Genomic DNA, 72,089 nt, shown 5'->3' with positions numbered 1-72,089 from the left:
ATGAGGGCCTAACTAAATTCGGTGGGGGAGAATGTAAGGGGGTTCTCAGTAATGTTAACTGCTAATAATAAAATGGATCCTCTGTAGTGTTATAATGAAATGGCTTCTCTGTAATGTTAACTGATGAGGTAATGCTGCTCTGTAGCTGCTGTTTGGGTTATAACTACAGATAACTGGGAACTAACCAATGGAAGTCATGTTATTCTACCTGTATGTGTGGGAACCGGAGTTAGTGCGCGGGCTTTTCGTCGAGGAGAAGAGAAGAGGAAGGACAAGCGTGTGGATCGTTCTGATAGGCCACCGGGGTGGTCCTAGCCAAGGGTCGACAGAGTTCAGAGGAGATCGACTGGTGGAAAGGAGACTGGTTCTGTGAGCTCCAAGGAATTTACTTGTGCAAAGATAGGTTAAAATCCACTAAAGTGGCGTCTTTTTCTTTACTATTTTGTTTTTCTACTAACCACATCACAAAATGAGAGTTATAAAGTGTAATCATTTAATCGCATATTGTGTACTGCTGTTTTACATTGTGGGTTTGTACCGGGGTGCATTAAACAGCATCTACGCAAATGTGAGACACAGTTTGGTGGGCAGACAGCAGTTTCCCCTAGACGAATGGGAGTTGATCGAGCCAAGTGTTACAACCGCAAAAGACAGGACCTCCTGGCGATGCCCATTACAATTCAACTTTCCATTCCCATTCTGAACTATCTACCCATGGCCTCCTTTACTGCCATGATGAGGCCAAACTCTGCTCATATTCTATCTGGGTAGCCTCCAAAATGGTGACATGAACAGCAATTTCTCTAACTTCTGGCAGTTTCTTCTCCCTTCCTCCTGTTCTTTTCCATTTCCTATTCTGGTTCTCCCTCATTCTTTCTCTTCTCCTCATCTATTGATTACCTCCTCCTTCCTTTTCTTCCATGGTCCACTGTTGTTTCCTATTAGTTTCTTTCTCACTCAGACCTGTACACCTTCCACCTATCACCTTCCAGCTTCTACTTCATCAGCCCCTCCCTCCTTGTCTACCTTTCCCCTCAGCTGGTTTCACCTATCATCTGCCAGCTTTATCTCTTTCCACTCCCACCCACATTCTTATTCTGATCCAAACCTGTTGAAGTGTCTTGGCCTGAAATGTCAACTGTATTTCCCCCCTCCATAGACGCTGCCTGACTTTCAGAGCTCTTCAGGCATTTTGTGTGTGTTCCTCAAGATTTCCATCATCTGCAGAATCTCCTGTGCTTATTAATGCCTTTATATTTGTCCCGTGTTTAGGTCAGAGAACAAGTACTCTCTGGAATAAAATGAGATTAATGTAAAGTGGAATTTGTGTAGATAAAGCTACAATACATTTCCATTTAATACATAAAGAGAGATGTAAGTGGAATTTTGTGAGGTTTGTGATGGTAGGAAGGATGGAGAATATGCAATATTGATGACTAGGTATCCTCTTGCACTGTGATGATTAGAATGAACCCCTGCCTCAAATTAACCTTTTTATCTACATTGTCATGAATGCGGGAACACTTGGAGATGGCTGTGTGGGCCATCTCCAAGGTGGAAGACATTTTGCAGTGTTTGCTAGAAAATGTCACCATTAGTGTTATAGAATGGAAGTACTCGTACTCAGCAGATAATTACAACAAAAGAGAGGTACATGGAGAAAGCACATGCTACAATATGACGTTACAGAATTTACGCCTTTAGTCCTGTATTCATCACTCTTTTCAATTTTGTACCCATGCTACTGGAAGTTAAATTCTTTTCCATTTCTAAAATTTTGTCTTTTTAGATACACCTGAACTCGAGGAGGACCAATATCCTTATGAAATGGTTTGCCAGAGCTGTTGGGGAAGGTTTAACAATTTACATGTTTCAAGTAAAATATTTTGAGCTTGTAGAAGGATGGGAACTACTGTGATAAGTCTGGGGATGGGGTAGTTGGTTTACTGTACAACTAGATGCAGTGTCTACTGAGACTATGAGGAAGGGCAGGCAGATGGTAGGGAAATATGCAGCTGGTGAGCAGAGATAAAGTTAAGGGGTAACAGGGGGCCTATATCAAAAATGAATACAGGACTGAATGTGTTATATTTTAATGCATGCAGTCTACAGAATAAGGTAAGTGATTTTGTAGTACAGTTAAAGCTTGCCAGGTATGCTCCTATGGACATCGTTGAATTATGGCTGAAAGAAGATTGTCTGCTAGGGAAAACCCATGCTTTCTGTTAACCCTCCTGATTTCTTTCTTAAGTGTTCTCTTGCATTTGTTATACTCCATAAGTACCTTATTTGTCCCAAGCTGCTTTTCCTGCTATATATCTACCTTTTTTTTCAGCCAGGTCCTCAATAAAAGTTGAAAACAGAAAAAGTTCCCTGAACCAGTTACCTATACCTTTTACTCTGACAGGCACACACAAGATTTGTACTTTCAAAATTTCACTTCTGAAGTCCTCCCACTTACAAAGTACACCTTTGCCAGAAAACAGTCTGTCCTAATCCACATTTGCCAGATCATTTCTGGTACCATCTTAACCCGCAGAGCAGACCTATCTTTTTACATATAGTTTTGAAACCAATGGCATTATGATCACTAGATTCAAACTGTTCCCCTACCCAAACTTCTGTCACCCGCCCTGTCTCATTCCCCAATAGGAGATCAAATATTGCCCATTCGCTCACTAGGACTTCTATGTACTGATTAAGGAAACTTTCCTGAGCACATTTAACAAACTCTATCCCATTTAGTCCTTTTACCGAATGGGGGTCCCAGTTAAAATATGGAAAGTTAAAACCACCTAATATAATCCTAAGACCGTAAGATATATGAGCAAAATTAGGCCATTTTGCACATCGAGTCTACTCCATCATTTCATCATGGTTGATCCAATTTTCCTCTCAGCTGCAGTCTCCTGCCTTCTCCCTATATCCCTTTATCAGAATCAGAATCAGATTTAATATTACTGGCAAATGTCATGAAAATTATTAACTTTACAGCAGTTATACAATGAAATACATGATAAATAAATATAGAGAAAAATTGAGTTACATTAAGTATATACATGTCTATTAAATAGTTAATTTAAAATAAGTAGTGTAAAATAACAGAAATAAAAAAGTAGTGAGGTAGTATTCATGGGTTCAATGTCCATTGAGAAATCGGATGGCAGAGGGGAAGAAGCTGTTCCTGAATCACTGAGTGTGTGTCTTCAGGCTCCTGTACCTCCTTCCTGAGGGTAGCATGTCCTAGGTGGCGGTGATCGTTAATGATGGACACTGCATTCCTAAGACATCGCTCCTTGAAGATGCCTTGGGTACGACGGAGTCTAATACCCTTGATAGAGCTGACTAAATTTACAAGTTTCTTCAACTTATTTCGATCTTCTTCACTAGCCTCCCCATGCCCGATGATAATGATGCGGCCAGGCAGAATACTCTCTATGGTATAGTTGTAGAAATTTTCAAGCGTTTTCATTGAAAAACCAAATCTCCTCAAAATCCTAATGAAATACAGCTGCTATCTTGCCTTCTTTATAGTTGTATCAATATGTTGCGTCTTGGTTAGATTCTCAATAATCTTGACATCCAGGAACTTGAAATTGCACATTCTCTCCAATTCTGATCCCTTTATGAGGATTGATCTGTGTTCCCTCATCTTACCCTTTCTGAAGTTTTGCTGATAATGTTGAGTGTAAGTTGTTGCTGTGAAACCACACAATTAACTGGTATATCTCACTCCTGTACACCCTTTCGTCACCATCTGAAATTCTGACAACTATGGTTGTATCATCAGTAAATTTATAGATGGCATTTGACCTATGCCCAGCCACACAGTCATGGGTGTACAGAGAGTAGAGCAGAGGGATAAGCACACATCCATGTTGAGAACCAGTGTTAATTGTCAGCGACGTGGAGATGTTATTTCCAATCCACACAGATTTGTGATCTTTCAGTTAGAAAGGCAAGGATCCAGTTGCAGAGGAAGATACAGAGGTCTTGGTTCTGTAGCTTTTCGGCCAGGACTGTAGGAACAATCATGCACTGACCAATCAAAAATCTATCAACCTCTACATTAAATATAATTAAAGACTTGGCCTCCACAGCTGCTTGTGGCAAAGAGTTCCACAGGTTCACCACTCTCTGGCGAAAGAAATTCCTCCTCATTTCTATTCTGAAAGGATGCCCTCCTATTCTGAGGTTGTGTCCTCTGGTCTAAGACTTTCCCTCCATAGGAACCATCCTTTCCACATCCACACTATCAAGGCCTTCCATCATTCGATAGGTTTCTATGAGGTCACCCCTCATTCTTCTGAATTCTAGCGAACACAGGCCCAGAACCATCAAACATTCTTCATATGTCAAGCCATTCAATCCTGGAATCATTTTTGTGAACCTCCTTTGAACCCTCTCCAATTTCAGCACATCCATTCTTAGATTAGGGGCCCAAAACTGTTCACAATATCCCAAGTGAGGCCTCACCAGTGTTTTATAAAGTCTCAATATTGCATCCTTGCTTTCTTTCTTCTTTCTTTTTAAATCTTTTTATTAATTATTATTGAGAATCAACAACAGAGAAAAATACATCAAAATAATCAAGATAACATATCCATATGTAGAACAAGGGTAAAACTATCAACCAGGCTGAACAGTATATCAATAATAATCAAAAAACAAAGTATTAAAGCTTTTTTTTGGAAAAAAGGAAAGAAAGAAAAAAGAACCCCTACTAAGTAAAACAGAGAAAACCCCTAATGACTAAAAAAAGGGGGGGAAAAAACCATTTGGAGCACAAACCCGGAGCTATGCGCCATACACGCTTCCATAAAAAAAAGATATCAAACCGCCAACCAAATCCATTTACCCAAGCATCAGAAAAGGACCATCTTTATTAACTCATGTCAAATGATGATAACGGGCAAAAGAACCCCACCTTTTCTCGAAGTCAAATTTAGGATCAAATTTAGCTCAACTTCTAACTTTTTTCCAAACTAAGACATAACATCACCTGAGAGAACCATTGTATCAAAGTGGGAGCAGAGACATCTTTCCATTTTAATAATATAGCCCTTCTAGCCAATAATGTGACAAATGCAATTACGTATTGGTCAGATATAGAAATACTGTGAATATGTTGAGGAATTATACCAAACAAAACTGTCAATTTATTAGGCTGTAAATTGATTTTTAAAGCTTTAGAAATTGTAGAAAAAATAGATTTTCAAAATTGTTTCAATACAGAACACGACCAAAACATATGTGTCAATGTAGCTATCTCAGTTTTGCATCTATTTACATTAGGAAATATTTTAGACAATCTCTCCTTTGTCAAATAATAACAATGTACAACTTTATATTGAATTAGAGAATGACTGGCACAAACCGAAGAAGAGTTAACCAGCTTCAAAATTTGCAACCAATCCTTTGTTATCAAGGTCATATTAAGCTCTCTTTCCCAATCTTGCTTGATCTTAAATAAAAGATGATTATCCTGTTTTAATAGTAAATTATAAATTTTCCCAATAAAACCTTTCACTAAAGGCGCAAACAACAGGAATTCTGCAGATGCTGGAAATTCAAGCAACACGCATAAAAGTTGCTGGTGAACTTTCACTAAAGGGTTCATTTTTAAAATAATGTTAAATAATGTCAGAGTCTTGTATATATGGAAAATTACTTAAATATTCTTGTAAGAAATGTCTGACCTGAAGATATTGCAAAAAATGTGAATGTGAGACAGAGTATTTAGTTACTAATATCTCAAAGGATGTCAATCGACCTTCTTGAAACAAGTCCATAAAGGAAAAAAATCCTTTATTCCTCCAAAGAGAAAAGGTAAGTGAAGGTTTAAATAAATAGCTTTGATAAATTAAACTAAAAAGGATAATTTTTTTAAGATTAAAAAACTAACGAAACAGGTACCAGGTTCGTAATGATTGATTAATCATAGGATTTATATTTAGAATAGAAATTTTGGCTAATTGTACAGGTAAAGAAATCCTTGCTTTTATATTCTAGTCCTTTCAAAATGAATGCTAACATTGCATTTGCCTTTCTTATCACATACTCAACGTGCAAATTAACCTTTAGGGAATCCTGCAAAAGAACTCCCAGGTCCCTTTACACTTCCGTTTCTTTGTATTTTCTCTCCATTTAGAAAAGAGTCAACCTTTTTATTTCTTCTACCAAAGTGAATGATCATACCCTTCTGACACCGTATTCCATCTGCTACATCTTTGACCATTCTCCTAATGTTTCTAAGTCTATCTGTAGCCTCTCTATTTCCTCACAACTACCTATCCCTCCACTTATTTTCATATCATTTGCAAACTTTGCATCAAAGCAATCAAATCCATCATCAAATCATGGATATGTAAATTAAAAAAAATCATTTCCAACACAGACCCCTGTGGAACATCACTAATCACAGACAGCCAACATCTAAAGGCTCCATTCATTCCGACTCCATGCCTCCTGTCAATCCTCCTTTGCAACTGGATCCTTGATTTTCTTCCTTGCAAACCTCAGACAGTATGGATTAGCAAAAAATTCTCTCCACATCATCAGCAAAGGTGCCTAACAAAGCTACGTACTTAGTCCCCTGCCCTACTCGCTTTATACTTATGAATGTGAGGTTAAGCACAGCTCCAATGTCATATTTAAATTTAACGATGACATCACTGATGTTGGCCAGATCAATGGTGGTGTTGAATCAGAATATAGAAGGGTTACTGAAAATCTGGCCTAGTGGTGCCACAACAATACACTCTTAATCAATGTTAGCAAGAACAAAGAGCTGATTATCGACTTCAGGAAGAGAAAACTATGCATCCATGAGCCAATCTTCATCAGGGTATCAGGGATGGAGAGGGTCAGCAACTTTAAAAACTTCAATGTTATCATTTCACAGGATCTGTCCTAGGCCACAGGATATATTGATTTGTTGCCTCACAGCCAATGACCTTGAATTAAAAATCCTTCAAAAAGTAACCCAGTCCATTATGGGTAAAGCCCTCCCCACCATTGAGCACATCTACATAGAGCATTGTCACAGAAAAGCAACAGCCATCATCACGGACCCCCACCATCCAGGCCATATTCTCTTCTTGCTGCTGCCATCAGGAAGAAGGTAAATCAGCCTCTGGACCCACACCAGCAGGGTCTGGAACAGATATTACCCTTCAGCCAGTAGGCTCTTTAACCATAGGGGATATTTTCAGTTAACTTCACTCGTTCGATCAGTGCACTGTTCTCACAACCCATGAACTCAAGTACTCTTCATCTCATGTTCTCAATATTTATTGTCTATTTATTTACTGATTTATTTTTGTATTTGTACAGTTTTTGTCTTTTACACATTGGTTGTTTGTCCATCCTGTTGAGTGTTGTCTTTTATTGATTCCATTGTGTTTCTAGGATTTACAGTGTATACCTGCCAGAAAATGAATCTCAGGGTTGTATATGGTGACATATATGTATTTTGAAAATAAATTTACTTTGTACTTTATACTATGCACCTCATTATAGCAAGAATGTAGATGCTTCAGGGAGGGTGCAGAGGAGATTTACCAGGATGCTGCCCGGTTTAGAGCCAGGTCTTATGAGGATAGGTTGAGTGAACTAAGGATTATTTTCTTTAGCATAAAGGAGGATGAGAGATGACTTGATAGAAATGTACAAGATTATAGGAGGCATAGATTTAATGGATAGTCAGAAACATAATCTCCCATGGCGGAAACGGCTAATACCAAAGGGCATAATTTTAAGGTGACTGGAAATAAGCATTAAGGGTATACCATAGGGAGCATTTAAGAAATTCTTAGATAAGCACGTTTGATAGAAAATGGGGGGTATGCAGGAGAAAGGATTTAGATTTATCTTAGAAGGTTAAAAGATCGGCAGAATATCGTAGGCTGAAGGGCCTGTACTCTGCTTGTAGTGCTCTATGTTCAAAATTTTTTTCTACCATTTCTTTACCAGGCTATAATGGATTTACATTGACATTCCTAATCTTATTATTTTACATAGCTGGAGAAGTCCTTTCTATTTGTTATTATGTTCCTTGCTGATCTCTTGAATTTTACTTCTCTTATCAATCATTTCTGAATTCTGTAATTTCCCCAGTATTCACCTTTGCTGCATTTTATTGGACAAAGTTACTAGCTATTTCCTTAGACTTAATACTGTCGTTTAGTTCCCTTGATAACCACTGCTGGACCATTTATCCTCTTGATTTTTCTTTACCTTGACAAAACATTAATGTGTAAAATCCATCTATGTATATAAAAAAATTCTTTAAATGTTAGGCATTGCTAGTTTGTCCCCCTCATGCCTCATGCTTTCATGGCTGGTTTTATTCAGATTAAATTAAATCATTTTCAATTTTTATATAGAAAATTATACACATGTACTACAAGCTCATTTTCCTTGAATCTCCTTAACTCCCAGAACACTGACCGTTTCTCACGGAATCTAACATTCTCTGTTACCTCATTGTTTTTCCATACAGTTCAAAAAAAAATCTTCTCTCTTCTGTTCCATAAGATCATCTTCCACACTGTTGTTACTAATTTTATTTGCCAAGACTACATATAGGTCAAGAGATTAGTAAATTTTCATTTTGACTTTTTGCTGTTGTTAATTTTTGAGTAAGGAAATCCTAACTAACGAAAAATCGGAATTCATAAAAATCTATGAAAACCTATTCATGTTATTGGAAGGTGATGGACGCAGGGAGATATTGGTGAAATCATGCATGGCTTGATCCATGGTTTTAACAGATGCGTCCAGATTACATAACAGTAGTTTTATTTAAGTGCTATATGATTCAAAGTGGATTAAATGCAGTATAGATCATATTGGTAATCTTTTTCAAGTAAAATCATACCAATCATAAAGCTAGCTTAACATTTCAGGTCACAAATTATGTTAGTGTTAGGGTCGGGCTTGCAGTTAATAAAACCTTTCAACATGCAAGGTTCATTTCCATTCATTCTGGCATAAATTGGAATGCATAACAACCATCTTGGAACAGTACTGATAGAACTGCTGCATATTGCTCATGTCTACACTTTCTCACTTATTAAAGAGACACTTTTCTGACATTGGAAGACTTAAGCAGACAGCTTCAAATATGACTTAGATGCCTTACAAAGACCTCAGGGTATTATACAAGGAACTGGAGTTTTTTTTTTCAGTGTTTAGTTGCCATACTACTCACTCATTGGGTGTCTTTGTTTCTTTACCCCAGGAACACACTATCACTGGAATTTCAGGTGAGATATTGCAGTGTATCCACTTGGCAAGGATGCCAATTTGCAAAGATCTTGGTCATAGAGTTTCTGAGAGATGCTACATTCTGTGTAGACCTGTCTGTTAAACAACATTTTTGAAAGGTTGTGTTTTCCATGTCTGCCATCATAGATTTGCCTGATATTCCATCGGTGAACCTTGCTCTCATACTTGGGCTGCTCCCTCTATAAACATCATGGGGATGTTACTCCTAACTTCCTGGTCATTGGATTATTCCACGTAGTCGTGAAGTTTCTGCCATATGTCTCAATATTCCGCTCACTGCAGCTTTACAGAGGTCGCTATTCAGGGAAATATTATTTTATCTTACCATATAACATTGCTCATTTTTCTCAGCCTCAGTACTTGCTATTATAAGTAGTGTAAGAGCAGACCAGGCAGTGTAGACAATTTTGCACAAGATGAAAAAAGTTAGAGTGCACTATCAGTTTTTTCAATGTCCAGACCCAAAGCTAATGCCGCCTACCACCCCAAAATCACAACTCTGTGCCTCCCTGCAACCTATATTCCCACCCTGGCCATCAGTTCTATGCCAATGTCAACAACAGCCTGTTTATGAAGAAAAGGTGTGGTAGCTGGTGAGAGTTAGTGTGGGTGGGATTGGGATGTCTCTACTGCTGTAGAAGAGAGACTCATTTTCATAAGCCAAGTTTCATACTCCAATAATCTTAAATGATTTGATCAACATGTCATCTATTTGCCTTTGCTGGAGAAAGATCTGCTGCAGCACTACCAGCTTCACTTGTGTAACCTGCTGCATCCTTTGGGAATAATAAATAACCTTGCTCCTCAATGTGAACTGCAATCTGCTCTGACTGGCATCTCTCTGCATAGTGAGGACAGCTTGATATATTTGTTCCTGGAGAGCCTCAAGCTACTCCCTTGCAGCAAAAAGCAGATCTCCAACACAGGGGCAGAAAAACTATTTGATTCCTCAGTCACCTGCTTTAATGAGTGCCCTATGATGGGATTGCTGTAGATCTTTATCAAAGAAGAGCTCTGGCTGGTTGCTTCATGGCCTTCAATAGCAGTTCCAACACAATGGACAGTGAAAGGCGCCAGAAAAATGTTGGTACAGCTTGAGCAACACACATCAAAGTTGCTGGTGAACGCAGCAGGCCAGGCAGCATCTCTAGGAAGAGGTGCAGTCGACGTTTCAGGCCGAGACCCTTCGTCAGGACTCACTGAAGGAAGAGTGAGAAAGGGATTTGAAAGTTGGAGGGGGAGGGAGAGATCCAAAATGATAGGAGAAGACAGGAGGGGGAGGGATAGAGCCAAGAGCTGGACAGGTGATAGGCAAAAGGGGATACGAGAGGATCATGGGACAGGAGGTCCGGGAAGAAAGACGGGGGGGGGGGAACCCAGAGGATGGGCAAGAGGTATATTCAGAGGGACAGAGGGAGAAAAAGGAGAGTGAGGGGAAGAATGTGTGCATAAAAATGAGTAACAGATGGGGTACGAGGGGGAGGTGGGGCCTTAGCGGAAGTTAGAGAAGTCAATGTTCATGCCATCAGGTTGGAGGCTACCCAGACGGAATATAAGGTGTTGTTCCTCCAACCTGAGTGTGGCTTCATCTTTACAGTAGAGGAGGCCGTGGATGGACATGTCAGAATGGGAATGGGATGTGGAATTAAAATGTGTGGCCACTGAGAGATGCTGCTTCATGTCAGAATGGGAATGGGATGTGGAATTAAAATGTGTGGCCACTGGGAGATCCTGCTTCATGTCAGAATGGGAATGGGATGTGGAATTAAAATGTGTGGCCACTGGGAGATCCTGTTTAGATGAAGCCACACTCAGGTTGGAGGAACAACACCTTATATTCCGTCTGGGTAGCCTCCAACCTGATGGCATGAACATCGACTTCTCTAACTTCCGCTAAGGCCCCACCTCCCCCTCGTACCCCATCTGTTACTCATTTTTATGCACACATTCTTTCTCTCACTCTCCTTTTTCTCCCTCTGTCCCTCTGAATATACCTCTTGCCCATCCTCTGGGTCTCCCCCCCCTCCGTCTTTCTTCCCGGACCTCCTGTCCCATGATCCTCTCGTATCCCCTTTTGCCTATCACCTGTCCAGCTCTTGGCTCTATCCCTCCCCCTCCTGTCTTCTCCTATCATTTTGGATCTCCCCCTCCCCCTCCAACTTTCAAATCCCTTACTCACTCTTCCTTCAGTTAGTCCTGACGAAGGGTCTCGGCCTGAAACGTCGACTGCACCTCTTCCTACAGATGCTGCCTGGCCTGCTGCGTTCACCAGCAACTTTGATGTGTGTTGCTTGAATTTCCAGCATCTGCAGAATTCCTGTTGTTTTGGTACAGCTTGATCCATCCTGGGTATAGTCAAAGGATTCAAAGTACATTTATTATCAAAGCATGTATGCGGTATACAACTTTGAGATTTGTCTTCCCACAGACAGCCATGAAACTAGGAAGAAGTGTGTAACCCCTTCAAAGAAAAACATCTCCACCCCACGCACAGTAAGAAAGCAAATCACGCAGTAGTCATCTCATCTCTGGAAGAATCTACGCAAGGCAATGTCTCAAAAAGGCGACATCTCTCATTAAGGATTTTCATCATGTGTGACATGACTACTTCCTGCTGCTACTGTCCAGCCAGAGGTACAGAAGCACAAAGAGCTGTACTACCAGGTTCAGAAACAGTTACTTACTTACAACCATCATGCCCTTGAACCAAACCACCCAACTCTAACCCAACCTCAGTAATAGAACATTACAGGCAATTTCTTGCACTTCTGTGAACTTGTTTTTGATTACAGTTTTTTCCAATAATCTTTTGCTTTGCGTTGTTTTTCTCTCCCTTCACTGGCTTAAATCATTTATGTATAACTTACGTTCAGTGTGTTTTGCCTGAATCAACATGCCTGTGATGCTTCTACAACAAGTTGTACACACAGATGCAAGTCAGAGCAGATTACTGTTCACACTGTAGAGCGAAGTTGCTGTCCTCTATAGTCACATCATGTTACACGAGAGAAGTTGGCAGTATAATAAAAGTGGAAACTCAGAGATGGCAAATGATGGAATCTGCAATAACAAGCAATCTGCCAGAGAAATTGAGCGGGTTAATCAACATCTGTGGGGGGCGGGGTGGGGGGAGGAGAGAACTTGTAGATGTTTTAGGTTGATATCCTGCATCAGGATGTGAAATTTTGTAAAACAAAAGCGCTTTGCCAATCCTTCACCTCCTCCATTTAGGTTAAAACAGTTAAGAATTGGAGGGGGACTTTGATGAATTCATTGCATCAACAGGCTGGCAAAGACCATCTTCTCTTTATACATAGAGCAGTCTCTGAAGCACAAACCACTTCTAAAGCAGATACCACCCACAAACTGCCAGCTACACTCATTACTAATATTCTATTATGATTTCTATGCCTTGGTTGAATTGCTCAAGAGTCAACATCCACATTCCCACTTAAGCTTCAATGAAATAGTTTGGACACAGCTCATGAGTATGATCGTTGCTGCTTTATCCCTATGGGGTATGAAAACATACTTGCTGTTGCCCCTGAACATGGCTAATGGCATGGAGCAGGAGGAGGTGCAACAGATGGAAACGCAAAAGGGAGGTGTAGAAGTAGGGGGAGAGAATAATGAAGATCACTACAATATATCATTCCCTCTGAGTCCTCATCGCATCACCTTAGAGATCGGTTCTGAGAGGGAAGAGCAAAATGGATTAGTGACTTGTGTTGTTGATGAACTAGTGGATAGTAGCCTAGCGTGAGATGTAGGGAATATGGAACAGGGGCTTAATGAACGAAGATTCTTCATATCTATAATGCCCAAGAGGAGCACAAACTCTGATTCCATCATGACTACACTGACGTTGATGCTGAGTGATGTGGTAAGTATATGACCTGGTTGAACATGAAAGATAAATGACATGAACAAGTTCACCTCCTAATACTTTGAAGGAGATTGTACAGAACAAGAAAATTATAAAGTTGTCTTTGGAGCCAGTGTGAAACCAAGTTGAGCTTATTATCATGTGCTCAAATATGGAGAAGTACAAGTACAATGAACAACTGGTTTGCAGCAGCATCACAGACATGTAGACTCAGGCAAAACACAATGAACGTAAGTTATACATAAATGATTTAAGCCAGTGAAGGGAGAGAAAAACAGTGCAAAACAAAAGATTATTGAAAAAAGCTGTAGTCAAAAACAAGTTCACAGAAGTGCAAAAGATTGTCTGTAAAGTCCTATTACTGAGGTTGGATTAGAGTTGAGTGGTTTGGTTCAAAGGCCTGATGGTTGTAAGAAAGTAATTGTTCCTGAACACTGAACAAGGATACTTACTCTTGCAGGAGACAACTTGGGGCATGTCCTCGTAGGCTCTTCTTAAGGCGGCCTTGTGTAATAACTCGTGTACCCACACTTCCACAGTGCACTGGACTTGCCCCTTCTGGCATCTAGTTATGATTCTATGTATCCGATTCATTTGGTCTGGGAGTTGTGTCCCTTAACACTAATGCCTCTCTCTTTATGCCATGGTAGTGATTATCATCGTTGCTGTGTGTTGCTATGGAGATTCTGCCTTTAAAATTCTATGCTTTTCTGTTATTACAACACACCATACATCAGGAGATCAATTAAGTTGAATCTCATCCTATCAGTTCTAGTTTAGTCCATCTTTCTGGATGTAAAAACCTTTGATATTGTTGTATGCTTCCCTATAACCATTGTGCAACTTACTTTTTGCAGGAACCTAATTTAACCTTTCTGCTAAATGCAGTGATATGTTAGAACATCAGAAAAAGTCCAATCTAATTTTTTACCATACCACAGAAACATAGAAACTACAGCACAGAAACAGGCCTTTTGGCCTTTCTTGGCTGTGCCGAACCATTTTCTGCCTAGTCCCACTGACCTGCACACGGACCGTATCCCTCCATACACCTCCTATCCATGTATCTGTCCAATTTATTCTTAAATGTTAAAAAAGAACCCGCATTTACCACCTCGTTTGGCAGCTCATTCCAGACTCCCACCACTCCCTGTGTGAAGAAGCCCCCCCTAATGTTCCCTTTAAACTTTTCCCCCCTCACCCTTAATCCATGTCCTCTGTTTTTTTTCTCCCCTTGCTTCAGTGGAAAAAGCCTGCTTGCATTCACTCTATCTATACCCATCATAACTTTATATACCTCTATCAAATCTCCCCTCATTCTTCTACGCTCCAGGGAATGAAGTCCTAACCTATTCAACCTTTCTCTGTAACTGAGTATCTCAAGTCCCAGCAACAACCTTGTAAGCCTTCTCTGCATTCTTTCAACCTTATTTATATCCTTCCTGTAATTTAGTGACCAAAACTGAACACAATACTCCAGATTCGGCCTCACCAATGCCTTATACAACCTCATCATAACATTCCAGCTCTTACATTCAATACTTCGATTAATAAAGGCCAATGTACCAAAAGCTCTCTTTACGACCCTATCTACCTGTGATGCCACTTTTAGGGAATTTTGTATCTGTATTCCCAGATCCCTCTGTTCCACTGCACTCCTCAGTGCCTTGCCATTAACCCTGTATGTTCGACCTTGGTTTGTCCTTCGAACGTGCAATACCTCACACTTGTCTGCATTAAACTCCATCTGCCATTTTTCAGCCCATTTTTCCAGCTGGTCCAAGTCCCTCTGCAGGCTCTGAAAACCTTCCTCACTGTCTACTACACCTCCAATCTTTGTATCATCAGCAAATTTGCTGATCCAATTTACCACATTATCATCCAGATCATTGATATAGATGACAAATAACAATGGACCCAGCACTGATCCCTGTGGCACACCACTAGTCACAGGCCTCCACTCGAAGAAGCAATTCTCTACTACCACTCTTTGGCTTCTTCCATTGAGCCAATGTCTGATCCAATTTACCACCTCTCCATGTATACCTAGCGACTGAATTTTCCTAACTAACCTCCCATGTGGGACCTTGTCAAAAGCCTTACTGAAGTCCATGTAGACAATATCCACTGCCTTCCCTTCATCCACTTTCCTGGTAACCTCCTTGAAAAACTCCAATAGATTGGTCAAACATGACCTGCCACGCACAAAGCCATGTTGACTCTCCCTAATAAGTCCCTGTCTATCCAAATGCTTGTAGATTCTGTCTCTTAGTACTCCCTCCAATAACTTACCTACTACCGACGTTAAACTTACCGGCCTATAATTTCCCGGATTACTTTTCGATCCTTTTTTAAACAATGGAACAACATGAGCCACTCTCCAATCCTCCGGCACCTCACCTGTAGACAGCGACATTTTAAATATTTCTGCCAGGGCCTCTGCAATTTCAACACCAGTCTCCTTCAAGGTCCGAGGGAACACCCTGTCAGGTCCTGGGGATTTATCCACTTTAACTTTCCTCAAGACAACAAGTACCTCCTCCTTTTCAATCTGTACAGTTTCCATGATCTCACTACTTGTTTCCTCTAATTCCATAGACTTCATGCCAGTTTCCTTAGTAAATACAGATGCAAAAAACCTATTTAAGATCTCCCCCATTTCCTTTGGTTCCGCACATAGGCGACCATTCTGATCTTCAAGAGGACCAATTTTATCCCTTACAAGCCTTTTGCTCTTAATAAATCTGTAAAAGCTCTTTGGATTATCCTTCACTTTGACTGCCAAGGCAACCTCATGTCTTCTTTTAGCCCTCCTGATTTCTTTCTTAAGTATTTTCTTGCACTTCTTATACACCTCAAGCACCTTATTTACTCCCTGCTTCCTATACATGTCATACAACTCCCTCTTCTTCTTTATCAGAGTTGCAATATCCCTTGAGAACCAAGGTTCCTTATTCCTATTCAATTTGCCTTTAATCCTGACAGGAACATACAAATTCTGCACTCTCAAAATTTCTCCTTTGAAGGCTTCCCACCTACCGATCACATCCTTGCCAGAGAACAACCTGTCCCAATCCAAGCTTTTTAGATCCTTCTTCCAGTTAAGAACTTCAACCCTAGGACCACATCTATCCTTATCCATGATCAAGTTGAAACAACTGGTGTTATGATCACTGGAACCAAAGTGCTCCCCTACACAGACTTCCGTCACTTGTCCTAACTCGTTTCCTAACAGGAGGTCCAATATTGCATCCCCTCTAGTTGGTCCCTCTATATATTGATTTAGAAAACTTTCCTGAACACATTTTACAAACTCTAAACCATCTAGACCCCTAACAGTATGGGAGTCCCAATCAATATATGGAAAATTAAAATCCCCTACCACCACAACTTTATGCTTCCTGCAGTTGCTTGCTATTTCCCTGCAGATTTGCTCTTCCAATTCTCGTTGACTATTGGGTGGTCTGTAATACAATCCCACTAATGTGGCCATACCTTTCCTGTTTCTCAGCTCCACCCATAAGGACTCAGTAGACAAGCCCCCTAATCTGTCCTGCCTGAGCACTGCTGTAATATTTTCCCTAACAAGCAATGCTACTCCCCCACCTTTCATTCCTCTGCCTCGATCGCATCTGAAACATCGGAACCCTGGAATATTAAGCTGCCAGTCCTGCCCCTCCTGTAGCCAAGTTTCACTAATTGCTATAACATCATAATTCCACGTGTCAATCCACGCCCTCAACTCATCCGCCTTCCCCGCAATACTCCTAGCATTGAAATATAAACACCTCAGAAGATTTTTACCACCACTCACAACCTTTCTATTAGCGGATTTGCTTGAACTTTTAACAACATTTATTTTCACCCCAGCCACACTGTCAGCTCTGGCACTCTGGTTCCCATCCCCCTGCAAATCTAGTTTAAAGCCTCCCCAACAGCACTAACAAGCCTCCCTGAAAGGATCAAGTGTAACCCGTCTCTCTTGTACAGGTCCCACCTGCCCCAGAAGAGGTCCCAATTATCCTAAAATCTGAAACCCTGCCCCCTACACCAGTTTCGCAGCCACCTGTTCATCCTCCAGAGCATCCTATTCCTACCCTCACTGGCACGTAGCACAGGTAGCAATCCTGAGATTACCACCCTCGAAGTCCTGCTTTTCAACTTCCTACCAAGCTCTCTATACTCACTCTACAGGACCTCCTCACTCTTCCTTGCTATGTCATTGGTACCGATGTGCACCACGACATCTGGCTGATCATCCTCCCACTTCAGAATGTCATACAATCGATCAGATACATCCTTGACCCTGGGACCCGGGAGGCAACAAACCATCCTGGATTCTCTGTCACGACCACAGAACCTCCTATCTGCACCTGTAACTATCAAGTCCCCTATCACTACCGCTCTCCTCTTTCTCCCCCCTCCCTTCTGCACTGCAGAGCCAGACTCAGTGCCAGAGATCCGGCTACTGCAGCTTGTCCCAGGTAAGTCATCCCCCCGCAACAGTATCCAATGCGGTATACTTGTTGTTGAGGGGAATGGCCACAGGGGAACCCTGCTCTGCCTGCCCTTTCCTCTTCCCTCGCCTGACAGTGACCCAATTTCCTGTGCTCTGCTCCTTTGGCGTAACTATCTCCCTGTAGTTACTATCTATAATCTCCTCATTCTCCCGAATGGTCCGCAGGTCATCCAGCTCCTGCTCCAGTTCCCTAACGCGATTTGTTAGGAGCTGTAGTTGGATGCAGTTCTTGCAGGTGTTGTTGTCAGGGACACCGGAGGGCTCCCTGACTTCCCACATCCTGCAAGAGGAGCATTCCAACATCCTGCCTGGCATTCTCTCTACTCTAAACTATCTGAACAAAAAAAACTTACCAGAACCTACCCTGACCTCTGCCTGTTCTCGCTGAAGCCTGTTGAGCCAAAGCCGTCCCACTCTGACTCCGTCCGCTACAACGATGGCCGCTGTATATGGTGGTCTGCTTTTAAACTTTGGCGCACTACGTCACGCGCCTGCGCAGTGCAGGCCCTTCTCCCCCAGCAGTGTTAAAAAAAAATGACTTTTTCTACCCGATTTCTTCCACTGGCTTCTTCAGCTGTTTGCTTCGACTGAAACAAGAACCGTTGAAATTTTGTCTTTTTAAACCTTGGCGCATCAAAAGCCGCCACATAAGAATTTAATTTGTTTGTTTCTTACCTTTGCTTTGGAAAGAAAATAGTTATTTAAAAAAATAATTTCAAATAATATAATCAAATAAATGGAAATTGAATACATGTCAAAGATTGCTTATCTCCACAGATCCATCTAGTCAAAACTGGAATTCTTTATGGTTGTACACATGTCAACCAATGGGATTATTTTAATTCACACCATCATTGTCGATTTTTAACATGATGCTTCCTAGAAAGATAGATCTGAAGCATCTTCCTGAGATCAAGGGAATAGACAGAAAATATCAGGAATTATGCCTGAACAGTTCAGAAATCTCAATAATTAACTATGATTGTTTAGAGGAATATCTACATTTGTCATGTTCAAAAGAGAGAATGTATTTCAAAAGTCAACATTTCAAATCTAACATTTTGTTGAAAATGTCATCAATGAAGCATTGCCATTAACCTGAAGATTACTGAGCTAAATAAAATTACAATAAAAACAAATCCTCAGAAGTAGATGCACATCCTTCTGCTGAAACCTCCAGAATGTAGTGCTTCAGTGCTCTTATGGCTGTCCTTTTGCATTATATCCTGCATAAATTCAAACTACATAAATCCTAAGCTTTACTGTCTGCATTCTAACAAGTGCTGAAGTCCTGTTGCCCTAGTCCCTGGTGCTTGCTAACCTTCTCTGGCTCTGGCAATAGGTTGGTATATTAAAAAAATCATTATTTTCAAACCTCAGCATGGCCTCACCAGTCTTAATCTCTATCAAATCTTTCAGCATTATAAATCTCTAAAGTGCCTACATTTTCTGGTTTCTTTTGTATCTTCAGTTTTAATTGTGCATTCACTTTTGATCCAGCTAAGTGCTGCAACCCTCAACTTACCATATCTATTTTTTTCTTTAGCTTGCCCTCCTCCATTAAATGCTGAATTTGTAAATTTCTGAAGGTTTTCATTTTTCCATTGCAGTACTACTGTAACAAATAATTTAAAACATACAAATGTACATATTTTATTTTTGAAAGGAGGTATATAATCTTCCACAATATTTGTTTATACAGTATGCTGTTGGAGTTTTGTTTCTTACTGATGATGCTGGAAAGCAGAACATATGTCCGAGGACAGAGCAGAAAAAAATAATTAAAGGTTAACTGTTAGCTGAAACAAAAAGGATAACAAAGTAAAACTTGATTTATTTACTATTTATTACCTGTTTAGTTTAGTTATTACCAGCTGGCAATCCTTTTCTTAATTAAAAATAGATCTGGTGCTTAGTTACTTTTAGTTATTTTTTCTTTGGTATTTAAAAAATAGCTATATGTCTTTTCGTGTCCTGTACCACACAATTAAATTGATCCCATACTCTAATTTATTATGTACTCACAAACAAATACGATCGGTTATTTGGCTAAGCCTAATTTATGCACTTTGAAAGCAACAATTATGACACAAAATGCATGTGTGTATTATAAAGTATATTTTTATTACATTTTGTCACTAGCACTCTTTTTTAAGTAGAATTTCTGTTTGTTTTTATTGTAGCAATCGCAACATTCAACCTTTAACTATATCCACAGGTGGTATGCGAAGTTCAGTGTAGCTGTATAGAAAATATTAACAGAACAAATCTTCTGCCATAGATCATTACATATTGAAGATAATTAATTTTTTAGGCTGTGGTGAATAGAGGCATAATAAGACTATATATGTTAAACTGGTTCTTGTCTGGAGGATTTGCATCAGTTAAATTCAACACTCTGGGGTTATAATGTGTAAGCAATGTATGTAGTGATGTGATTCTCAAGTCTTGTCAGGCAGCTTTAGGACATCCAATATTTGGACTGCTGGAGGACAGTTAGCAGAAGGCGTAGATATCTAAAAGCAGGGTTATATTGATTGTTACTCACTCAAAGGATAGAAAGCCTCATCGGAAAAGTGTTGTGAGATCTGATCTTTCTTTGTGGCATGAGCTTCTTTTCTCCTGTTTGGAGCTGCTCTTCTGACTACTTCATGCTGCTTTCTCAATGCTCAAGTACTGCAGCGTTGATTTCAAATGTGTGCTGCTTTGCCTTTTAAACAGCTACATTAAATAGGCACTTGAAACTGTGTAAGAATATGACATTCACAAAAGTGCAGTATTCAAAGCTGCATGATAAACTCTGTGCGCTACAGTGTGCAAATCATGTCTTGCAATCAAGCTTACATATCAGTTTAATTACTTAGCACATAAAAATATTATGTGATTACAGCTCTAGGTCTTTTTTACTGTTGTGGCACCGATATCATTGAAGAAGAAGAAAAAAATAGTTAAGGCTAGGATTGACAAAGCTAATGACTGAATATTATATGTGTTTCCTCCCTAATAGACAACTAGGCATGCTATAAATAAGGCTAGTTTAATAGAACTAAAAGAGCTTTTCCGTAAAGGTGTTTTAATCCTGTGACCTCTATCACCAAGATTAGAGCATGTGAAAAACAAAGGTAATGTTTATAACTCCTCAGCCAGTGCTCATGAGTGCTGGTGGTGAGGGGGGTGGTAGTTCTCAGATTAAGGTCCAGAAATGATGAAGCACCTTCCTTCCAAGTGACAATCATCCTGATTCTAAGACACATTTTATTTCTTCATCATTTCTGGACCTTAATCTGAAACCCCCCCCACCCCCACCTACCACCACCCCACCACCCCACCACCACTCAGAAGCACTGCAATGAGCAGTTATAAACATTGCCTTTGTTTTTTCACTTGTATATCATCAATGCATCATTTATATCAACAGTCAACACAGTCCAAAGATGTGCTGGGTGCGGCCTGCAAGTGATGTCATGCTTCCAGCACCAAAATAACATGTCCACAACTTACTAATCGTCACTCATATATCTTTGGAATGTTGGAGGAACTGGAGCAACCACAGGAAACCCACACAGTCACTGGGAGAACATATAGACTCCTTAGAGGCAGCAATGGGAACTGAAACCTAATTACTGGTGCATCTGTTTGAGACTTTGTACACAGGTGTCTCTGTGTGGTTTATTTTCATAAAGTCATTGGTTTATATGCCGTTAGAACATCTCATCCATGCCAACCAAGTATTTCTAACCAAGTTCCTTTTCGCTGCCTTTGGCTCATATCCCTCAAAGATTTTCTTATCCATGTACTTGCCCAAATGTATTTTAACTTGTGTAATTGTACCCATCACTACCACATTCCTTTGGCATCTCAGCCAATTCACCTACCGTCTTCTGGATGATAAACATACTTTTCAGTACCCCTGCAAGTCTTTCCTCTCTCACATTAAAGCTAAGGCTTTTACTTGGGGAACCCCTTACTCTAGGCAGAAGATCTTGATAATCCATCATATCCATTCCCCTCATGACTTTGTATATATCAATGAGGTCACATTTCATCCTTTAATACCCCCATAAAGTCACCCCACAGCCTTCTTTTCTCCAGAGAAATTAGCCTAAGTGCTCTAGACTTGCAAAATTCTTGTGAATCTTTTTTGGCTTAATCACATCCTTCCAAATATGGTGACCAGAACTGAAAACAGTATTCCAGAGTACAGTGGTGTTAGGAGATTCCATAGTTAGAGGAGTAGATAGGAGAGTCTGTGGATGCAATAGAGAGACCCAGGTGGTATGTTGCCCCCGAGGTGCCAGGGTCTGGGATCCCTGACATTCGTGCCTTTGACATTCTAAAAGGGAAGGGTGAGCAGCCAGATGTCTTTAAATATATTGTTTCCAAACACATAGGGAAGAAAAGAGAGTAATTTAGAGAGCTTGATAGAAAGCTGTAAATGAGACCTCCAGGATAAAAATCTCTGGTTTTCTGCTTGTGCCATGGACCAGTAAGGGCAAAAATAGGATGATTTGGCAGATGAGTATGTGGCTGCAGAACTAATGCGGGAGGTAGCATTTCAGTTTGATTGATCATTGGGATCTCTTCTGGAGAAGGTATGACCAATACAAATTACAGCAGGAGACAGAGAAAACTTATCAAAAAGGCAACGTTACATTAGTCACTGGAGATTTCAATATGCAGAAAGATTGGTAAAATCAAATTGATGCTGGATCCCAAAAGAAAGAATTTGTGGAATGCCTCTGAGATGCCTTTTTGGAACAGCTTGTGATTGAGCCCACTAGGGAATCGGCATTTCTAGATTGGGTATTGGGTGATAAACTGGATATGAATAAAGTACTTCAGATAAAGGAACCCATAGGAATCAGTGGTTGAGCCTATTAAGGAAAAGGGGAATTCTGAATTGGGTGTTTTATAATGAACCAGATTGCTTAAGGAGCTTAAGGTAAAAGAGACACTTAAGAAAAATGATCATAATATGATAAAATTCACCCTGCAATTTAAGTGGGAGAAGCTAAAGTCAGATGTATCAATATCACAGTGGAGTAAAGGGAATTACAGAGGCATGAGAGAGGATCAGACATGAGGGGGAAATTGATTGGAAGGGGATACTAGCAAGGATGATGGCAGAGCAGCAATAAGTGGAGTTTCTAGGAGCAATTCAGAAGGTGTACAATAGATACATCCAAAAGAAGGGAAAATGTTGAAAATGCAGGTTGATGCAACTGTAGCTGACAAGGGACATCAATGCCAATGCAGAAGCAAATGAGAGGGCATATAATAGAGTAAAAATTAGTGATAAATTATAGGAATGAGAAATTATTAAAAAACAACAGAATGCAACTTAAGAAACATAAGGTAGTACATGATGAAATATGAAGGTAAAACAGCTAATGATATCAAAAATGATACCAAAAGTTTTTTTTTCAGATATATAAAGAGTAAAAGAGAGGTGAGCGTAGATATTGGGACCACTGAAAATGATACTGGAGAAATAGTAACAGAACAAGCAAATGGAGCACAAACTGAGTAAGTATTTTGCATCAGTCTTCATTGTGGAAGACACTAGAAGTGTGCCAAAAATTCAGGACATGGTGCTTGGGAAACTGCAAGTTCTGAATGTAGGTAAGTCATTTGTAACTGATAGACTACACACTAGGGTTCTAAAAGAGGTAGCTGAAGAGATTGTGGAGGCATTAGTAATGATCTTCCGGTAGATTGATGCATAGATCCTAAGGATGGGAAAATTGCAAATTTCACTCCACTCTTCAAGAAGAGAGGAAATCAGAAGAAAGGATATTATAGACCAGTTAGCCTGACCTCAGTGGTTGTGAAGATATTGGAGTCGATTGTTAAGGATGTGGTTTTGGGGTACTTAGAGGCACATGACAAAATAGGCCAAAGTCAGCATGGTTTCCTTATGGGAAAACCTTGCCTGATAAGTCTGTTGGAATTCTTTGAAGAAATAACAAACAGAATAGGCAAAGGAGAATTGGTAGATGTTGTGTACTTGGATTTTCAAAAGGCCTTTGACAGGGTGCTGCACAAGAGGTTGCTAAACATGATAAAAGCCCAGGGTACTACAGGAAAGATATTAGCATGGATCAACCATTAATGGAATAAAGGGATCCTTTCGGATTGGCTGCCAGTGACGAGTGGGTTTCCACGGGGGTCTTTGTTGGGACTGCTTCTTTAACATTGTCAATGTTTTGGATGAGGTAATTGATGGCTTTGTGGCCAGGTTTGCAGATAGTATGACGGTAGGTGGATGGGCAGCAGTGTTGAGGAAGCAACGCCACCACAGAAGGACTTAAAAGATTAAAAGGATGGGCAAAGAGATGGCAGTCGAAAGATAGGGCGGAAATATGTATGCTTGTGCACTTTAGTGGAAGGAATATTTTCTGAATGGAGAGAAAATTTAAAAATCCAAGATGCAAAAGGATTTGGAAATCCTTGTGTAGGATTCCCTAAAGTTGATTTGCTGACCGAGTCAGTGGTGAGGAAAGCAAATGCAATGTTTGTTTTAATTTCAAGAGAACTAGAATATAAAAGCAAGGATGTAATGTTGAGACTGCTTAAGGCACTGTTAAGACCTCACATAGAGTATTGTGAGTAACATTGGGCACCTTATTTTAGAAAATATGTGGTGACAGTGGAGAGGATTCAGGGAGGTTCACAAGAATGAGTCTGGGAATGAAATGTCTATCAGGCCTGTTCTTGCTGGAATTTAGAAGAATGAGGATGGATGTCATTGAAAACTTTCGAATTTTAAAAGGCCTAGATAGAGTGCATGTTCAGAGGATGTTTCCTTTGGTGGGGGCAGGGCTAGAACCAGCTGACACAGCGTCAAAAATAGAGGGTCATCCATTAAGAACAGAGATGAGAAGGGATTTTTTTTTTTCGCCAAAGGGTTTTGAATCTGTGGAATACATTGCCACGAGTGGCTATGGAGGCCAGGTCACTGGGTGCATTTAAGGCAGAAGTTTGTAGGTTTTTGGTTAGTGGGGGGGGGATGCTATGGGGAGAAGGCATGAGAATGGGGCTGAGAGAGAAATAGATCATCCATCATGAAATGGGGAGCAGACTCGATGGGCTGAATGGCCTATTTCTGCTCCTTTGTCTTACAGACCGAAGATCTAAAGGCAAGATTGCTGTTTTGGAGGGAAATGAGGAATTGATGTGTTTTCTGCTACATGGAGGCATGACTTACCTCAGACAAGCTGAATATGTCAGTCAGATACGCCAGATAGACAGAAGTGCTGATTTGAAGAGGGCAAAAGACGAGGGCCTGTGTTTTATGATAAACTTTTCATAGTATTCAGACACAGCGGTCTTAACGCATTCTCATTCCCCTGAACTGGAACATCTAACAATTAAGTGCCATCCAATCTATTTACTGAGAGAGTCCTCTTCCGTGTTGCTGACCACAGTTTACATCTCTCCAAAGGCCAATGTTAAGCAAGCATTCAAACTACTGAGTGCTGTGAGCAGCAAACAAGGAACAGCCTACCCAGACACCTTTCAAGTCACTGACAGGAACTTCAATTATGCTTGTTTGAAGATGTCCCTGACCATTTATCATCAACATATCACCTTGTCGCAGGAAAACAGCATCCATTATCAAGGAACCCACCATCCAGGTCATGTTCTCCTCTCACTGCTGCTGTCAAGAAGGACGTGCAGGAGCTTCAGGTCCCATACCACCAGGTTCAGGAAGAGTTGTTATCCCTCAACCATTGAATGTTGAACCAGAGGGAATAGCTTTGTGACATCTTTGCTGTCTAACTGTTCCTGGATTCAGTGAAGAGCCAATGAGATAGCATCTGCTGTGGACCTGTATGTACTGTATGTAATTTGATAATAAATTTACTTTGGAAGTTAATTTTTGAATGGCTCCTCATCTACTATAGTTAACAGATATCCCACTTATTTCCTGCACTTCTGCTGTAACTTCATGTCCTCCCAGTCAAAGCAAAGATGGAGTTTCTCCAACTTTATTTTCCACCCACCAGCTTCCACATTTACCAGATCATATTTTGCAGTTTCTGCTACTTTCAACCACCCAATACACCTTCCCCTTCCATTTCCTTTCAGCAATCAAAAGGTCTTATTCCCTTTGATTCCCTGGATTTGCTGTTCCATTTCCACCAACCAATCACCTTCTCACAGTACTTTCCTATGTATTTGCAGAATATGCAAAGCCTGTCATTTTACTTTTTTTTCCCTTCCAGGGATCCATGCAGTCTTTGGAGTTGAAGTAGCAGCTCATTTGCAATGCTTCCAATCCAGCATACTATATGTTTTTCTCATGATACTGTCTCCTCTGCAGTGTTAAAAAAAGACATAGTTTTGGGGATCATTTTGAAGAGCTCCTGTATTAAGTCTGCAAATAGTTCCAACAGCTTTCATCTCACAGATTTTTCATATTATTTTAACACTTTCCTCCCTCCTCTCCTGAGATGGATACTCACCTTCCAGGGTCCGACAGGCTTATTGCTAACTTCCGCTTTCCCACACAGCAACATGATCCTTTCCAGAGTGGTGTGTGACAAAGATAATATTCTTTGCTCAACTTCTTATTGTAAAAAAAGATTCAATCTTCACTTCTTAATGTAAATTGAATGCAATAATCAGTCTGAAGTTAAAGACAGCTTTGCAAACAAATAGCTCTGTTCTCAGAGCATAAGTTATTGGCCCACAGCAGAGGCCTGCTCAAAAGATATGGTTTGCAAATTAAAGTGACCCTGAGACATTTTTTGTCTGCATCAGTTTAACATAAAACAATGGAAATATGTTAATTGGCCTATGCCAAACCAGGCAACTACTATTAAGTAACACACATCAAAGTTGCTGGTGAACGCAGCAGGCCAGGCAGCATCTCTAGGAAGAGGTACAGTCGACGTTTCAGGCCGAGACCCTTTGTCAGGACTACCTGAAGGAAGAGTTAGTAAGAGATTTGAAAGTGGGAGGGGGAGGGGGAGATCCAAAATGATAGGAGAAGACAGGAGGGGGAGGGATGGAGCCAAGAGCTGGACAGGTGATTGGCAAAGGGGATATGAGAGGATCATGGGACAGAAGGTCCAGGGAGAAAGACAAGGGGGTGGGGAACCAGAGGATGGGCAAGGGGTATAGTCAGAGGGACAGAGGGAGAAAAAGGAGAGTGAGAGAAAGAATGTGTGTATAAAAATAAATAACGGATGGGGTACGAGGGGGAGGTGGGGCATTAGCGGAAGTTAGAGAAGTCGATGTTCATGCCATCAGGTTGGAGGCTACCCAGATGGAATATAAGGTGTTGTTCCTCCAGCCTGAGTGTGGCTTCATCTTTACAGTAGAGGAGGCCGTGGATAGACATGTCAGAATGGGAGTAGGATGTGGAATTAAAATGTGTGGCCACTGGGAGATCCTGCTTTCTCTGGCGGACAGAGCGTAGCTGTTCAGCAAAGCGGTCTCCCAGTCTGCGTCGGGTGTTCAGAAAGCGGTCTCCCAGTCTACAATTAAGTTATTTGCATCATTGTGATTGGGATCAAGGAATGTTCCAGACCAGGAATGTTCCAGATTTTGTATATTAAATGTGGTCACAGATGTGATTAATCAATATTTGGGATATTTGTGCCTGAGCAAGTCAGTCCTCACAGTATTAGTTTAGGGTGTCTGGGATCTCTGTCTCTAGAAGTGAGAATTACTTTGTCCTAGCAAAGGTATCTAAAAGCTATCTTATGCAAATAACGTCAACTAGTAGCATAACTGTATAAGCATTAAAAAACATTGGAGATTGTAAGCAATGACAAAGAGATTGAAGATGAGGTAACAGAAAGAAGAATTAGAATTTATTCCTCAATCTTTGATTTCTGCAATGGACAATTTGTTCATGTGCAACTTGTTGGTGTGTTCTTTCAGTTCATACTTGTACCAGTGTTTGGAAATCTTTAGAAGTTTATAAATCTTTTGGAACTCAGAAATACTTTATGAATCAAAACTCCACTGTGAGTTAAATTTATGTTAAGAATTATTTGTCTAAACTTAAATGTGTAGCATTAAAAATAAAATAAAATGCTTTTAAATTACTTTATCAGCTGGAAGTATCTCCTTCTTGGTATGAAGTGATAACGTACCACTCAATTAGTCTGTATTGGCAGATACACCTCACAGCAGAGAGTAGCTGGGGAAGTAAGCTAACCTTTGAAAGGTAGGTTGATACAGTATAGCCTCCCTATAGAGAGAGTACCCATATATACCTGTGTCCATAGGGCTTAAATTTCCTTTTGAGTTTAGGGTTTTGCAGACAGTGAACCCAATACCTTCATACTATCACCCTCTCCCTCTCATCCTCCTCCTTTCCCTCTCTTTTTTCTCTCTCTGCCCCTCCTTCTCTCTTTCTTTCATCCTCTCCTTCCCACACTTCTTCTTTTTCACTTCTCCCTGCCCCCAACTTTCTGTCATAACACCTGCTCCGTCCACTTAACCTGCCTTCAAATGTTTTCCAGCAGTTTATCATTATAGCAATCTGAATTCTTCCTGCCAGAAATATTTCCTGCCTTCCTCCCAACAACTTAAAACTAATTTGTTCTTTCTTCATGCAATTCTGACAAATGGTCTTTGATCTTAAATGTTTCTGTTTCTCTTTCTACTGACATTTTTTATCTTATATTTGTAGCCTCCATGATTCTTCTGATTTTTATGTACAGTGTGTGTAGGCTGTTCAAGCACTGCCCGAATCCAGAAACAATGAATTATATGTAAAAAGAGGTAATAAGAATCACTACTAAAGTTTTCAATAGGGGTATAAGAGAACTGTATGTAGATGTTTCACTGGCGCAGCTGTGGATCTGCCTTGTCACAACACCTGATATGTGACTTCAATCCTGACCTCAGCTACTGTCAATGAAGAAGAAGAAGAATAGCCCTTAATTCGGCAGTGGAGTTATCTGGGCATTGTCATGACAGTGTTTCCGTAGCAAGCTATTCTTGTTTTTACGAGGCCGAGCTGCTAGCTCGACGCTCAACCGGACTTGGATTCAAACTCGGAAACCTTTGCTCCGGAATCCGGCGCTGATGTTATTGCGCTACCAAGCGGGATCACTATCAGTGAAGAATCTGTAAATTCTCTCTGTGACTGCATGGATTTCCTTCATCTGTCCTGATTTATTCACACATTTTCTGAAGTTGCTTCAATCCACTTCCTATTTACATCTATTTATTTGAGGTTATTCTTTGAGGATCCTCTCCAGTGAAGACTGATTAGTACAGTGTTAAAGGCACAATATGCAATAAAATAATGAAGAGACATTCCATGGCTGGATAATCAACAGCAAATGAATATATAAACCATTGTGATCGGTATGGTTTTCAAAAAACAGCTTCTGACCTCAGGCAAGTCTTGGAATAGAATTGTAGGGACTGGCAACCTGACGATTTTGATCTTCTCTGCTCTCTAGATTTGCTTCATTATTTGTTTATTATTCAATTGCAACTGCTTTCCAAAATATGTCATCTTACTTTTATATATGAATGAACCACATAACCATAAAAAGAAGTGATACAACCAGTCTATAAAGAGGTTGAACACCAATAAATGATGTTAAAATGAACTGATCTACATATTCCAGTAATATTTGTCTATTTCTTTTCCAGTCAATCTTATCTCATTGTTATGAGTTTTAAGTAAAATTGTATGTAAATTTAATTCTATTTCTTTTCACATGGATGGAGTCTAATCTCCAGAATTTTATGCTTTTAATTCTGATTCTCAGCATCTACCTTTTTTGTCTGTATTACTTACCTTTAATTATCTTGTCAAAACCTTGTTGAAAGCAGGGAATACTTAGAAATTCTAACTTACTACATTCGCCTTCTAACTCTGCCATGGATGATCCCAAGCCTGGCTGCAAAAGGAGGAGGGTTGATCATGGGGCTACCAACTCCATTCCATAAATATCCAGTGCTACAGAAACACCAGCAGAAGCTCCAAAGACCTCATCCCTGAAAAGAATATATTCACCAAGAAGATGGGCTACACCTGGGAAAATTCAAAAGACTGGCCAAAGACAGAGGACTCTAACAAGCTGCTGTCATTGGCATATGCCAAAGCAGGTAAAATGGGAGGAAGAAGAAGAAGAGGAAGAAGGAAAATCAGAAGGAGGAGGAGCAGGAGGAGGAGGAGGAGGAGGAGAAAGAGGAGGAGGAGAAGGAGAAGGAGGAGGAGGAGGGGGAGGAGGAGGAGGGGGAGGAGGAGGAGGAGGAGGAGGAGCAACAGTTGTGGTCTTCTAACAGCCGGGATACTTGCCCGTTAGCCACCATCATTAGTTGCTCCTTGCAATTGCAAATATTTAGTTAAATCCAATTATGTTTCAAAATTAGTTTTTGCCCTTAAGTGTGACCTACAAAGATTTCTATAAATACATTTGACACAAAATTGCAGGGAACTGCTAAAGTAGTTGATTCTATGTAAGACTGCTTTTGTTACTCTCTCATCAAATTGCCAAAAGATAAGCAGAAAAGACCATATATCTATTTTACTTCCTTGAGGCAAAAGCGCTGTTATTCTCTTCCCTATGGTGCATTTGTCCATAATCCCTGTAAACTGCTTATTGCTCTGTAACTCTGCACATCAGAAATAACCATGGATAACTGACTTTCCACAACTAACCCTTCTGTGCCCCAGATGTTGACAGGCCTAGAGTGCGCTCTATAGTGGTTGAAGTATTTTAACTCTCGAATGTTCAACAACCGTGGATAGCAGACATTATCACTCTTCCTATTGTTTACTGTGTTTAAAAATAGTGATGTTTCATTATGATTGAGAGATTAAAGGAAAAATTCTCATCACAGCATACCTCAGCAGTGAAAGGCTCCCACTGATTACCTCTAAGAGAAGGGGTGTTAAAAGTGTTACAGTACAGAGGAGCCATTTGTTCCATCAAGTCTCTGCCATATAGGTTGTAGAGAGATTTGCTAGAATGGCTGCAGAATTCAGCTTCAGGATTAATTATGGAGATTTTTTTTCCTCTTGGAACATGGAATACTGAAAGCTTTGCTAAAGGTGTACAGAATCATGATAGGTTCAGATAAATTTAAGTAAGTCATAAATACAGAAAAGGGTTTTAGATCTGAAATGTTAACTCCTCCTCTCTCTGCAGATGCTGCCTGATCTGCTGAATACTTCCAACATTTTATTTTCTGGCTTTACTTCAGATTGCAAGCATCTGCAATTTTTGTTTAGATAGTCCATAAATCTGTGACCAGTAGATGTCAAGGCCTACTAATTGGATCAGTCTCTCTCTGTATAAAACTGTCATGATCTCGAAAATCTCTATCAAAGCATCAATTGCATTTCTTTTGTCAAGGGAAAACAATTCAAGTCTAAACATACAACTGGAATTCCGAGGGTAAGTCATTTGAGTGAATCTTTTCTACACTCCTTAGTGCCCTTCATACTCTTCCAAAGGGAGACCAACAGAATTATATAAAATACTTTAGCTGTGCCCAAACAAGGCTTTCAAATGATTGTTTTGCACTAAAACGTCCTACGTTTTTTTTTCATTCTACTAGTGTTCTTTCTGATAAAAAAGTGCATAATTTATCTAATGTATTTTTTTTGTGAACTTCATGTAAATTATACCATGTGCCTATGATACTGCTGTAATAATTTTTCCTTGCACCTGTGCATACATGCACTTGTGTCTATGACAATAAATTCATCTTTGATTTTATCTAATTAAATTCACTTCCTGGGTCCTTACAATGTTACTTCCCTTCAAGCATTTCTCTAACTTGCATTGGAAGTCCTAGCTAAATTTGTTTCCACCACCAACTGAGGAGACCACCTCAAATCATAACAGCTTGCTGTGTCAGTACCAAATCTCTTCATCTTCAGTTATTCTCCCAGCTCAAGATTGCTGACCATGTAACTTCTGTTCCCGTGTAAGTCTGGTGAAGAGCTTTAAAAAGCAGGAAGTTTTTTCAACAGGAGTCCTTGATTGGAGTACTGCACAAATGCAGTAGAAACATTCCTGTACAAGTCCAACGAAGAGCTTTAAAAACCCAGCGTCCATCTGTGGAGCAGTCATCGTGGGAGCAGTCATTATCGGAGTGGTCTCAGTCAAGCTGGTAAGGTCTTGGCTCCACAGGGCTTCAGCGAGAACAGATGGAGGCAAGAAAAGTAGGTAAGTTCACTCCTTATTTCTTATTTCTTTTTTCTTTTGTAACGCTCAAGAGAATAAGGGGTATATCTACAGGGCTAATGTTCTGTTCTGGCTGTCAGATGTAGGATTTCAGAGAGACTAGCAGCCTCCCCGGTGGTCAGATCTGTACCAGGTGCATCAAGATGCAGCTCCTTAGAGACCATAATAAGGAACTTGGCTCCAGCTTAATGACCTTCAGCTTGTTAAGGAAATGCAAGAGGTGTTAGACTGGAGCTACAGGGGGTAGTCACCTCAAGGCCATAGGAGACAGATAACAGTCAAGAGAAGGAAGGGGGAAGGTCAGATAGTGCAGAGCACCCCTGTGGTCGTCCCCCTCAACAATAAGTACTTCATTTTGAGTACTGTTGGTGAGGGGGAGGGGGGAACCTACTTGGGGAAGCAACAGCGGCTGTGCCTCTGGCATTGAGTCTGGCCCAATGGCTCAGAAGGGTAGAAAACTGAAGAGGATGGGAGCAGTAATAGAGGACTCTCTAGTTAGGAGGACAGATAGGTGATTCTGTGGATGCGAAAAGGAAACATGAATAGTAGTTTTCTTCCCAGGTACTAGGGTCTGCGACATTTCTGAATGTGTCCATAATATCCTGAGAAGGGAGGGTGAGCAGCCAGAAGTCGTGGTACATATTGGTACCAATTAGATAGGTAGAAAAGGGGAGGGGGCCCAGAAAATAGAATATAGGGAATTAGGAAGGAAGCTGAGAAGCAGGACCTCAAGGATAGTAATCTTGGGATTGTTGCCTGTGCCATGTGACAGTGAGGATAGGGATAGAATTAAGTGGCAGATAAATGTGTGACTGGAGAATTGGAGCAGAGACAGGGATTCAGAGTTCTGGATAAATGGGACCTCTTTTGGGGCTGGTGTGACCTGTACAAAAGGGACAGGTTGCACTTGAATCTGAGGGTGAGCAATATTCCTGAGGGTAGGTTCAGTAGAGCGGGAGTGGTTTAGGCTAATAGGGTGGGGGATAGGAACCAGTATGATAGAGCAGAGGATGAGCCAGCAGGTTTGCAAGAAGATGATGGCTGTCACATGAATGTAAGGAAGGACAAGCCAATGCTTGGGTACAAATACAGACAGATCAAAGAGTTAAATTTACCACAGAGGCAAAATTCAAAAGAGTGAAGAATGTAGGACTGAAGGTGCAGTATTTAAATGCATTTAGCATTTGGAATAAGGTGGACAAAATTCATGGCTGAAAGACAGTCATAGTTGGGAGCTTAGTATCAAAGATCTACATTGTATTGAAAAGACAGGCAGGAAGGCATAGGCGGTGGTGTGGCTCATTTGGTAGAAGAAAGAATTACATCTTTAGAAAGGGATGACATAGGATCAGAGAATATTAAATCTTTGTTGGGTGGAGTTCAGAAACTGCAAGGGTAAAAAAAAACATAAGGGAATCATATGTAGGCCTCCAAACCCTAGCCAAAATGTGGGATCAAGATTGGAAACATAGAACATAGAATAGTACAGCACAGTACAGGCCCTTCAGCCCACAATGTTGTGCCGACCCTTAAACCCTGCCTCCCATATAACCCCCCACCTTAAATTCCTCCACATACCTGTCTATTAGTCTCTTAAATTACACTAGTGTATCTACCTCCACCACTGACTCAGGCACCAACCACTCTCTGAGTAAAAAATCTTCCTCTAATATCCCGCTTGAACTTCCCACCCCTTACCTTAAAACCACGTCCTCTTGTATTGAGCAGTAGTGCCCTAAGGAAGAGGTGCTGGCTGTCCACTCTATCTATTCCTCTTAATATCTTGTATACCTCTGTTATGTCTCCTCTCATCTTCCTTCTCTCCAAAGAGTAAAGCCCTAGCTTCCTTAATCTCTGATCATAATGCATACTCTCTAAACCAGTCAGCATCCTGGTAAATCTACTCTGTACCTTTTCCAATGCTTCCACATCCTTCTTATAGTGAGGCAACCAAAATGGACACAGTACTCCAAGTGTGGCCTAACCAGAGTTTTATAGAGCTGCATCATTACATCGCGACTCTTAAACTCTATCCCTCGACTTATGAAAGCTAACACTCCATAAGCTTTCTTAACTACCCTATCTACCTGTGAGGCAACTTTCAGGGATCTGTGGACATGTACCCCGAGATTCCTCTGCTCCTCCATACTACCAGGTAGCCTGCCATTTACTTTGTACTCTGCCTTGGAGCTTGTCCTTCCAAAGTGTACCACTTCACACTTCTCCGGGTTGAACTCCATCTGCCACTTCTCAGCCCACTTCTGCATCCTATCAATGTCTCTCTGCAATCTTTGACAATCCTCTACAAAAGGAAAGGGAGCTGGAAAAGGCATGCAACAAGGGTAATGTCACAATTGTATTGGGGGACTTCAATATGTAAGGGATTGGGAAAATTAGCTTGGTGTCGGATTGCAAGAGACAGAGTTTGTTGAACGCCTACGAGATGGCATTTTAGAGCAGATTGTGCTTGAGACTGCTAGGGGAAAGGCTATTTTAGACAGGGTACTGTGTAATAACTCAGATTTTATTAGGGAGCTTAACCTAAAGGAACTCTTAGGAAACAGTGATCATAATATGATTGAATTCATACTGCAGTTTGAGGGGGAGAACCACAAGTCATATGTATCAGTATCACAATGGGCTAAAGGGAATTATAGAGGTATGAGAGAGGATCTTGCCCAGGTGGATTGGAGGAGGATACTGGCAGGAATGACGGCAGAGCAGAGGTGGCTGAAGTTTCTGGGAATAGTTCACAAGCCGCAGGATAGACATATCCCACGGTAAAAGAAGTTCTCAAATGGCAGGGCTAGGCAACCGTGGCTGACAAAGGAAGTTAAAGATTGCATACAAGTGAAGGAAAGGGCACATAATGTAGCAAAATTGAGTGGGAAGTTAGATGATTGGGAAGCTTTTAAAATCCTACAAAATGCAACTAAAAAGCTATAAGAAGGGAAAAGATGAAATATGAGGGCAAACTAGCCAATAATATAAAGCAGGACACTAGAAGTTTTTTTTTCTGTTATATAAAGAGTTAATACTGGTCTACTGAAAAATTATACTGGTATGCAGTAATGTGGGACAAAGAAATGACAGATGAACTTAATGGGTACTTTGCATCAGTCTTCAATGTAGAAGACACTAGCAGTGTGCTAGAGATCCATGAGTGTCAAAGAACAGGAGTGAGTGCCATTGCTATTACAAAAGAAAATGTTCTAGCCAAACTCAAAGGTCTTAAGATGAAGAAGTACCCTGGACCAGATGCACTGCATCCCAGAATCCTGAGAGAGGTTGCTGAAGAGATAACGGATGCATTGGTCATGATCTTTCAAGAATCACTTGATTCTGGCATGGTCCCGGAGAAATGGAAGATTGCAAATATCACTCCACTCTTTAAGAAGAGAGGAAGGCAAAAGAAAGGAAATTATAGGCCAGTTAGTCTAACCTCAGTGGTTGGGAAAGTGTTGGAGTCCATTGTTAAGCATGAGCTTTCATAATACTTGGAAACTAATGATAAAAGTAAATCATAGTCAGCATAGTTTCTGTAAAGGGAAACCTTGCCTAACAAATCTGTTAGAGTTCTTTGAGGAAGTAACATGCAGGGTGGATAAAGAAGAGGCATTGGATGTCATTTACTTAGATTTTCAGAAAGCATTTGATAAGGTGCCTCACATGAAGCTGCTTAACAAGAAAAGATCCTACAGCACTAGAGGAAAGATATTGGCATGGATAGAGGAATGATTGATAGGCAGAAAGCAGTGATTGTTGGCTGCTAGTGATGAGTGGTGTTCCTCAGGGGTCAGTATTGGGACTGCTACTTTTCACCACTGTTTGTCAGTGATTCAGATAACAGAATTGGTGGCTTTGTGGCAAGGTTTGAAGATGATATGAAAGTAGGTGGAGAGGTAGGTAGTGCTGAGGAAGCAATGTGATTGTAGTAGGACTTAGGAAAATTGGAAGAATGGGCAAAAAGTGGCAAATGAAATATAGTGTTGGGAAATTTATGATAATGCACTTTGGTAAAAAGAACAATTAAGCAGACTATTATCTAAATAGGGAGAAAATTCAAACATCAGAGTTGCAGAGGGATGTAAGAGTCCTCATGCTAGACTTTCAGAAGGTTGCTTTACAGGTTGTGTCTGTGGTAAATAAGGCAAAAGCAATGTTGGCATTGATTTCAAGAGGAATAGAATATAAAAGCAAACAGATAAATGCAGAGTCTTTATAAGACACTAATCAGGCCACAATTGGTATTGCCAACAGTTTTGGGCCCCATATCTCAGAAAGGATGTGTTGTCATTGGAGGGAATCCAGAGGAGGCTGACGAGGATGATTCCAGGAACGAAGGGGGTAACAGTTTTGGACCTGTACTCACTGAAATTTAAAAGACTGCGGGGGTATCTCATTGAAACCTACCGAATGTTGAAAGGACTAAAAAGGGTGGATATAGAGAGGTTGTTTCCTATGGTGGGGGTATCCAGAATCAGAAGACACAGCCTCATAAGTGAGGGGTGACCTTTTTGAACAGAGGTAAGGAGGAATTTTTTTAGTTAGACAGTAGTGAATCTGTGGAATACTCTGCCACAGACTACGGTGGAGGCTAAGTCTGTGTGTATATTTAAAGTGGAAGTTGATAGTTTCCTGATTGGTAGGGTATGAAAGGATATGGTGAGAAGGCAGGTGAATGTGGCTGAGTGGAATCTGGGATCAAATATGAATGGATGGCGGAGCAGACTCGATTGGTTGAATGCCTTAATTCTGCTCCTATGTCTTATGGTCTTAGGGTTTTATAAAAATCCTTCAGAGCTTTCAGAAAAATTATTTCACCTAACTTGTTCAGCTATGAAAAGGACTATTTTAGTCTATCCACATAACTGATATTTCTTGATTCTGGGACTATTTAAAATCTGGTGCCCAACACTAGACACATTAATTCAGCTGGGATCTATTTAGTGATTCATAAAGGTTTAGTATAATTGTGTACTTGTGTTTTTTTTTCTACCACGTCGCAATGATCCCAAAGATCCCATCCATTTTTTAAACATCATTATTAATGTCTTTAAGGCAGAAACCTTTGGCTTTATTTGTAGCTGAAATCCGTTTCAAAAAATAATTCTGTTTATTTCCTTCTACATTACCTTTCTGCACTGACTCATGGAGCTAACATTTTTCTAATCCATACCTGATCAATGTAGTCTGTTATTTCCTAAGACCTTGCTCGTGTCTTTAGTCCAGATCTATAAATCTGTGTCCCATGATTCTTCAGATATCTGCTAATGGGAGCAGTCTCTCCCAATTTTATGTAAACCTGTCATGATCTTAAAAGTCTCTATCAAATCTCATCTCAAAATTCTTTGCTTTGAAGAGAACAACTCTAGTCCAAACAAGCTGAAATCCCTCATCCTTGTAACTTTTGATGATATGGTGGCGTAACTGGTTGCAACAGCTTCTATGGGATCTACAAAAGATGATATAATTGTACTTAAATGTACTTTTAATGATTGCAAGATCCTCCTATACATTAAAATCTTAAAGTGCTGCAGGTCTACATCAGTGAATTTCTCGCTGGTGGAAATAATGAAGGAGTTCTGCAATGTGCTGATGCCTGAGTCAAAGGAAGCTTACGGTCAAATAGTGAGTGGCCATCGTTTCTGTTGTGATCTTCAAACCCATTTGGGCGTTATTAATCTGGTACGTCGTGAGTTTGATTTGCTGATTTACTGGATGAGAGCAGGGGCAGATGGAGGATACTTGGTCCTCCATTATAGTAGGACTAGGCCCAAAGACTTAGTGCTACCTGGATGCAGCTCCCAGAGTGAGGGGATGAAGCCATTGCACTTTATGAGTGGCGGGGCGTGTGGCGCAAGGACCAGAACAGAGTCAGCACTGCCTCTCGGGGCTTTGCTCAGCAGAAGACAAGCTTTGTTGTTGCCAACTGCAGATTTTTATTCTTTGGCTGCACTCAGTGGGCTTGGGGGTCAAGCTGCGGGGAGCCAGAGGAAGAGGTGTCCGAGCTGGTGTGCTTTACCGGAGATGATATAGTGGAGTTGTGGTAACTGAAGATTACAAATGGACTGAGGGGTCTGGACTATATACATATATGTTTGTGTGGTTGTGTTTTTACTAATATCCTTATACTAAGGTGCTTGGTTATGTGAGGACTGGGCCTTAAAGTTGTGGTGTTGCCTGGCAGGCGTCGAGAGCTGGTTGATAGAGGATAATAATAGGCCTAGGGGGGCTGGTCTGGACTATATATCTGCATATTCTGCGTTGTTGTGTACTTGCTGATATTGTATATGGATTTATTGTATTGACTTGTTTGTGCGAGGACTGTACATCAAGCTGCAGCATTGTAGGGAGGGGAGGTAGCCGTCAAGTCTCTTATTACAAGATTGTAATCTTGTGTGTCCTTACTGTATGTGACTGTTGGTAATGTGTCTTTACACCTTGACCCCATAGTAACGCTTCTTGTTCATGAGCGTTCTTGTATGCTTAAATGACAATTAAACCTGAATTGAGTTTAAATGAATTGGACCGTTTGTGTAAATCTCAGCAATGGCAGGGTAGCTTCTTACAACTTCTTCTTCTTTTGACGCTGTGCAGATATCACCTTTCCTTGTCCTCCTGCTTCTGTGTTGTTTCTGTCAAAAGGACGAACATATGAATTGCCATGGTAAATCTTATCTCATAAATTCCATTTTCAATCAGGAAAGATATTCCTACCAGAAAGGTATTTCATTTTCTAATAGTTTGGAGCAGTTGAACAGGTAGGTTATCAAAGGCTGCAAATTCATCTACTTGACACATCTTGTAGTTAATTAACTTTCAGTGCCAAAGCTCTCTCGGAATGTCTGAAAATGCCATAGAATCCATTCCCCCTTGTAGGACTGTTGCAATCATAATGAACCTTGCCTTGTAACTAGTCTTAACTACTGCAGGTTTGCTTTAATAGGTCTTACCCTCTCCTGATATTGGGTCTCTGAGGAAGTGTGTGAGGGATTCAAAAGTAAGTGCTGGTTGAATGCCACAATCATCTGAAATGAAATTTGCATGCTATCTACATCAATAGCAAATGCTGCTACTTGGTCACGATTGTGAGGAGCTATAGAATACAGCCTCTGCAAAAGTTTAATTTATTTTTTAGTTTAAGGCTGGCTCTGCACTTCTTATATTTGGTCTACTCAATCAAAAAATGGATGAAAACTTATTGCAGTGATGCTGAATATTGTAAGGATGGGTTAAATCAGAATGATATTAAAGAATGTTTCGATATTGCATTGAATATAAAGCAAGCTCTGAATGAGAGATTACTCGATATAGTGGGGAAACTGATGACACATGCATTACTTTCAGTTATCTGCTTCCCCAATGGAAGGCATTACTACTTTGCAAAAGTTTGCACATGTTAATAACTCCTTCGATAATTGATGATGCTGACTATAGCCTTCAACAGAACTTAACCCAGAACCTTATCAACATAACCATATAAAGCACCTGGACATTTCATCTTCATACTTTGTGAAGAACATGAACATTTCATAGTAGAGGAGCCACATAGCAAGCAAAAGTTAGATTAATTTTACTTTGCTCGCAATATTTTCAACTTATGAATATCACCACCAAACTATACTGATTTGAAAATTGGGCCATAAGTTCAAACATGGGCATTACTTATTTCAGTGCTATGTCGTAGAAAACAGAGCAAAATATCAAGCATTCCATCATGTTTCACACCACTCTAAATATTCAACCACCCAGTTTTCAGTGTAAGTTGTCTTACGTTTCTGGCATTTTTTTCAGCATCGGACATGCTCATTCTTTTTACATGCTGAAATTACACATGGAACAACAGTTGTTTTTGGATCGAAGGATAATTAGATCTTGTTGGCTGGGTTGAGTTGTTCTCCAATCTTGGGAATTTACTTGAACAATTTTGTCACCATATGATGAGACATCAATTTGATGTTGATTGTGGTGTGCCCTCTGAATGCTTGGCCTTTATATACTTTTCAATCAGCTGGTTGGACATTATTTCAGAAAGTCAGTTGTGATTTGGGGACAAAACCTCATCGCTGATTCACTGCATGACGAACTTCATGTGTTGTGGCCTGGAATTTTGCCTACATCAGCTTATAAATAGGATTGAGGTCTACATGTTTGTTTACAGAAATATTCACAGAAAACCATGCTTCTAGGAATTCACATGTTGCATGTTCACTTGCACCATGATGCCCAGTCGGACCCTCATGGGCAGAGACAAGGGAGAGTTGGTCATATCGCTTTACCGCCAGTTGATGTTCATGGAAGCTTATGGGTAGTTTTCTGCCAGTTTGGCCAACATAATTTTTGCTGCTGTCCCTGTATTAGATTTTGTAGGCCACATTGGTTTTATCTAATAGCTTGGTTCATTCTGTTGGTCTGCAAAGTACTATCCTCAACATTGCTATTGGCTTGTGTGAGACTAAAATTCTATGTTCTTAGAAAAGTCGTCCTGTCATTTCTATGAAGATCAAATTCCTAGAAGTGTAGTTTCCAGACAACAACACTGTAAACAATCTCATAGACCTCAATCCTATTTATGAGCCGATGAGGGCAAAATTCCAGACCACAATGTATGAAGTTCATCTCACAGCCAATCAGCAATGAGATTTCCTCCCTACATCACAACTGAGTTTCTGAAATGATGTCCAATCAGCTGATTGAAAAATATATAAAGGCCAAGAATTCTGAGGACATACTACAATCCACAGCACACTGATGATGTATCCTTGCATGGTGATGAAATATCTGCAAGTAACTTGCCAAGATCAGAGAACAACTCAACCCAGCCATCAACCACCCGAGCTACACATCTTCCAAATTTGCTTCAGCAGTTGAACGGGGCACGACTGCGCAAGTGTGTGTAAATCGGACCGTGAGGCAGCGGGGGTATTTAAAAGAGAGCAGATTAATGGAGCAAGCGACGTTGTAGCGGGCGACGGAGAAGAGGGAGACAGAGTCGGAAGGCTTTGGCTCCTGAGGCTTTGGCGAGCAGAGGATGAGGAAGAGCTTCACTCCAAGTGAGGTAAAGCCGGGTAAGTTCCTTTAATAAATCCAATTGCCTTAAGAGTAGGTAATGGGGACAGCAGTTAGGGCAGTTGAGTGCTCTGTTTGCAGGATGTGGGAAGTCAGGGCGAGCACAATCGTCCCTGATAAATACACCTGCGAAAGGTGCATCCAGCTGCAACTCCTGACAAACCGAGTTAGGGAACTGGAGCTGGAGCTGGATGAACTTCGGATCACTCCAGAGGCACAGGCAGAAATAGAGAGGAGTTACAGGGAGATAATCACCCCTAAGAGTCAGGAGACAGGTAGCTGGGTGACTGTCAGGAGAGGGAAGGGGAATAGACAGAATGAGAAGAGCACCCCTATGGCCATTCCCACGAATAATAAGTACATCGTTTTGGATACTGTTGATGGGGATGACCTACCAGGGAGAAGTTGCTGTGGTTGCGTCTCTGGCACTGAGATGGGACCCTCAACTCAGAAGGGAAGGAGGGAAAAGAGGAGAGCAGTAGTGACAGGGGATTCGATGGTTAGGGGGACAGATAAGAGGTTCTGTGGACGAGATCGAGAATCCTGGATAGTCTGTTGCCTCCCTGGTGCCAAGGTCCGCGATATGTCGGATCGATTTCTCGGTATTCTCAAGAGGGAGGGTGAGCAGCCGGATGTCGTGGTCCATGTAGGGACCAATGACGTGGGTAGGAAGAGTGAGGAGGCCCTGAAATGTGAGTTTAGGGAGTTAGGTGCCAAGTTAAAGGACAGGACCTCCAGGATAGCAATCTCAGGAGTGTTGGGGAGCACTTCGGGTCCAGTGATCACAATGTTATTAGTTTCAATATAATTATGGAGAAAGATTGGTCTGGACCCAGGGTTGAGATTTTTGATTGGAGAAAGGCTAACTTTAAGGAGATGCGAAAGAATTTAGGAGTGGATTGGGACAATTTGTTTTATGAGACGAATGTAATATAGAAATGGAGGTCATTTAAAGGTGAAATTTTGAGAATCTTTATGTTTCTGTTAGGTTGAAAGGAAAGGTTAAAAGTTTGAGCGAGCCATGGTTTTCAAGGGATATTGGAAACTTGGTTCAGAAAAAGAGAGATATCTACAATAAATGTAGGCAGCATGAAGTAAATGAGGTGCTCGAGGAATATAAAGAATGTAAAAAGAAAGGGGAGGGGAGGGGAAGATGGCGGCACAATGCAACGCGCGCGGCCGCTCCGATATGATATCGTATTTGTAAGTAGGATGCCGTGCACAATCCTGATTTCATGGAGACAGACATGAGAAGCATGGAGGAACATCTGGAGAAACTTCTGAAATGTCCACTTCGCTGCCGCTGCTACTGTGCGATTGTGAATCTCCGGAGGGGAAGGCCACAAATCCTTGGCTTTGCCTGTTGCCTGTTGCTGGGGCTGGGATCAAAACGCTTGGCAGAGATGCTGCTCAGTGCTTGGTGTCGGAAGGCTGGTTGGGAGCTCAAATTTTTCGGACAGACTAAAGAATCAGCAGTGGTCGGGTGCTTCCAGGGTACTGCATCGGCAAGTTTGTGGTGCAGGAAGCTCATGGCAGGGAGAGTTTTTCTTCCTTCTATCATCTGCATGAGATGATGAGACATTTGACTGTGCCCATGGTCTGCTCTTTATCAAATTACGGTATTGCTTTGGACTGTTGTAAGTATATGTTATAATTATGTGGTTTTTGAAAGTTTTTTTAGTCTTGGTTTGTCTTGTGTTTCTGTGATATCATTCTGGAGGAACATTGTATCATTTCTTAATGCATGCATTACTAAATGACAATAGAAGAGGACTGTGTGTCCTCATAATCTAATCTAAAAAAAAATTAGAAAAGCTAAAAGAAGATATGAGGTCGCTTTGGCAAGTGAGGTGAAAATAAGTCCAAAGGGTTTCTACCATTATATTAATAACAAAAGGATAGTGAGGGATAAAATTGGTCCCTTAGAGAATCAGAGTGGACAGCTATGAGTGGAGCCAAAAGAGATGGGGGAGATTCTGAACAATTTCTTTTCTTCAGTATTCACTAAGGAGCAGGATATTGAATTGTGTAAGATAAGGGAAACAGGTGGGGATGTTATGGAAATTATGGTGATTAAAGAAGAGGAAGTACTGGAGCTTTTAAGGAATATAAAGGTGGATAAGTGTCCGGGTCCTGACAGGATATTCCCTAGGACCTTGAGGGAAGTTAGTGCGGAAATAGCAGGGGCTCTGACAGAAATATTTCAAATGTCATTAGAAACGGGGATGGTGCCGGAGGATTGGCATATTGCTCATGTTCTTCCACTGTTTAAAAAGTGTTCTAAGAGTAAACCTAGCAATTATCGGCCTGTGAGTTTGATGTCAGTGGTGGGTAAATTGATGGAAAGTATTCTTAGAGATGGTATATATAATTATCTAGATAGGCAGGGTTTGATTAGGAACATTCAACATGAATTTGTGCGTGGAAGTTCATGTTTGACAAATCTTATTGAATTTTTTGAAAAGGTTGTTAGGAAAGTTGACAAGTGTAAAGTGGTGGATGTTGTCTATATGGACTTCAGTAAGGCCTTTGACAAGGACCTACATGGAAGGTTCAATCGTTAGATATTAATATTGAAGTAGTAAAATGGATTCAGCAGTGGCTGGATGGGAGACGCAAGAGAGTGGTGGTGGATAACTGTTTGTCAGATTGGAGGCCGGTGACTAGTGGTGCGCCTCAGGGATCTGTACTGGGTCCAATGTTATTTGTCATATACATTACTGATCTGGATGATGGGGTGGTAAATTGGATGAGTAAGTATGCAGATAATACTAAGATAGGTGGAGTTGTGGATAATGAAATAGGTTTTCAAAGCTTGCAGAGAGATTTAGGCCAGTTGGAAGAGTGGGCTGAAAGATGGCAGATGGAGTTTAATGGTGATAATTGTCAGGTGCTACATTTTGGTAGAACTAATCAAAATAGGATATACATGGTAAATGGTAGGGCATTGAAGAATGCAGTAGAACAGAGAGATCTAGGAATAATGGTGCATAGTTCCCTGAAGGTGGAATCTCATGTGGATAGGGTGGTGAAGAAAGCTTTTGTTATGCTGGCCTTTATAAATCAAAGCATTGAGTATAGGAGTTGGGATGTAATGTTGAAATTGTACAAGGCATTGGTAAGGCCAAATTTGGAGTATTGTGTACAGTTCTGGTCACCGAATTATAGGAAAGATATCAACAAAATAGAGAGAGTACAGAGAAGATTTACTAGAATGTTACCTGGGTTTCATCACCTAAGTTACAGAGAAAGGGTGAACAAGTTGGGTCTTTATACTTTGGAACGTAACAGGTTGAGGGGGGACTTGATAGAGGTATTTAAAATTTTGAGGGGGATAGATAGAGTTATCGTGGATAGGCTTTTTCCATTGAGAGTGGGGAGATTCAAACAAGAGGACATGAGTTGAGAGTTAAAGGGAAAGAGTTTAGGGGTAACATGAGGGGGAACATCTTTACTCAGAGAGTAGTAGCTGTGTGGAACAAGCTTCCAGCAGAAGAGGTTGAGGCAGGTTTGATGTTGTCGTCTAATGTTAAATTGGACAGCTATATGGACAGGAAAGGAATGGAAGGTTATGGGCTGAGTGCAGCTGGGTGGGACTAGGTGAGAGTAAGAGTTCAGTACGGACTAGAAGGGTCAAAATGGACTGTTTCCATGCTGTAATTGTTATATGGTTATATGGTTAAATTACTTCCATTAGATAATGTGTCCTCAGTCAGCCTGGAATATCACAAATGCAAGTCCAATACATAACAGTTTATGCTTGAGTATACCTCACAGTAGGACAATTAACATAACTGGCCCATCACAGTAGTAGGACAATTAACATAACTGGCCCAGTCCAAAGCTCCTAACCATAATCCCAGTTTCCAGTACCCATCCTAATAACTCTCTCCAAGCCTAATCTCCAATACCCATCCTCATAACTCTCTCCAAGGCCCTATCATGACTATTGAACTGATCTGACCTTAGTCCCCATCAGACATAGGCTACCTACAGTACATCTCTTCCTGCCCTCCGACTACCTTAGCCTCAGGGCTGACACATTTTTATTTGCAGATTTTTACAATTCCCGTTCAATAGCTCCAGCAACTTCTGCTCCACTGAAGTGTATAATGATGCTCCACCTGACTGAAGCCATCATTGATAGTTGCACAGCAACTTATTAATTCACTCTTTCGGGATTATTGCAGTGCCTAGATAAGCAGTTCTTACTAATGACTTGGGTAAAAATAAAGCCATTGTTATATATGTGTTGTTTTGCCTTGCAATAGAGGTTGAACCTTGCAGTTGTGGTAAAGGTTCATACCATTGCTATATCCAAATATAGTGACAGATAATGAGTAAGTAGGACCCTTACTGGGAATGCCGGTCAGGTAGCATGGCATAGCACTGGATATAAATACGAATTCTGCTCACCATTTTAATCAAATTATAATTTTAGAGGATAGGAAGATGAATGTTTTGTTAAGTCAATGGAGACCACCAGAAGAATATTAAGTTGCACATCAACAATTTTTTTAATGAAGATGATGTGGAGCATTGGATACAAGCTGACAAAAATCTGGCATAATATAATTTTGGTATCTAAATACAGTGTGCATTGAGAATCATTACTAGTAGCAAATGTTCCTTTTGATATGCATTTTTGTTTTCTGTACCACCCACATATGTTATAGTTTTGGTAAATATATAAAGCTAAGTAGATCATATAAATCAATCATTTTTATTAATAGCTTTGAGATAGTGAAAAATAGCTGTACAGCTGAAATGAAAAATAAGTAACCAGAGAATAGCATTAAGCATCTGTAATATTCTGGACAGACAAATTAGGATATAAACATAATGCAGAATTATCAAAGGAAACACATTTTTAGCTCATTTAGAAAAGATAGTTACATCTATAAACTTTTTTTTGCTGGAATCTCCTAGTTTAAATTGCTATGTAGTTAATCCAAACAAATGATGTGTAACATGTCTCCTTCAGGTAACTGGAGAATTAGATGTCTGTTAGTTAATGCTTTCAAAATAATAAATTAAACACACCATATTATTTCAGCGATGTGATATGCAAGTATAATTTCTACTTAATACAGAAGAGAAATGATTTATGTGGATCTTTATGTGCATCATGCTTAGCCAAGGAAAAGTGACCAAGCACAGAAAAATACACAGAAAATGCTGGTGGAATCAGCAGGCCAGACAGCATCTATAGGAAGAAGCACAGAAAAATGAACTGTGCAATAATTAAGTGTTTGAGATAAAGAAAAAGAATTGGGTGTCTTGAAAAAACAAACATTAATGGATAAGTCTCCAGTGCCCGATAGGATGTACCACAGGTTTTTGAGAAAGACGAGAGATGAGATTGCTGGGGCCTCAACCAAGATCATTGTGGACTCTTTGGCTGCTAGTATGTCCTAGAGAATTGGTGAGTAGCTCTATTGTTCAAGAAGGGAAGCAGCGATAATCTTGGCAACTAGAGACTGGTGAGTCTCATTTCAGTGATAGTGAAGTTTTGCAAAAGGATTTAAGAACATTTGGAGGACCTGGCTTAATTGAGAACAAGCAGCATGAATTTTTGTAGGGCAAGATATGTTTTACGCATTTGATTGAGTTTTTTGAGGAGGTAGCAAAAATGACTGATGAGTCTAGTGCTGTGGATTTTGACAAGGTCTCACATGATAGGTTCAGCCAGAAAACCGAGATGTATAGGATTCATGGTGACTTGGCTGTTGGGTTTGGAATTGGCTCATTCACAAAAGGTAAAACATATTGGTCAATGGGGCTCATTCTGACTGGAGGTCTGTAAATAATGATGTTTTATAGGTATCTGTACTGAGAACTCTGCTGCTTAGTAAGAGTCAGTAAGTAATATTGCAGTTTTATAAAATTTTAGCCAGGCTACATCTGGAGTATTGTGTCCAATTCTGGTTGCCAAGTGGGGGTTGTGGAGTGTGTGCAAAAGAGGTTTACCAGGAGGTTGCCTGGATTTGAGGACATGTGTTGAGGACAGATTGGATAAATTCAGGGTGTTTTCTCTAGAGCAAGGGAGGGTGAGGATAGAGTAGACAGGCAGTATTTTTCCCAGGGTTGCAATGCCCAATGCATGTAAGCATTTTAAGTAAGAGCCGATAAGTTCAAAGGAGGTGTGTGGGACAAGTTTTGTTTTACACAGAGAGTGGTAAGTGTCTGGAATACACTGCCAGGAATAGAAGTGAAGACAAATAAAATAGAGATATTTTAGAGGTTCTTAGATAGGCAGATGCATGTGCATAAAATAGAAGGATATGAGTCTTGTGTAGGTTTAATTACTAGTTTAATTTGTTTGGCCCAGCATTGTGGTTTGTAGGACCTGCTCCTGTCTTGTATAGTTCTATGATGGGATCGGGAGCGATAGAGCAGTGAAAGAAGTGCATGGAGTAAAGCCAGATCTAATATATAGAGAGGCTTTGAGAAAAGAGAAGCAGAATAAAAGGTGTAAAGGTAAGAAGGTAGAAGGGCTAAAGTGCGTGTACTTCAATGCAAGAAGCATCAGGAACAAAGGTGATGAACTGAGAGCTTGGATACATACATGGAATTATGATCTAGTGGCCATTACAGAGACTTGGCTGGCACCAGGGCAGGAATAGATTCTCAATATTCCTGGATTTCAGTGCTTTAAAAGGGATGGCGAGGGGGGGCGGGGAGGGGAGGGAGGAGGGATGGCATTACTGGTCAGGGATACTATTAAAGCTACAGAAAGAGTGGGTAATGTAGCAGGATCCTCTTTTGAGTCAGTATGGGTGGAAGTCAGGAACAGGAAGGGAACAGTTACTCTATTGGAAGTATTCTATAGGCCCCCTGGTAGCAGCAGAGATACCGAGGAGCAGATTGGGAGGCAGATTTTGGAAAGGTGCAAAAATAACAGGGTTGTTATCATGGGTAACATTAACTTCCCTAATATTGATTGGCACCTGATTAGTTCCAATGGTTTAGAAGGGGCAGAGTTTGATATGTGTGTCCAGGATGGATTCCTGTCACAGTATGTGGACAGGCCGACTAAGGGGAATTCCATACTAGATCTAGTATTAGGTAACGAACTGGGTCAGGTCACAGATCTCTCAGTGGCCGAGCATCTGGGGGACAGTGACCACCACTCCCTGGCCTTCATCATTACCATGGAAAAGGATAGAATCAGAGAGGACAGGAAAATTTTTAATTGGGGAAGGGCAAATTATGAGGCTATAAGGCTAGAACTTGCAGGTGTGAATTGGGATGATGTTTTTGTAGGGAGATGTACTATAGACATGTGGTTGATGTTTAGAGATCTCTAGCAGGATGTTAGGACTAAATTTGTCCCGGTGAGGAAGTTAAAGAATGGTAGGGTGAAGGAACCATGAGTGACAAGTGAGGTGGAAAATCTAGTCAGGTGGAAGGCGGCAGCATACATGAGGTTTAGGAAGCAAGGATCAGATGGGTCTATTGAGGAATATAGGGTAGCAAGAAAGGAACTTAAGAAAGGGCTGAGAAGAGCAAGAAGGGGGCATGAGAAGGCCTTGGCGAGTAGGGTAAAGGAAAACCCTAAGGCATTCTTCAATTATGTGAAGAACAAAAGGATGACAGGAATGAAGGTAGGACCGATTAGAGATAAAGGTGGGAAGAAGTGCCTGGAGGCTGTGGAAGTGAGCAAGGTCCTCAATGAATACTTCTCTTCGGTATTCACCAATGAAAGGGAACTTGATGATGATGAGGACAATATGAGTGAGGTTGATGTTCTGGAGCATGTTGATATTAAGGGAGAGGAGGTGTTGGAGTTGTTAAAATACATTAGTTATAGTCATACTTTATTGATCCGGGGGGAAATTTTTTTTTGTTACAGTTGCACCATAAATAATGAATAGTAATAGAACCATAAATAGTTAATTAGTAATATGTAAATTATGCCAGTAAATTATGAAATAAGTCCAGGACCTGCCTACTGGCTCAGGGTGTCTGACCCTCCAAGGGAAGAGTTGTAAAGTTTGATGGCCACAGGCAGGAATGACTTCCTATGATGCTCTGTGCTGCATCTCGGTGGAATGAGTCTCTGGCTGAATGTACTTCTGTGCCCACCCAGTACATTATGTAGTGGATGGGAGACATTGACCAAGATGGCATGCAACTTGGACAGCATCTTCTTTTCAGACACCACCGTCGGAGAGTCCAGTTCCATCCCCACAACATCACTGGCTTTACGAATGAGTTTGTTGATTGTGTTGGTGTCTGCTACCCTCAGCCTGCTGCCCTAGCACACAACAGCAAACATGATAGCACTGGCCACCACAGACTCGTAGAACATCTACAGCATCGTCCAGCAGTTGTTAAAGGACCTCAGTCTCCTCAGGAAATAGAGACGGCTCTGACCCTTCTTGTAGACAGTCTCAGTGTTCTTTGACCAGTCCAGTTTATTGTCAATTCGTATCCCCAGGTATTTGTAATCCTCCACCATGTCCACGCTGACCCCCTGGATGAAAACAGGGGTCACCGGTACCTTGGCTCTCCTCAGGTCTACCACCAGCTCCTTAGTCTTTTTCACATTAAGCTGCAGATAATTCTGCTCACACCATGTGACAAAGTTTCCTACCGTAGCCCTGTACTCAGTCTCATCTCCCTTGCTGATGCATCCAACTATGGCAGAGTCATCAGAAAACTTCTGAAGATGACAAGACTCTGTGCAGTAGTTGAAGTCCGAGGTGTAAGTAGTGAAGAGAAAGGGAGACAAGACAGTCCCCTGTGGAGCCCCAGTGCTGCTGATCACTCTGTCGGACACACAGTGTTGCAAGCACACGTACTGTGGTCTGACAGTCAGGTAATCAAGAATCCATGACACCAGGAAAGCATCACCTACATCGCTGTCAGCTTCTCCCCCAGCAGAGCAGGGCGGATGGTGTTGAACGCACTGGAGAAGTCAAAAAACATGACCCTCACAGTGCTCACTGGCTTGTCCAGGTGGGCGTAGACACAGTTCAGCAGGTAGACGATGGCATCCTCAACTCCTAGTCGGGGCTGGTGGGCGAACTGGAGGGGATCTAAGTGTGGCCTGACCATAGGCCGGAGTAGCTCCAGAACAAGTCTCTCTAGGGTCTTCATGATGTAGGAGGTCAATGCCACCGGTCTGTAGTCATTGAGGCTGCTGGGGCGCGGCGTCTTCGGCACAGGGACGAGGCAGGACGTCTTCCACAGTACAGGAACCCTCCAGAGCCTCAGGCTCAGGTTGAATACATGGCGAAGTACTCCACATAGCTGAGGGGCACAGGCTTTGAGCACCCTGTTACTGACACCATCCGGTCCTGCAGCCTTGCTTGGGTTGAGACGTTTCAGCTGTCTTCTCACCTGTTCAGCTGTGAAGCCCACCATACTGGTTTCGTGTGGGGAAGGGGTATAGTCATGAGAGCAGGGTGGGGGACTGTGAGGGGGGGGTAGGAGGGGAGAGTGGAATATGTGTTGGTTGGGGGCCGACAACAAATGGCTCATGTGGGAGATGAGCAGGGGCCACATTGTCAAATCTGTTAAAGAACAGGTTTTCATTGACTGGATAAGTCCCTGGGGCCTGACGGAATAATCCCCAGGCTGCTCCACGAGGTGAGGGAAGAGATTGTTGAGCCTCTGGATCTTTATGCTGAGGATCTCTATGCCCTCGTTGTCTACGGGAATGGTACCGGAGGATTGAGGGAGGCAAATATTGTCCCATGCTCAAAAAAGGTAGTAAGGATAGTCTGGGTAATTATAGACCAGTGAGCCTTATGTCTGTGGTGGGGAAGTTGTTGGAAAAGATTCTTAGAGATATAATCTATGGGCATTTAGAGAATCATGGTCTGATCAGGAACAGTCAGCATGGCTTTGTGAAGGGCAGATCGTGTCTAACAAGCCTGATAGAGTTCTTTGTGGAGGTGACCAGGCATATAGATGAGGGTAGTGTAGTGGATGTGATCTATATGGATTTTAGTAAGGCATTTGACAAGGTTCCACACGGTAGGTTTATTCAGAAAGTCAGAAGGCATGGGATCCAGGGAAGTTTGGCCAGGTGGATTCAGAATTGGCTTGCCTGTAGAAGGCAGAGGGTCGTGGTGGGGGGAGTACATTTGAACTGGAGGATTGTGACTAGTGGTGTCCCACAAGGATCGGTTCTGGGATCTCAACTTTTTGTGATTTTTATTAATGACCTGAATGTTGGGGTAGAAGGGTGGATTGGTAAGTTTGCAGACAACACAAAGGTTGGTGGTGTTGTAGATAGTGTAGAGGATTGTCAGATTGCAGAGAGACATTGATAGGTTGCAGAAGTGGGCTGAGAAGTGGCAGATGGAGTTCAACCCGGAGAAGTGTGAGGTGGTACAATTTGGAAGGACAAACTCCAAGGCAGAGTACAAAGTAAATGGCAGGATTCTTGGTAGTGTGGAGGAGCAGAGGGATCTGGGGGTACATGTCCACGGATCCCTGACAGTTGCCTCACAGGTGGACAGGGTAGTTAAGAAAGCTTATGGGGTGTTAGCTTTCATAAGTCGGGGGATAGAGTTTAAGAGTCACGATGTAATGATGCAGCTCTATAAAACTCAGGTTAGGCCGCACTTGGAGTACTGTGTCCAGTTCTGGTCTCCTCACTATAGGAAGGATGTGGAAGCATTGGAAAGGGTACAGAGGAGATTTACCTGGATGCTGCCTAGTTTAGAGAGTATAGATTTTGATCAGAGATTAGGGGAGCTAGGGTTTTACTCTTTGAGAGAAGGAGGATGAGAGGAGACATGATAAACATATACAAGATATTCAGAGGAATAGATGGAGTGGATGGCCAGCAGTTCTTCCCCAGGGCACCACTGCTGAATACAAGGGGACATGGCTTTAAGGTAAGGGGTGGGATGTTCAGGGGGGATATTAGAGGAAGGTTTTTTTACTCAGAGAGTGGCTGGTGCTTGGAATACTCTGCCTGAGTCAGTGGTGGAGGCAGATACACTAGTGAAGTTTAAGAGACTACTAGACAGGTATATGGAGGAATTTAAGGTTGGGGGTTATATGGGAGGCAAGGTTTGAGGGTTGGCACAACAATGTGGGCCGAAGGGCCTGTACTGTGCTGTACTATTCTATGTTCTATGCTCTAGGTTATAAGTGTTGTACATTTGATTATTGTATAAAGTTCATGCAAAAGATAAAGGAATGTTTGACTAAATTACCCACCACCCATATTTGCCTCAGTTCAGCAACCATCCAGCCAGTGGGTATCAGGCACTGAGCAACTATGCTCGTTGATGTGTTCTGGGGCCCCACAGTCAGCTTTTCCCTGATGGCTCCCACTTCCTGTGCTTCTTTTTAGATTGTGAGATGTTTTATAATGCATTGTAACCCCTAAAAATTAGAAACTAAAAATCTGCTCAACAGACCGGAAAACCTGTTAGTGCACCACCACCAAAGTACAAAGTGAGTTGCACTGTTAGGGTTTTGCTGCACTTCATTCACATTTAGTATGTGTTATTGACTGAATCATGCTTTCTGATAGCTTACAGTACAGGAGGGAGCCATCAGCTATCAGGCACCTGGCAATTCAGTGCATCAGTCTTCTATCTGTTGGAAATAATATATGAATATCAGAGGTGAGCCTGGGAGTCAGACAGTAAAAGAACTAATTCTGCTCCGTCACTAGACTCACATCTGAGCCCAGGAATTGTGCAGTGATGTGCTGAAAAAGGGGTTCATATGTATAGTACATTTTGTCTGTTCATTAATATTCTGCTGGAGAGGGTCGGTGTGCAAGCAACATTCTCCAAAGAGTTAGGATATTAAGTCGTTGACAAACGTAAGTGTTGACTTAGTGGTCTTCTAATACTTTTGTTGTGACTAACTGAACTGAACCACATGGAGTCTGTAGCTAGCTGGAAGATATAAAGGGTCTTAATGAATAAAGCTGAACTTCTAGAGGCAAATTATATTTTTATACTTTTTAAACACAACAACAATAAACAATTAATTAGCTGTAATTAGTTAATTAACATGTTGAGCGTAGCAAATAGTAGCAAATCTTAACTAGCCAAACCTTTTTGAATATTCCCATATAAGTGGCAGGTCCAAGAGCTTCTAAGCATTATCTTCAGACACCCAAAGTATGCCTCTTTTGCTGGAGTATTGAGGGATCACTCCCTAAATATGCAAATTGTCAGAATATTAAGTGGCAAACAGACCTGTCTTGAATTGTCCCTGAAGTGTCCCTGAATATGCCTTTAATAATACAGGAGGTGGCCACTTAACATCTTCCTTCTGTCATGGTCCGGTCCGTGAAATCTGCATTCTGGTTCACGGTCCAGTCTATGTTCCATATTCCAGGTATTCCAGTTTTCCCCGGTTTCTGCTGAGGCAGCTGATTCTCGTTTGGGCTGGTTTCATAAATACCTTCAGGATTCAGCTTCTGGCTACTGGATTGTTCCTGTCCATACCCCCTGTCTGAATCCCTTCCCCTTGCCTTCTGTTGCCTCACCTCGTCTGTAATCCTTGCCTGCACTGCTGTCAAATTCAATCACCGGAGCAAGATAAGGAACTGCCTTTTGTTGTTTTGAACTGTCTCTGGGTCCACGCTTTCGCTAGGTAGGTCTGGCTGTTGCCGCTGCCTTGTGTTGGGAACTGTCTTGTTGTATTCTGCATTCCGTGTAATGAGTCCTGGCCCTATGTCCTGTACTCAAGGAGGGGTCCCGGCTCTGTGTTCTGTGTATGAGTCCTGGCCCTATGTCCTGTTTCCTAGGAGGGTTCCTGGCTCTGTGTTCCATATTCCTCTCTCCCTTGACCAAGACTCTGCATTCCTGTCTCTCCCTTAACCAAGTCAAGGCTTCAGAGTCTCGTCCAGACCTAGCCACGATCCAGTAACCTTGTCCTGTCCAAGCCATGGCTTTGTGTTCTCGTCTTGTCCATGTGTCTCACCCAGCCCAGGATTACCTTGCCCAGCCTGGTATTGGGGTTCCCTCCTCCTGTGCTGGGGTTCCCTTGTCCTTTCCAGGAGTCTCACGTCCAGTTCTGTTGCCAATCCTCCTCCTGAAGCCACATCTTGTCCTCGCCTAGTTCTGGAGTCCAAGTCAAGTCCCAGGTTTTGGGTCCTTGCCCAGTCTCTGGCTCCGAGTCCATATTCAAGGCTCAAAGTACCCTAGCCTCGAAGAACCCAAGCTTTGTCACGTCCTCGCCTAGATCTGGGGTCCGAGCCCGAGTCAAGACCCAGGTTTCGGGTCCTTGTCCAGTCTCTGACTTGGAGTCCAAGCCCAGGTCCTGTATCCTTGTCTCGTCCAGGGTCTGTGTCACGTCCAGTGTCCTTCCCTTGCTTTCTTGACTAACCTAGTCCTGTTGCTTGTACTTCATTGTCTGTGCCTCGCATTTGGGTCTGCCTCCAACGCGCCCCCCGCCCCCCCACATTGTGACACCTTCACTGATCTCACCATAATCACAAATTAACATAAACATTCAGCTATGTGTAGTTTCAATGGTGCAAAATCATAATGTCCCAAACCCAATGATTGATTCAATGGCCTTAAGGTATCAATTGAAATGAAGTTGTGAACAGGTTTTATTTCTGAATACTGAATCTCACTTTAATTAATATCTGTTATCAATAATTTTGTAACTCCTAAATAATCCCTAATATGTTTACTTACCTGTTATTATGATAATGTTGTTTCAATTAAATTCTTATCTGTTGTTTCAATCTATTTGTACAGATCTTAAACGTGTCTAACTATCAGAGACATTCAAAAACAGGTGAAGAGTCTCTCTCATCCAATAAGCTATCAGGAACTTCAAAGGCAGATGCACAGGCTAGGCTGACTGAGGACTACTCATTACTTGGAGCCCACACTGCCATGCCGGATATCTTTCCTCTGTGGAATGTCAGCTCATCCAGCCCTCTATGTCGGAGAAAAGGACCTGCAGCAGCCAAACGAGGACGACATGGGTCATTGTTTTTGACGCTGGCAAATGCCTGCTTTTCCATTAACTGTATGTACTGGCAACATTAAGCAATGTTCTTTGCTCACTTGCCACAATTTCCTTTGTTCATATTCACCATTAATAAAGCTTGGGATTGCTGAGAATTAAATTAAGTATGAAATTCTTCATCATTTATCCATGAGGATACAAAGTACATTATATGTGGACACACTCTTGGGACAACTTGCATTAATAGCCTGCTTTTGAGAAGGAATAAAATAAGCAAATATTAAGTAATATTGCTTAAGTGGTCAAAATTTTCTAATATTCAAAACTGATATTAGTATTCCATCTTCACATTAAAGCAATCATCACATTTGCTCTAGAGAACATGCCTGTTGCAGGTCCTAAATACAAGTGAGATTACATTTCAGAAGTATTTAATTGAAGGCAAAATGCTTTGTAACATCCACAGATCATCTTGTCTTCTTCGGCTGTCCATCGATTTTGATGTTGACTGAGGCCTGGGCAAGGTTGTATGGAAGACCTCTCCACGCCACTGATATTGTCCAAGGGAAGGGCACTAGGACCCATACAGCTTGGCACTGGTGTCGTCACAGAGCAATGCGTGGTTAAGTACCTTGCTCAAGGACACAACACGCTGCCTCAGCTGAGGCTCGAACTGGCAACCTTCAGATCACTAGACTGACGCCTTATCCACTTGGCCACGCGCTAACTCTCAGATCATCAAAGCTTCAATATAACTGCAGATAGTTATTATAACCATCTACTTACTTTCTTTTTCTACATTCTAAATAAAGGAAATGAGAACTTTAAATTACATTATTTGAAGGAGCCATTATACACAGGTAACAAACAAATGGATTCTTGAGTACAGAACATTCTTACCTAAAAATCTACTCATGGATTTTTGTGTTTACTTTAAAATAAGAATATACTTAAGTCATTTATGTTTTATGTTTAATGATCTTTGGATATTTGATTAATGGCACGTTAACAGGCTGAATATGTTTACTTGCTTGTAGAAATTGAGGATCCAATTATTATGCACTGAGGAATCAATGGGGCAGGGAATAAGGTTCTACTCAGAGGCTTTGAGAAGCCGAGAGTCAAATTAAACCACAGATCTTTAAGAATAATCATGTATGGACTATTACCTGAGCAATGGTCTAATCAACGTGGATTTAAATTGCTTAAATGTGTGGCTCAAATCATTATATGTGAGGAAAAAGGTTTGGTTCATCAAGCCAAATTAAACTATACTCAGTAGCCACTTTATTAGGTAACTCCTGCACCTAATAAAGTGGCCACTGAGTGTAGGTCCATGGTCTTCTGCTGCTGTAGCCCATCCACTTCAAGGTTCAGAGTTCTGTGCACTCAGAGAAGCTCTTCTAAGCACCATGGTTTTAGCACATGATTATCTGAGTTACTGCCACTTTCCAGTCAGTTTGAACCAGTCTGGCCATTCTGCTTTGACCTCTCTCATGGACAAGGCTTACCTTCATATTTCATCACTGCCACTCATTGAAACTTTTTGTTTTTCACACATTTCTCTGTAAACTCTAGAGACTGTTGTGTGTGAAAATCCCAGGGAATCAGCAGTTTCTGAGGTATTCAAACCATCCCATATTGCACCAACATGATCAAAGTCATTTAGATCTCATTATAGACTGAGTCTCACAGTCATAGCAAAGTTGCTGAAGGGATTTTTAGGGATAGCATTTATGAGTATTTGGGAAACAATGCCCTAATTATGGACGTCACAATCGCCTTAAACGGGACAAGTTATGTCTTACTATGTCAACATAGATTTTAGTAAAATGTTTGCCATAGATAATGGTTGACAGAACTTATTCTGTTGGAGGTCTGTGATTAGTTATCATAATATATATTGAGAGAGATCAGATGTATCAATATTATAGTGGAGCAAAGGAAACTACAGAGACATGAGACAGGAGCTGGACAAAGTTTACTGAAAGGGAATTTTAGCAGGAATAATAGAAAAGCAGCAAGTGTTGGATTTCCTGGGAGTAAGTTTGTAAATACTGGATCAGTTTACCCAAAGACGACACATTCTAAATGTGAAGATTAGGGAGCTATTGTTGACAATAGTTTCAATAGGTTTCAATAGGTACATTTAATGTCAGAGAAATGTATACAATATACTTCCTGAAATTCTTTTTTTTTTTCGGAAACATCCATATAAACAGAGGAGTTCTCCAAAGAATGAATGACAGTTAAATGTTAGAACCGCAAAAATCCCCCAGTTCTCCCTCCCATGCATAAGCAGCAGCAAGGCAATAAAGCTCCCCCACCCCCACCAGTAAAAAAGCATGGCATCCTCCACTGAACACTCAAGCATGCAGAAAAGCTTCAATAAGTACACAGTCTTACAGTACTCCAAAGACTAGACATTCACCCGATAATTTGACATACCATAGGCTCTCTCTCTCTCCCTAATAAGAGAAAAAGAAGTGTCCCCATTTCATAGCGAGAGGGGAGGCATAACAAACAACTCACCAATTTATGGTGTTAAAAGTCCATTGCATTGCTTCTTCCAAGCTCTGTGCCCAAAGAACTCAGGTCTCTGGCCACACAGCCAGCAGCCAACTTGCTGCTTTCGATCTCCCATCTCCCACGACACGCCAGGTGGCAGCACCGACCACGAGTCCGCCCGCATTCACAGCCACAAAAAACTGGCACCCTAAAGGCGTGCGCTCTTGGCATATTGAATAGCGGCCAGTTGTGAGACCCCGAGAGGAGGTCCCATTCCCACAAAGAACCAAAGTCAGCGTGTAACTCCAGGTCAGTGTCTTCAAAAGAACCCTGAAAAGAGATATTAAAGATGCAAGCAAAGGAGTTGCTGTTAGGTGCCATCGTCTTCCTAAGTTTTACATTGGAAGTCAAAGATTGTATAAAAGCAAAAGAGAGAACATATAATATACAAAAAATTAGAGGGAATCTTCTAAAAACCAGCAGAAGACAAATTAAAAATCAAGGAGAGAAAAAATGAAATATGAATTCATCTAGCCAATAAGAAAAAAGAGGACATCATTATTTTCAGAAACATATAGTATACAAGAGAGGCCAGGGTGATATTGATCTGCTGGAAAATGATACTGGAGAGGAAGTAATAAGGGGAAAAGGAATGGCAGGTGAACTTTAAGTATTTTGTTTCAGTCTTCACTTTAGAAGACACCAGCAGCATGCCAGAAGTTCGATTGTCGGTGAGTGCAGTTGCTATTACTAAGGAGAAAGTGCTTGAGATGCTGAAAAGACTGAATGTAAATATGTAATCTGAATCATATGGGCTACACCACAGGGTTCTGAAAGAGGCAACTGAAGAGATTGTGGAGGCATTAGTAATGATCTTTCAAAAATCACTAGATTCTGGAATGATTCCAGAGGACTGGAAAATTGAAAATGTCACTCAATTCTTTAAGGAGGAAGACAAAAGACAAGAAATTATAGTAGTGGGTAGTGTTTACTTGGATCTTCAGAAGGCCTTTGGCAAGATGCAGCACATGAGGCTGCTAAACAAGAGCCCATAGTATCACAGGAAAGACGCTAGCATAGACCAAAGATTGGCTGATTGGCAGAAGGCAAAGAATGGGAATAAATGGGCTGGTTAGCTGCCATTGACTAGTGATATTCAGCAAGTGTCAGTGGTGTTACTGCTTTGTTTCATTTTATATGTCAATGATCTGGGTGGTGGAAATGATGACTTAATGGCCAGGTTTGCAGACAATACAAAGACAGGTAGAGGGAAGGCAGTTTTGAGGACATAGGGAGTCTGCAGAAAGGCTTGGAAAAATCAAGAGAATGGGCAAAGAATTGAATGATGGAATACAGTGCAGAGAAGTATATTGTCATGCACTTTGGAAGAGGAAATGAAGGCAGAGATTTGTTTCTAAATCAGGATAAAATTGAGAAATAAAATGCACCAAAGGACTTGTGAGTCTTTGTGCAGAATTCCATAAAGGTTAACTTGTATGTTGAGTTGGTGGTATGAAAGGTAAATGCAATGTTAGCATTTGTTTCAAAAGGACTGGGCTATAAAAGCAAGGATGTAATGCCAAGGCTTTATAAGGCATTGGTCAAACTGCACTTAGAGTATTGTGAGCAGTTTTGGACTCTTTATCTAAGAAAGGAGAGGTTCCAGAGGTGATTCATGAAATGATCCCAGGAATGAAAGGTATATATAAGGAGCATTTGATAGTTCTTCCTCTGTGCTTGCTGGAGTTTAGAAGAATAATGGAGTGATCTGATTGCATCCTGTTGAATATTGAAAGGCTGAGATAGAGAAGATGCGAAGATGATGTTTCCACTGGTGGCAGAGTCTAAGGACAGAGGGCACAGCCTCAGTATAGAGGAATATCCATTTGGAACAGAGATGAGGGGGAATTTCTTTAGCAAGAGGGTGATGAATCTATAGAATTCATTGTCACAGGTGGCTGTGGATATGACTATAAAAGAGTCCTGACGAAGGGTCTCGGCCTGAAACGTCGACTGTACCTCTTCCTAGAGATGCTGCCTGGCCTGCTGCATTCACCAGCAACTTTGATCTGTGTTGCCAGAGGTAATGTTCATGGGTTCAATGTCCATTCAGAAATATGATTGTAGATAGGAGAAGCTGTTTCTGAAACATTGAGTGTGTCTCCTTAGGTTCCTGTACCTCCTCCTTGATGGTAACAATGAAATGAAGGCACTCCTGGATGATGGGAGTCCTTAATGATGGATGCTGCCTTTCAGAGGCTTGCCTTTTGAAGGTGTCCTTGGTGCAGGAGAGGCTAATGCCCATGTTGGAGCTGGCTGAGTTTATAACTTTCAGCAGCCTTTTCTGATCCTGTGCAGTGGCCTCTCCATACCAGATGGTGATGCAGCCAGATAGAATGTTCTCCACAGTATATCTGTACAAATTTGCAAGTGCCTTTGTTGACATACCAAGCCTCTTCAAATTCCCAATGAAATAAAGCTGCTATTTTGCTTTTTTTGTAATTGCATCAATATATTGGACCCAGGATTGATCCTCAAGGATGTTGACACTCAGGAACTTGAAATTGGTCATCTTTTCCACTTCTGATCCCTTGACAAGAACTGGTGCTCAACTTTTCCTTCCTGAAATCCACTATTAATTCCTTGGTCTTACTGATGTTGAGTGCAACACCGCTCAAACAGCTGATCTATCTTGCTCATGTATGCCTCCTTGTCACCATCTGAAATTATGCCAACAATTGTGTTATTGGCAAATTTGTAGATGGCATTTGAGCCATGCCACAGTAGTGTAATAGTTAGCACTATGCTTTACAGTGCCAGCAACCCAAGTTAAATTCCATTACTGTCTGTGAAGAGTTTGTATGTTCTCCCTCTCCAGATGCTTTGACTTTTCCCCACAGTCCAAAGATGTACTGATCAGTAGATTAATTGGTCATTGTCAGTTGTCCCCGATTAGGCTGGGTTTAAATCAGAGATTTCTGGGCGACACTGCTCAAATGGCCGAAAGGGCTTTCTCTGTGCTGTATCTCAATAAATAAATCAACAATCATGGGTGTAAAGAGAGTAGAGCAGTGGGCTAAGCATGCGTACTTGAGGTGCACCAGTGCTGATTGTCATCAGGGAAGAGATATTGTTTCTGATCCGCACAGACTGCGGACTCCCAGTGAGGAAGTTAGGGATCTAGTTGCAGAGTACAAGGTTTTGGAGCATGCTGATCAGAACAGAGGATGTCATTGTGTTGAACACTGAGCTGTAGTAAATAAACAGCAGCCTGATACAGGTATTACAATTGTCCAGGTGATACAAGACTAAGGTACTCCAAATGGCATCTCTAACAGCCTCTGACAACCAAGTCCAATTCTTGGCCTTTACTTGTGGTTTAGCTACTAGGCCCAGTGGAATTGTTTCTCCTGACAAGAGAAGGGGCAAAGGCGGATCACTGACACCTCAAAACCAGTTGCTTTGGGTGAGTGGAGTTTGTCAGCCTTGGACAGCAGCCCGCCTAGTGGAAAGCAAATTCTGATTTTAAATATTCACTGCCTTGTGGCTATACCCACTCTTGGGAAAGGCTTCGGGAGTAAACCCCAAGGAAGAAATCCGGAGCCGGGTTCCCTAAGGCAGTTTGATGCTGTTTTCAACTTCACTCTGATAACCTCTGTGATGACACTGGTGCCAAACTGTATTGGTGCTTGCCCTTCCCTTGGACTACATCAGTGACGTGGAGATGGGGAACCCGCTGCATGGGTAACAGCCGGTTCTTCAAATCTTCTCACCTAGGCTCACGCCCTGAAAAGGACACAGTCCACCTGAGGTGCAAACTCATAATTCCTTGGATCGAAAGCTGCCTACATACGAGACCAAATGGAGAGCCCGCGAGATTGCACTCAGAAGACCATGAGATATAGGAGTAGCCACACTGTCTATCAAGTCTGCACTGCCATTTGATCATGGCTGATCCATTTCCCTATCAATAACTTTCTTCTGCCTCTCACCGTAATCTTTCACAGTCTGACTAATCAAGAAGCTATCTTGATCTGGCTTAAATACACCAAATGACCTGGCCTCCACATCCACCTGTGGCAGTGAATTACACTGATTCACCCTCTGTCTAAAGAAATTCCACTTCACTTTCATTCTAAATAGACATCCCTCTAATCTAAGATTGTGCTTCTGATCCTAGACTCCCTACAATACGAAACATCCTTACTAAATCACCTCTGTCTGGGCCTTTCAACATTCGATATGTTTCAATGACCCCTCTTATTCTTCTAAATTCCAGTGCGTAAAGGTCCAGAGCCATCAAAAACTCCTCATATGATAAGGCTTTCATTCCTGGAATTCTTTTCATGAGCTTCCTTTGAATTCTCCCCAATAACAGCACATCTTTCTTAGATAAGGGGCCCAGAACTGCTCACTGTACTCAAAGTGAGGCATCTAATGCTTTATAAAGCCTCAGAGTTACATTCTTGTTTTCAAATTCTAGTCCTTTCAAAATGAGTTCCAACATTGCATTTGACTTCCTTACCACTGACTCAACCTGCCAAATCGGAAGTATTGGTTACAGGTCGAATCGAGGTGGTGGGGTCCAGGCTCCAAACAGTATTGAGGAGATTGAATCGAGGAATTAACTTTGACTTAGGTGCTGAGCCAGACTGAAAATGTCAGGTTGGTGGGGTCCGAGGTGAGGGACAGACCGGTTTAGTTCCCTTCTCCACAAGGTTTATTCAGCTCTGTGCTGAACTATGCTGAATGATTTGGAACTATGGGACTCTCTTATGGACTTCAGTTCAGAATGCTATTTGCTTACATTTTTTTTCTCTGCACACTGGGTGTTCGACCGTCTTTTTTTTTTGTGTAGGTTCTTTTATTTTTTATGGGTTCTTTTTATGGGCATGATGTGTTTTTTTCTCTCTGTACATTGGGTGTTTGATAGTCTTTATTATATGAGTTCCTTTAGGTTTCTTTGTTTTGTGGCTGCCTGTTAGGAGACAAATCTCAAGGTTGTATAATGTATACATGCATTGATAATAAATGCACTTTGTACCTTTGAATCTTTGAATCTCTGAGTGCGACTGGAGATAGTAAATGAGACAGCTCACCCTGCTCTTCTTGGGCACTGGTATGATTGTTGCCCTTTTGAAGCAGGTGGGAAGCTCCAAATGCAGCGGTGAGAGATTGAAGATATCCTTGAACACTCCCATCAGTCGCTTGACACAGGTTTTGAATGCGCTACCAGGTATACCATCAGGGCCTGACACCTTGCAAGGGTTCACCCTCAATCTGATGTTGGCCTCTGCGACAGAGATCACAGGGTCACCAGATGCTGCATGGATTCACACCGGGGTAGTTTATTCTCCCTTTCAAAGCAAGTATAAAAGGCATTGAGCTCATCTGGGAGTGAAGCATCATTCAAGATGTTGGATTTTGCTTTGTCAGAAATAATGTTGTGCAAACACTGCCAGAGTTGACATGCATCCGATTCCATCTCTAACCTCAGTCGGAATTGTTTCTTCCTCTTAAACTAGCCTTCCATTATTTGTACCTGGACTTGATATATAGTTCTGGATTATTGGTCTTGGATGCCACCTATTTAACCCTCAGCAGACAATTAATCTCCTGGTTCATCCATGGGTTTTGGTTTGTATGTGTTCTTGAAGGCTCACTATCATACATAAAGGTCTCAATGAAATCAGTGACAACTGTGGTGTATTCATTCAGTCTCAAATATGAACCCCTGAATATTATGCATTCCACTTTAACTCAAAGAAGTCCTGTAAGCGCTCCTTTCTTTCTTTTGAACGTACCTTCTTGTTCCTCACTGGTGATGCTGTGATGTTAGTCTCTGCCTATATGCTGCGAATAGTAGTACAGCTAGGTGATTGGACTTCCCAAAGTGTGGACACAGGATAACATGTTCAGGGTTCTAGATGGTGGCAGAGGAGAGTCAAGTATGTCATCTCCTCTGGCTCCACAGGTGATGAAGATGGCAGTTCTTCAGAGACTTCTTCAGGCTGACCTGGTTAAAATCTCCCACAATAATAAGGAAGGCATCAAGGTGCACAATTTCATGCCAGCTGATTACGTTGCTTAGCTCATCCAGTTCCTACCTGACTTTGGCTTGAGGTGGAATGTATACCACTATCAGGGTGATGGCAGAAAACCCTCTCGGCAGATAAAATGGATGACATTTGACCACTGGATGTTCCAGATCAGGTGAGCAGGACTGAAATAGGACCACCACACTTATGCACCATGATGAGTTAATCATGAAACATGCTCCACCTCCTCTATCTTTAAAAGGCTGAGCTGTCCTGCCTTTGTGGAGAACTGTGAAGCCATCAAGCTGCAAGTGCTGTGCCTGAAATTTGGAAACAGCTTCTTTCCAACTGTGATATTCTGCTGAACGGATCCTGACCCGGATCTGGGCCGTACCCTCCAAATATCTGGACCTGCCTCTCAGTTTTTTTTTGCACTACCTTACTTTCCATTTTTCTATTTTCTATTTTCTATTTATGATTTATAATTTAAATTTCTAACATTTACTAATTTTTACTATTTTTAATATTTAATATTTGTAATCCAGGGAGCGGGAAGCGCAGAATCAAATATCGCTGTGATGATTGTACATACTAGTATCAATTGTTTGGCGACAATAAGGTATAAAGTATAAAAAAGTATAAATGGTGGGGGATAGCCACGTTTCCATGAAACAATTTACACAACAGTCTCTGATGATCCTCTGGTTCTGCAATCTTGCTTTGAGATTTTCAATTTTATTTTCCAGTGACTGTACATGCACCAGCAGGAGAGTCAGGAGTCGAATTCTAAGGTCTTTGCATTTTATTTACACCTGTAGATTGACGCAGTGTCCCGGCTTTTATATTCTTAAAGGGGAACTGCACTCTCATCCAGTCTGCTGTCCGAGGTTCGCTGATTTTGAGTATCAATAAATTTTTAAAACAAATGCTGCTTACTGAAGTACCCAAGGCCGTGACTGCATGTCAGCTGTGGTAACCCAAAATGGGAATGTTTGATGACTCTCATTGGAGCTGTCTGCAACCAGTCACCACATAATGGCATCATCATACAAGAAGTAGAATCAGTTTGTGTGGAAAAAAATGGGCACAAAGCACACATTTGGAATGATTTACGGACCTCTCAATATCAAAGTTATGATTATGTTCAAAATTCAAAGTGAATTTATTGTCAATCTATCTAAGCTATCAAAGAGGAAATATAGAAGTAAGTTTGCAGACAATCTAATAGAATGATAACAAACTTCATTGTTTGTTTGGATGGGGCAAAGCATACTGGCAAAACTACTTTGGAGGATGAGTTCATTAAATACATTTGGGACAATAGAAAATGGAACTAATTAAGGAATGAGCTATATTGTATAATCAGGCAAAGTTAATTATCATATCGTTAGGGATTCCGTAGGGAAAAGTGATCACAATATGATAGAATTTTGTATACAGTTTTAGGAGAACATAGATCAGTCAGTGATTAGAGTCTTGAACATAAAACAAAGCCAGCAATGTACTTTGACTGTAGGAGGTGAAATTTGACAAAATGCATATTAAATGGAGAATTGGAAATTCCACAGGCAAAATGATCTATCAAACCTGCATAAGAAAGTAATAGACAGAATTACATTAAAAGAAAATGAATCTTGCCAAGAAGGGTACTAAACTTGAAGAATTAGAGCGTTTTTTAAAAAAAAATTGAATGACAAAATATGTTAAAATGATAGAAGGTGGTTCTGAAACTAAATTAGTGAGAAAGATAAAAATAAATTGTATGTGCTTCTATAGTTATAATAGCAAGGCAGAGTTAGAACTAATATGAATTATGTCACATACGGAAAAAGATAGGCAAAATCATGATGGAGAAATAGGAATGAATGAGGCATTAAACAAAAGCTTTATATCAGTTTTTACCACAGAAACCACAATAAATGAGGAAGAAATGAAGGAAAGGTAGACCTAATGACAGTCAAAAATCTTAAAGAAACTGCAAGATAATTTACTGTATCTTGCTTCAGTCTCTTAAATTTATCTCAACCTGACATCCTTCATCCCAACATTCTAAAAGAGGTGAGAGCTGCAAATACAGTAGATATGCTAATGTTGATTTTTAAAAAAATCTTTGATTTAGGAGTAGTCTCAGCAGACTGAAAGCTTACGATCAAAGAAAGAAAAAAAAGATAGAGGAAGGGTGTTAACTCAACATTGTTTGAGAAAAGTTGAAATTGTCTTCTCCCTGTTACCATCGGAAAGGAGGTACAGGAGCCTTAGTTCTCAGGCCACCAGATTCAGGAACAGAAATTACTCTTCAACCATCAGGCTGCTAAACCCCCATGGCCAACTTCACTCATCACAACACTGAACTGGTCATTGAGCACAACCTTTGAACTCGCTTTCAAGGACTCTACGGCTCATATTCTCACTATAATTTATGTATTTATTATTATAGCTTTTCTTTTTGTATTTGCACATTTTATCAGACTCTGTGTGCAGTTTTTTACTGATTCTACTGTATTTCTCTGGTCAACTGCAAGTCTGCAAGAAAGTGAATCTGAAGGTAGAATTTGGTGACATATATATATATATATATATATATATACACACTTTCATAATAACATTTACATTGAACTTTGATGTCATGAAGGATATGACAGCAGAATCAGTAAGTCAGTCAGTCAGTGGGTGCCGTCCCGAATCCAGGGTTGGCGGCTATGCACCTCCATCTTCTTTGATCTTGCGACAGCACCGAGTACAGCCTCTCCTCCAGTTTGTTCTCGCTGGCTGCCTTGGCCCGCCAGCCGCCGCCCCTGCCGAACTCGAGCCCGAGGCCATGTCAGCCTCCAGCCGCAGCCGCTTCTTCAAGCTCGGCCCTTCCTTAGGCGGAGGCCTTGATCAGGTCGAAGCACCCAACGTCATCATATCTCTTCTAACTAGGTGCATAGCACACGATTCATAGATATGCGGTGAGGCTTTAATCTCTTCCACGGAAGATGGCCGTTGGCTCACCCTTTGTCAGGTCTTGTTTTTTTCAGTCCTGCTGGGTGTCCTCACACCTACCTCACCATACTAAGTCCGGTGGGGGAGCCGGCCCAAGTCACCGACCACTCAATCACGGCCCCTGGCCGAGCACCGGGCGCCCGCCCCCCACCAAATCTCTCCAAGCGTCCGGCGCCAGACCGAAAAACATGACAGCAGAATACTCATATCATAATATGTAAAGTCTACATAGATTTTATTAAAGGAAACTCATGGCTGACAAAACATTGTTTTTGAGAATGGGATTAGTTGAGGTGGGGAAATGGTGCAAATGTTGTTGCTTACTATCAGAGATGTATACAGTACACAACCTAAAATTCTTGCCTTCACAGGCATCCACAAAAAGCAGAAGAAACCCAAAAGAATGATCGAAAGTAAAACGTTAGGACCCCAAATCCCCCTCTCCTCACTACCCTGCGCAAGCAGCAGTAAGCATCAATGCATCAACCTTTCCCCTCCCTGCCCTGCCCGTTTCAGCGAAAAGTGTCAGTGTCCACCATCCACCAAGCAATATCAAAGCACCCAAAGAGAGACTCTAATCTATAGTCAACAAAAACTATTGTTTACCCAACACTTTCAACATGCCACAGGCTCTTTCCCTCTCTGTAACAAATGACAGAGATATCACCTATTTTCACTGCAAAAGGGGACCCTGACAATTGCTGTTATGATATTACAGTCTGCTGCGTCACTTTTTATTCTGAGATTTTCCGACTCAAGAATTAGCAGCAAAATCTCCCCCCATTGAGAGAAAGAGAGAGAGCGGGGTGGGGAGATTTGTAAAATATCTCTAAGATGCTATGAAGGTTCTAACCTTCACATTGAGTATAACACGTTAGGTCTGAAACGCTGTATCAAGGACTGAAAACAGTGTGTAGGAAAAAATGTGTAATTTTGAGGTTTTCCAGTCTATGCTGAGCCCTCAGCTGCATTCATGGTCATATAAAGATAGAATGAGTAATATTCAGGTTTGGTCATGATAAAAACCTAAGTAAGAAATTGATTCATCAGGAAAACACACAAAATCTACAGAGAAAGGTTAAATGAGAGAGCAGCTGGAGTATGCTATTAGAATTTGAGGCTATGTGTTTCAGTACGGACAACAGAAAAATAAATTAAAATCATGTTTATTATCACTAAATTATGTTGTGAAATTTGTTGTTTTGCAGTAGCAGTACAGTGACAACAAATTACAAACATATATATTTCTCCTTGTACTGTATCACATATACTGTATATTTTTTTGCTCTAATTTTGCACTATTTATTTATGCATACATGTATGTATAAGCAGGAAGTGCAAAATGAGATAAAATATAGTGAGATATTGTTCATGGTCCATTCAAATATCTAATGGCAGAGGGGAAGAAGATGTTCCTAAAATGTTGAGTGTGTTTTCAGGCTCCTGTATCTCCTCTCCAATAAGCCTACATAGAACACTTCTCGGACTTCAAGTGACGTCCAGATGTCGATTTTAACTGATGCTTCAATGGCATTAGTTGAAGATTAACCAATAAGGAGAGACGGATGATGAGAGTTGAGTATACATACCATCGGACTGGACATGCCAAGGCATCATTCCCGATGAAGATGGCAGATTTTGTCATTGAAACATCATATAAAATCAACACACTGGAGGCAGCTAAAAGCCTGAGAAGAGTTTATGCATAAACAAGCAAAGTAAACAAGGTCAGAGGAGAATAGTTACATTTACTTGTTTTACCGGAGGTCGGGTTACAAAAGTAAGGAATATTTGTTGAGACTAAGCAAGTTTATTGAGACTTCATTGAGTATATTAAGCAAATTTGTTTATTATTGTCACCTGTGATGAGGTATAGCCAGCCAGTGGTGTAGTGGCATCTGGACCAGACTTCGAGACAAATGATCCCAGGTTTGAATCCAACCGGCTACTAGCACACTTTCCATCTGCGCTGGATTGAGTGTTGAGCTAGCATCTCGGCCTCATAAAAAGCAGAGAAAAATGCTAAAGAAACAGCAAGCTTGCTGCCCAGCACGCCGCAGGGTATGGCAAGGAACAACTACAACTGAGGTTCTGGGAAAAACTTGTCTTGCTTACTATTTCAAAACAACATTATACTGAGGTAGTGCAAGGTAAAACAAGAGTATAGAATAAAATGCAACAGTTACAGAGATTGCAGGTTGACAATAATCTGAAAGATCATGAAATTATGAGGTTAAAAGTCACTTTATCTTACTACGGAACTGTTCAATAGCCTTATAGCAGTGGGAAATGTTTTCCTTGAGCTTATGCATTCATGCTTTTATAGCTTCTGCCTGAAGTGAGGGGAAGAAGGGAGCCTATCCTGGGTGTGTGGGGCTCTTGATTATGCTGGCTGCTTTACGGAGGCGGTGAGAAGTATAGACAGTCCATCAAGGGGAAACTAGTTTCTCTGATGTGCTGAGCTGTGTCAACAACTCTCTGCACTTTCTTGTGGTCACAAGCAGAGCAGTTAAGAACATAACAATAGTACATAAGAACATAATTAGGGCATTTGGCCCATTGAGTCTGCTCCACTATTCCATCATGGTTGTTTGAGTATCCCTTTCAACCCCATTCTCTTGCCCTCTCCCAATAACATTTGATGCTCCAACTAGTCACAAACCTATTTTAAATAAACCCAATGTCAGTCTCCATAGCCATCTGTGGCAAAGAAGTCCACAATTCACCACCCTCTAGCTAAAGAAATTCCTCCTCATCTCTGTTCTAAAGGAACATCCTTCTATCCTGAGGGTGTGCCCTTTGGGTCCTTGATTCCCTGTAATGGGCTGGGTTGATCAGACCCAAATTATTCAAGTATCCAGGAGATGCGGTACCAAGTGTACAAGCACAACAAAGTAACTTAAGCATAACTTATTATCATAAAAATAGAATGAGCAAGTAAACCACACAAAACACTACATAGCAACCCATAAAGATTTCACAAAAATTTCAGGCCTCACAATTTTTAGTCACCACTTGATTGTCACTGTTATCCGCGGAACACCAAATTCTCAGTCATTCATGAAATCACCCTGTGTCATAGGCACTGATTGCAATTTCTAGTCTAAGTGAAACAAAAAGAACCCTGGTAAAGGCATCTCGATAAATGTGAGTTGCACAAGCATGGTGAGATACACAGAGACAGACAAACTCTTTGAACTTTTGTTCTCATGCTATTAACTTAGCCTAGGTTCTTTCATTCAAACAGCTCATGTATTCATTAACACAGTGTTCAGCATACTCTTATAAATCAATAAAACACTTTAATGGTCACTACTTAGCCAACAGTACACCAATGTTTTGGACTTAACACTCCTTTAATTACAAAAGAACATTAATATTACATATAAATGATAAACCCAAATGCAAAAGAAAAAATCCATCAAGCCAATTTGACAGACATAAAGTAGGAATCCATCAATCTAGCTTACAGTCACCAACAGACATTTCATCATCAACATATATCCTCATGTTAATAGTGACTGAGTCTAAGAAAGAATCTTTCTGCCATCAACAAATATTAAACATTAACAGACCCATAGTGTTTACCTTGTACAGACACTACATGCTGCGAGCTCAGAAAGAGTTAAATTATCATTTTGAACTGTTCAGAAATGTATTCAATGTTTTACAAAAATAAATATAACACACTCCCTCACTAATGAAAGATCCTCTCCACATCCACTCTGTCTATACTTTTCAATATTCAATAAGTTTTAATCAGATCCCCTTCATTCCTCTAAACTACAGTGAGTACAGGCCCAAAACCATCAAACACTACTCATATGTTAACACTTTCATTCCCGGGATCATTCTCGTGAACCTCCTCTGGACTGTCTCCAATGCCAGCACTTCCTTTCATAGATAAGTGGGATAAATGATGACGAGACCGGAGTCACAAAAATAGTCAATGATCTTGCTACAGTCACATTTTAGTAAGCTGCAAGGGTTTAAGGGGAGGAATTGATGGCCACATGAGAGTAAGTTGCAGAGAGACAGGAAAATGGTGGCAGGAGTAGAGAATGAGAGTTAAGATATGGGAAGTGGGTTATTGCTCTTGTGGGTGCTGTATTAAATGGGTTTTCTGAGTTATAAGTAAGCAAATTACATACAGTATGGTAGCATAGTGGATAGTGCAATACTTTGCAGCTTAAGTGTAAGATTAGGATTCAATTTCCACCACTATAAAGAGATTGTGTATTTTCCTTGTGACCGTGTGACCCTCCAGTTTCTTCCCGCATTCCAAACACATATGAGTTAGGGTTAATAAACTGGGAGCATGCCACGTTGGCGCCGGATGTGAGGCAACATTTGCAGGCTGTCCGCAGTACACCAATGATGCAAACTACATCAGTGTCACAATGTACACGAGACAGATAAAGATAATCTTTCTTTCTTACTTCATGTGATCTAAAGTTTTGGGAATTCTCAAACCCAGTGTTGCGGATGCTGAGCCATCACATTTATTAAGGTTTGCGGAAGGAGAGCACCAGAACAGGCAGTGGAATGATTGTGGGAAATACGTTGTTAAGCCTACATAGAAAACCGTTGAACATGGTGGGACTAATGTTCTGAGGTGTGTATTTCATTGCAGGTAAGGCAGATGAGTTTAGAACACAGATCAGCGTGTGAGTCTATAACACTGATCTGCCAGTCCTGCCTCTCCTGTAGCCAAGACTCACCAATCGCTACAGTGTTCCAGGGTTCCATTGTTTTCAACATGATAGAGCAGGAGGGATTAAAGGGAAAAAGAGTAACATTACCAGTCAGGAAAAATATCACAGCAGTGTTCGGACAGGAGAGACTGTAAAACACATCTACAGAGGCTGTTTGGGTGGACTTGAGGAATAAGAAAATGATGAACAAGTTCATCTGTTTATATTATAGACCTCTAATATTCAGCAGCATTTTGAGAAGCAAAATAGTAGAGAGAGTGCAGACTGTTGCAAGAAACATAAGGCTGTGATAGTAGGTGACTTTTAACTTTCCATGTACTGATCGGTACTCCATACTGTAAAAGGACTGGATGCAATAGAGTTTGTCAAATGTGTTCAGGGAAGTTTCATTACTCAATACATAGAGGTCCCAACTACAAAGAGTTTAATACTAGATTTCCTATTGTAGAATGAGACATGACAGGTGGCATAAATTTGTGTAGGAGAACATTTTGCATCTCATGATCATAATGCCTTTAGCTTCAAGATAAGTATGGAGAAGGATAGGTCTGGTCCTCTGACTGATATTCTAAATTAGGGAAAGGCCAATTCTGATGGTATCAGAAAGGATTTGGCAGGTGTGGATTGGGACAGGTTTTCTGGCAAAGATGTGTTTGGTAAGAAGGAGGCATTCAAAAGTGAAGTTTTGAGAATACAGAGCTCTTATGCTCTGGTCAAAATAAAAGGCAAGGATAACAGGTTTAGGGAGCTTTGGTTTTTGAAAGATATCGAGGCCCTATTTACAATGAAGGAGGTACACAGTAGGTATAAGCAAGAAGATACAAATAAGGTACTTGAGGAGTACGAGAAGTCCAAGAGATAATTAAGGAGGAAATTGGGAGGGCTAAGAAAGACACAAGGCTGCTCCGGTAGACAATCTGAAGGAGAAAACCAAGGGTTTCTACAGATATTTTAAGAGCAAAAGGATAGCAAGGGACAAAATTG

Source organism: Mobula birostris, chromosome 2 (assembly GCF_030028105.1).
Source record: "Mobula birostris isolate sMobBir1 chromosome 2, sMobBir1.hap1, whole genome shotgun sequence".
NCBI lineage: Eukaryota > Metazoa > Chordata > Chondrichthyes > Myliobatiformes > Myliobatidae > Mobula > Mobula birostris.
This window is presented reverse-complemented; position numbering follows the sequence as displayed.